Source organism: Arachis ipaensis, chromosome B2 (assembly GCF_059453495.1).
Source record: "Arachis ipaensis isolate K30076 ecotype BB chromosome B2, ASM5945349v1, whole genome shotgun sequence".
Classification (NCBI taxonomy): Eukaryota; Viridiplantae; Streptophyta; class Magnoliopsida; order Fabales; family Fabaceae; genus Arachis; species Arachis ipaensis.
Window position 1 is genome coordinate 79287880 of NC_142437.1, and position 72089 is coordinate 79359968.

The 72089-nt window shown below is 39.3% G+C and overlaps 3 non-coding genes across 3 annotated transcripts; 2 read left to right on the top strand and 1 right to left on the bottom strand.

The window, feature by feature from the left end:
• Positions 1-6679: 6679 nt before the first annotated feature.
• LOC148574535 (small nucleolar RNA R71) lies at positions 6680-6787 on the bottom strand. The gene has a single exon (XR_015905862.1). It is a non-coding gene; the product is annotated as a small nucleolar RNA R71 (small nucleolar RNA).
• A 31539-nt stretch (positions 6788-38326) lies between these two features.
• LOC148574536 (small nucleolar RNA R71) lies at positions 38327-38430 on the top strand. Its single transcript, XR_015906151.1, has one exon. It is a non-coding gene; the product is annotated as a small nucleolar RNA R71 (small nucleolar RNA).
• A 20050-nt stretch (positions 38431-58480) lies between these two features.
• Positions 58481-58588, top strand: LOC148574537 (small nucleolar RNA R71). The gene has a single exon (XR_015906249.1). It is a non-coding gene; the product is annotated as a small nucleolar RNA R71 (small nucleolar RNA).
• Positions 58589-72089: the final 13501 nt, after the last annotated feature.

Below are 72089 nucleotides of genomic sequence, written 5' to 3' on the forward strand. Positions count from 1 at the left end.
AGCAGCTCTATTGAGACAGCTTCTGCTTTCTACTCGCAGGAAATATACTCTTGGGAACGGAAAATTGCTGTAGGTATCCAAGTTTCCCTACAGAAACTCTTGGGTTGCTTAAAGCAACAGATAATAAATATTATCTCTTAGGTTGCATTCAGCAACAAATAAGCAAACAATATCTCTTGGGTTGCCTCAAGCAACAATTAACCTTTCAATAAGCCTTCTGCTCTTAGTCTCTTTACCCTGCTCTGATTTCTCTGTTTAATCTGTGTATTTAAAGCTTATGTAAATTTCGATATGAATAGTTAGCATGTCTCAAGTATAGGTTCATTAAGTCTATACTGAAACAATTTAACTTTTCATATAATACCTAACCCTAGTCGCAACTCAAAGACTAACTATGTTGCCCTAGTTTGTTTGCTAGTCTCTGTCTGTTTTTCTATCATTAAAATCTTACAGACTTTTTCTTCGATTTTTATCTTTTCTTAAACTTTTATCTTTTATTTATCTTTGCCTCACTAATATGTTCTTACCACTCCCTAAGTGTTTTATGAAGGTAATTATGAGATTCTGCACTTAAAGTTGTCTTTCTAAAGCTTTTACAGAAAACTGCCTTTTTCGCATTATTTTATTATTTTTATTAAAATATTATTTTTAATTAAATATTATTATTTATTATTTTATTAATATATTTTCGAGAATTAACTTTACTTTAACCTTTAACCTTTAAAATTCACTTTTTACCACCCGTAACTTTTAATATTTCTACTTTTACCACCCTAACTTTCAGAAATTACCAAATAACCCCTCAAACACCAAAATAATTACTTCCTTGCCCTTTTATGAATCAAAAAGGTGTTCTTCATTGTTCTTCACCACACTCAAAGTGTTCTTCATGTTCTTTATAAATTCTTCAGATTCTTTCTCTGTTTTTACCCGTTTTTCAGTCTTTTCAGCAACCGATTTTTACTATAATTCATAATAAATTAGCAGCCACTAAAACCCCATCTTTTCTACATGATTTCAACACAAATTGAACCTCAATTTAAGCTTAGGGTTTCGTTTTTCCAGCTGCCCAAGAACATGAACTTTAAAGCTTGAATTTCATCAAATTTCATCAAAATTTCACCAAATTTTCACCAAGAATCAATCATATATGCAACCAATTTTTAGCACAGCCAAATTATACAACGTTCACACATCTCAAACACAAATAATCAAGATTAATTTCGTGGCACCTTACCTGATTTTGCTGCCCCTAATTCAGTTAGATTTTCAGGTGGTCCTTAAGCACTTTTTCCTCCTAAATCACATCAAGAAAACACATATTTAAGCATGTTTCCTTGAAACTGAATCAAAAGAGAGATGGTGCAGCCAACTCACCTTGATCCCAGCCTTGATAAGTCATATAATCATGTAGAGAAAGAAGAGAGGATCATTTTGGTCGGATTGGAATTTTGATTTGAGTTTTAGTTCAGCAGAAATCAAGCTTTGAAGATTTGGAACTAAGAACTTTTCTCTCTTTTTCTCTCTACCTATTTTCGGCCACAAAGTGAAAATGAGCCAGCCTTGGGGGTTTTGGGGGTGTAGGGTGAGTTGTGATTGGTTGGCTTGGAGGTGGATTAAAATAATATTAAAATATCTCAGATGTATAACTACTAAAACTAGGTGTATCGGAACACTTGTGAAAACATCTCTAAAAATTATTTTCTGAGCTACTAGCATAAATGACACTAGTAACATATTTATTATGAGAATAAAACATGTATAATGAGGCCTTAGCATTGCTAAAGTCATCAGAGAGTGCTGGTGCTAAGCTGCACCAGTAAATTGTGAACACAGTTAAACCGGTTTTCTATTTTTAACTAAAACTGACCAGGTAACCTTATAATATTATTCAAGAAGCTTCTAATACTAATATAATGATAATATCATCCTATTATCTCTCTTCTCTCATAAATCGAGTCCGGTTTGTCAAACTGAGACTATTTACAAAAAACCGAATTAAAACTCCTAACCGATACGGTTCAAAAACTAGGTTCTTCGCGACTGCATCATCGAGCTTGCCTCGGGAAAGGTTCTAACTTAAAGATGACATAATGACAATGAGGATTGAGATTCTTGATGATATATCAAAGGTTTTCCCCTTACTGATCTTCCGGAGAAATTCGTACTTTCAAAAAAGATCTCGCGTACTCGAAAATCGGGGTTGTTACACGAACCGGTATAAATCCTTGAGCTATCAAATTTTTGGCGCCGTTGCCAGGGAATGGTTGCAAAATATGCCTTGATATTGGTTATGTAAATATATGAATATTGTAGATAGTTTACTTTCTTTCAATACTTAGCTATAGTTTGGATTTCTTTTGTATGTGTGCCATGACTCCCAAGTTTGATGACTCGGTCTCATCCGAATTCTAGCTTAGCCGAGTTTGACCCTAAGATTGAAAGAAACTTGTTACATACTCGGCAAGCTAGACGGCGGTTGGATTATACGGCTAGTACTTCGGCCTCTTTTGAGGAACATACCGAATCACTAAACGGTACCGAGAGTGACATGGAGTCCTGATGAGCGGATAATTTATACGCTTTTTGGCATTGCTTTTAGTATGTTTTTAGTAGAATCTAGCTACTTTTAGGGATGTTTTCATTAGTTTTTATGATAAATTCACATTTCTAGACTTTACTATGAGTTTGTGTGTTTTTCTGTGATTTCAGGTATTTTCTGGCTGAAATTGAGGGACTTGAGCAAAAATCAGATTCAGAGGTTGAAGAAGGACTGCTGATGCTGCTGGATTCTGACCTCCCTGCACTCAAAGTGGATTTTCTGGAGCTACAGAACTCGAAATGGCGCGCTTCCAATTGCGTTGGAAAGTAGACATCAAGGGCTTTCCAGAAATATATAATAGTCCATACTTTGGCCAAGAATGGACGACGTAAACTGGCGTTCAACGCCAGCCTTCTGCCCAAATCTGGCGTCCAGCGCCAGAAAAGGATCCAAAACCAGAGTTGAACGCCCAAACTGGCACAGAAACTGGCGTTCAACTCCACAAATGGCCTCTGCACGTGCTACACTTAAGCTCAGCCCAAACACACACCAAGTGGGCCCCGGAAGTGGATTTATGCATCAATTACTTACTCATGTAAACCCTAGTGACTAGTTTATTATAAATAGGACCTCTTACTATTGTATGAGGCATCTTTGGATTACCTTATGATCCTTTGATCACGTTTTAGGGGGCTGGCCATCTCGGCCATGCCTGGACCTTCACTTATGTATTTTTAACGGTAGAGTTTCTACACTCCATAGATTAAGGTGTGGAGCTCTGCTGTTCCTCAAAGATTAATGCAAAGTACTACTGTTTTCTATTCAATTCATCTTATTTCGCTTCTAAGATATCCATTCGCACCCAAGAACGTGATGAAGGTGATGATTATGTGTGACGCTCATCATCCTTCTCCCTTATGAACGCGTGCCTGACAAACACTTCTGTTCTACATGAAATAAGCTAGAATGAGTATCTCTTAGATCTCCTAACCAGAATCTTCGTGGCGTAAGCTAGAATGATGGCGGCATTCAAGAGAATCCGGAAGGTCTAAACCTTGTCTGTGGTATTCTGAGTAGGATTCAATGATTGAATGACTGTGACGAGCTTCAAACTCGCGAGTGCTGGGCGTTAGTGACAGGCGCAAAAGGAGGGTGAATCCTATTCCAGCATGATCGAGAACCGACAGATGAATAGCCGTGCCGTGACAGGGTGCGTGAGCATATTATTCACTGAGAGGAGGGGATGTAGCCACTGACAACGGTGATGCCCTTGCATACAGCCAGCCATGGAAAGGAGTAAGACTGATTGGATGAAGATAGCAGGAAAGCAGAGGTTCAGAGGAACGAAAAGCATCTCCATTCGCTTATCTGAAATTCCTACCAATGATTTACATAAGTACCTCTATCCCTATCTTATTATATAATATTCGAAAACACCATTATCACTTTATATCTGCCTGACTGAGATTTGCAAGGTGACCATAGCTTGCTTCATACCAACAATCTCCGTGGGATTCGACCCTTACTCACGTAAGGTATTACTTGGACGACCCAGTGCACTTGCTGGTTAGTTGTATCGAAGTTGTGACAATTATGAATTAAGATCAGAGCACCAAGCTTTGGAGCCATTACCAGGATTTGTTCGAGCCTGGAGATCACAATTTCGTGCACCAAGTTTTTGGCGCCGTTGCCGGGGATTGTTTGAGTTTGGACAAATGACGGCTCATCTTGTTGCTCAGATTAGGTAATTTTCTTTTTATTTTATTTTCAAAAATTTTTCAAAAATATTTTCAAAAATCTCTCATCTGTTTTCGAAAAAAAAAATGTTTTCAAAAATATATTTTTCTTCAGAATTTTTAAGAATGAATTCTAGTGTTTCATGATGATTTGTTGAATCCTGGCTGGCTGTAAGCCATGTCTAATTTTTGGACTGGGGTTTCAACTTACCATCACAAATGAAGAGATTCTCACACACTTAGTTATTCTATACATGAAAAGTATCCATATCTGCTGAAGCTTGGCTGGCCATTGGCCATGTCTAGTGTTTTGGACTGGAGCTTTCTTTGAAAGCTTGGCTGGCTAGTGAGCCATGTCTAATTCCTGGACTGAAGCTTTAGACTAACATGGCAAGATTCCTGGAATTCATATTAAAAATTTTGGAATCCTTATTTTTCTTTTTCATATAATTTTCGAAAAAATCCAAAAAAAAAAAAAATTTAGAAAATCATAAAAATCAAAAATATTTTCTGTTTCTTGTTTGAGTCTTGAGTCACATTATAAGTTTGGTGTCACTTGCATATGCATCTTGCATTTTTCGAAAATATCATGCATTCATAGTGTTCTTCATGATCTTCAAGTTGTTCTTGGTAAGTCTTCTTGTTTGATCTTGATGATTTTTTGTTTTTTGTCTTTTCATGTTTATCATATGCATTCTTGAATTCTTAGTGTCTAAGCATTAAAGAATTCTAAGTTTGGTGTCTTGCATGTTTTCTTTGCATTAAAAATTTTTCAAAAATATGTTCTTGATGTTCATCATGATCTTCATAGTGTTCTTGGTGTTCATCTTGACATTCATAGCATTCTTGCATGCATTCATTGTTTTGATCTAAAAATTTCATGCATTGCATAATTTTCATGTTTTTATAAAAAGTCAAAAATAAAAAAAAAATATCTTTCCCTTTTTCTCTCATCAAAATTCGAAAATTGAGTTGACTTTTTCAAAAATTTTTAAAAATCAAATTGTTTCTCATGAGTCAAATCAAATTTTCAATTTGAAAATCTTATCTTTTTCAAAATCTTTTTCAAAAATCAAATCTTTTTCAAAATTCTTAATTATTTTCGAAAATTTTAAAAATATTTTTCAAAAATCTTTTTCTTATTTTTTAATCAAATTTTCGAAAATAACATAAACAATTAATGTTTTGATTCAAAAATTTGAAGTTTGTTACTTGCTTGTTAAGAAAGATTCAAACTTTAAGTTCTAGAATCATATCTTGTGATTTCTTATGAATCAAGTCATTAATTGAGATTTTAAAAATCAAATCTTTTTCAAAACTAATTTCAATCATATCTTTTCAAAAATATCTTCTTATCTTATCTTTTTCAAAAATATCTTTTCAAAATATCTTTTCTAACTTCCTAACTTCTTATCTTTTCAAAATTTGTTTCAACCAACTAACTAACTTTTTGTTTGTTTCTTAACTTCTTCAAAACTACCTAACTAACTCTCTCTCTCTCATTTTCGAAAATATCTCTCCCCTTTTTCAAAATTTCTTTTTTTTTATTAATTATTTTAATTTTTAAAACTTAAATTTCGAAAAAAATACTAACCTTTTTCAAAAACTATTTTCAAAAATCACTAACTCTTTTTCAAAATAATTTTCGAAAATTATCCCTCCCCCATCTCATTCTATTTATTCATTCATATCCTAACATCTCATCTCACATCTCTTCCATTGGTACAGTTGTGTTTTTTTTTTTTTTCCTTTACATCACATCCTTTATCTCCCCCTCTTCTTCTACTTACAAAGGGATCCCTATACTGTAGTATAAAGGATTTCCATTATTATTATTATTATTTTTCTGTGCCTTCTTCTTTGTCATATGAGCAGGAGCAAGGATAAGAACATTCTTGTGGAAGCAGATCCAGAACCTGAAAGGACTCTGAAGAGAAAATTAAGAGAAGCTAAAATACAACAATCCAGAGAAAACCTTTCAGAAATTTTCGAACAGGAAGAGGAGATGGCAGCCAAAAATAATAATAATGAAAGGAGGATGCTTGGTGACTTCACTGCACCTAATTCCAATTTACATGGAAGAAGCATCTCCATTCCTGCCATTGGAGCAAACAATTTTGAGCTAAAACCTCAATTAGTTTCTCTGATGCAGCAGAACTGCAAGTTTCATGGACTTCCATCTGAAGATCCTTTTCAGTTCTTAACTGAATTCTTGCAGATATGTGATACTGTTAAGACTAATGGAGTAGATCCTGAAGTCTACAGGCTCATGCTTTTCCCTTTTGCTGTAAGAGACAGAGCTAGATTATGGTTGGATTCTCAACCTAAAGACAGCCTGAACTCTTGGGATAAGCTGGTCACGGCTTTCTTAGCCAAGTACTTTCCTCCTCAAAAGCTGAGCAAGCTTAGAGCTGATGTTCAAACCTTCAGACAGAAAGAAGGTGAATCCCTCTATGAAGCTTGGGAAAGATACAAACAGTTGACCAAAAAGTGTCCTTCCGACATGCTTTCAGAATGGACCATCCTGGATATATTCTATGATGGTTTATCTGAGCTATCAAAGATGTCACTGGACACTTCTGCAGGTGGATCCATTCACCTAAAGAAAACGCCTGCAGAAGCTCAAGAACTCATTGACATGGTTGCTAATAACCAGTTCATGTACACTTCTGAAAGGAATCCTGTGAGTAATGGGACGCCTATGAAGAAGGGAGTTCTTGAGGTTGATACTCTGAATGCCATATTGGCTCAGAATAAAATATTGACTCAGCAAGTCAATATGATTTCTCAGAGTCTGCATGGAATGCAAGCTGCATCCAACAGTACTCAAGAGGCATCTTCTGGAGAAGAAGCCTATGATCCTGAGAACCTTGCAATAGCAGAGGTAAATTACTTAGGTGAACCTTATGGAAACACCTATAACTCAACATGGAGAAATCATCCAAATTTCTCATGGAAGGATCAAAAGCCCCAACAAGGCTTTAATAATGGTGGAAGAAACAGGTTTAGCAATAGCAAGCCTTTTCCATCATCCACTCAGCAACAGACAGAGAACTCTGAACAAAATGCTTCTAATTTAGCAAATCTAGTCTCTGATCTATCTAAGGCCACTGTAAGTTTCATGAATGAAACAAGGTCTTCCATTAGAAATCTGGAAGCACAAGTGGGCCAGCTGAGTAAAAGGATCACTGAAATCCCTCCTAGTACTCTCCCAAGCAATACAGAAGAGAATCCAAAAGGAGAGTGCAAGGCCATTGACATAAGCGCCATGGCCGAACCTATGAGGAGAGGAGAGGACGTGAATCCCAAGGAGGAAGACCTCCTGGGACGTCCAGTGATCAATAAGGAGCTTCCCTCTGAGGAACCAAAGGACTCTGAGGCTCATCTAGAGACCATAGAGATTCCATTGAACCTCCTTATGCCCTTCATGAGCTCTGATGAGTATTCCTCTTCTGAAGAGAATGAGGATGTCACTGAAGAGCAAACTGCCAAGTTTCTTGGTGCAATCATGAAGCTGAATGCCAAGCTATTTGGCATTGATACTTGGGAAGTTGAACCTCCCTTGTTCATCAATGAACTAAGTGATCTGGATCAACTGACATTGCCTCAGAAGAGACAGGATCCTGGAAAGTTCATAATCCCTTGTACCACAGGCACCATGATCTTTAAGGCTCTGTGTGACCTTGGTTCAGGGATAAACCTCATGCCCCTCTCTGTAATAGAGAAACTGGGAATCTATGGGGTGCAAGCTGCTAAAATCTCATTAGAGATGGCAGACAACTCTAGAAAACAGGCTTATGGACAAGTAGAGGATGTATTAGTAAAGGTTGAGGGCCTTTACATACCTACTGATTTCATAGTCCTGGATACTGGAAAGGAAGAGGATGAATCCATCATCCTAGGAAGACCTTTCCTGGCCACAGCAAGAGCTGTGATTGATGTTGACAGAGGTGAAATAGTCCTTCAATGGAATGAGAACTCCCTTGTATTCAAAACTCAAGGATCTCCCTCTGCAACCATGGAGAGGAAGCATGAAAAGCTTCTCTCAAAGCAGAGTCAACCAGAGCCCCCACAGTCAAACTCTAAGTTTGGTGTTGGGAGGCCACAACCAAACTCTAAGTTTGGTGTTGAACTCCCATATCCAAACTCTAAGTTTGGTGTTGGAGAGTCTCAACAAAGCTCTGCACATCTGTGAGGCTCCATGAGAGCCCACTGTCAAGCTATTGACATTAAAGAAGCGCTTGTTGGGAGGCAACCCAATGTTTATCTAATTCTTATTTTTATTGTTTTTCATGTTTTCTTAGGTTCATGATCATGTGGAGTCACAAAATAAACAAAAAATTCAAAAAACAGAATCAAAAACAGCAGAAGAAAAATCACACCCTGGAGGAGCATCTGTCTGGCGTTCAAACGCCAGAACAGAGCATAGTTCTGGCGCTGAATGCCCAGAATGGGAGCATCCTGGCGCTGAACGCCCAGAACAAGCATGGTTCTGGCGTTCAACGCCAGAAATAGCAGCAAAGGGGCGTTGAACGCCCAAAATGGGCACCAACCTGGCGCTAAACGCCCAGAGTTGTGTGCAAGGGCATTTTGCATGCCTAAATTGGTGCAGGGATGTAAATGCCTTGACACCTCAAGATCTGTGGACCTCACAAGATCACCTCAGGATCTGTGGACCCCACAGGATCCCCACCTACCTCCACTCACTCTCTTCTCTCTTCTCAATCATCCTCTCTGCCCAATAAACACTCTTCCCTATTAACTCTTTACCACTCACATCCAAACACCCACTTTCCTTCAAAATTCAACATCTCTTTCCCACCCAATCCCACCCATATGGCCGAATACACATCTCCCTCCATCTCCTCCATATCTTCTTCTTATTCTTCTATTCTTTCTTCTTTTGCTCGAGGGCGAGCAACATTCTAAGTTTGGTGTGGTAAAAAGCATAGCTTTTTTGTTTTTTCCATAACCATTGATGGCACCTAAGGCCAGAGAGGCCTCTAGAAAGAGGAAAGGAAAGACAAAAGCATCCATCAAGGGTCTATAGCTCAGTGGTAGAACATTTGACTGCAAATCAAGAGATCCCTGAGATACCTCAGGGGATACATTTCCTTCCACACAATTATTGGAAGCAACTAAGGGTGGAACATCAAGAGCACTCCATCATCCTTCATGAAATCAGAGAAGATCTAAAAGCAATGAAGGAGGAGCAACAAAGACAAGGAAGAGACATAGAAGAGCTCAAGGACATCATTGGTTCCTCAAGAAGGAAACGCCACCATCACTAAGGTGGATTCATTCCTTGTTCTTATTTCTTCTGTTATGTGCTTATCTGTGTTTGTGTCTTCATTACATGATCATTAGTAGTTAGTAACTTTGTCTTAAAGATATGAATGTCCTATGAATCCATCACCTCTCTTAAATGAAAAATGTTTTAATTCAAAAGAACAAGAAGTACATGAGTTTCGAATTTATCCTTGAACTTAGCCTAATTATATTGATGTGGTGACAATGCTTCTTGTTTTCTGAATGTATGCTTGAACAGTGCATATGTCTTTTGAAGTTGTTGTTTAAGAATGTTAAATATGTTGGCTCTTGAAAGAATGATGACTAGAAGACATGTTATTTGATAATCTGAAAAATCATAAAAATGATTCTTGAAGCAAGAAAAAGCAGCAAAGAACAAAGCTTGCAGAAAAAAAAAAAAAAAGAAGGGCGAAAAAAAAAATAGAAAAAAAATAGAAAGAAAAAGAAAAAGCAAGCAGAAAAAGCCAATAACCCTTAAAACCAAAAGGCAAGGGCAAATAAAAAGGATCCCAAGGCTTTGAGCATCAGTGGATAAGAGGGCCTAAAGGAATAAAATCCTGGTCTAAGCGGCTAAACCAAGCTGTCCCTAACCATGTGCTTGTGGCGTGTAGGTGTCAAGTGAAAACTTGAGACTGAGCGGTTAAAGTCAAGGTCCAAAGCAAAAAAAAAAAGAGTGTGCTTAAGAACCCTGGACACCTCTAGTTGGGGACTTTAGCAAAGCTGAGTCACAATCTGAAAAGGTTCACCCAATTATGTGTCTGTGGCATTTATGTATCCGGTGGTAATACTGGAAAACAAAGTGCTTAGGGCCACGGCCAAGACTCATAAAGAAGCTGTGTTCAAGAATCATCATACTGAACTAGGAGAGTCAATAACACTATTCGAAATCTGAAGTTCCTATAGATGCCAATCATTCTAAACTTCAATGGATAAAGTGAGATGCCAAAACTATTCAAGAGGCAAAAAGCTATAAGTCCCGCCCATATGATTGAAACTATGTTTCATTGATAGTTTGGAATTTATAGTATATTCTCTTCTTTTTATCCTATTTTATTTTGAGTTGCTTGGGGACAAGCAACAATTTAAGTTTGGTGTTGTGATGAGCGGATAATTTATACGCTTTTTGGCATTGCTTTTAGTATGTTTTTAGTAGAATCTAGCTACTTTTAGGGATGTTTTCATTAGTTTTTATGATAAATTCACATTTCTGGACTTTACTATGAGTTTGTGTGTTTTTCTGTGATTTCAGGTATTTTCTGGCTGAAATTGAGGGACTTGAGCAAAAATCAGATTCAGAGGTTGAAAAAGGACTGCTGATGCTGCTGGATTCTGACCTCCCTGCACTCAAAGTGGATTTTCTGGAGCTACAGAACTCGAAATGGCGCGCTTCTAATTGCGTTGGAAAGTAGACATCCAGGGCTTTCCAGCAATATATAATAGTCCATACTTTGGCCAAGAATTGACGACGTAAACTGGCGTTCAACGCCAGCCTTCTGCCCAAATCTGGCGTCCAGCGCCAGAAAAGGATCCAAAACCAGAGTTGAACGCCCAAACTGGCACAGAAACTGGCGTTCAACTCCACAAATGGCCTCTGCACGTGCTACACTTAAGCTCAGCCCAAACACACACCAAGTGGGCCCCGGAAGTGGATTTATGCATCAATTACTTACTCATGTAAACCCTAGTGACTAGTTTATTATAAATAGGACCTCTTACTATTGTATGAGGCATCTTTGGATTACCTTATGATCCTTTGATCACGTTTTAGGGGGCTGGCCATCTCGGCCATGCCTGGACCTTCACTTATGTATTTTTAACGGTAGAGTTTCTACACTCCATAGATTAAGGTGTGGAGCTCTACTGTTCCTCAAAGATTAATGGAAAGTACTACTGTTTTCTATTCAATTCTTCTTATTTCGCTTTTAAGATATCCATTCGCACCCAAGAACGTGATGAAGGTGATGATTATGTGTGACGCTCATCATCCTTCTCCCTTATGAACGCGTGCCTGACAAACACTTCTGTTCTACATGAAATAAGCTAGAATGAGTATCTCTTAGATCTCCTAACCAGAATCTTCGTGGCGTAAGCTAGAATGATGGCGGCATTCAAGAGAATCCGGAAGGTCTAAACCTTGTCTGTGGTATTCTGAGTAGGATTCAATGATTGAATGACTGTGACGAGCTTCAAACTCGCGAGTGCTGGGCGTTAGTGACAGACGCAAAAGGAGGGTGAATCCTATTCCAGCATGATCGAGAACCGACAGATGAATAGCCGTGCCGTGACAGGGTGCGTGAGCATATTATTCACTGAGAGGAGGGGATGTAGCCACTGACAACGGTGATGCCCTTGCATACAGCCAGCCATGGAAAGGAGTAAGACTGATTGGATGAAGATAGCAGGAAAGCAGAGGTTCAGAGGAACGAAAAGCATCTCCATTCGCTTATCTGAAATTTCTACCAATGATTTACATAAGTACCTCTATCCCTATCTTATTATATAATATTCGAAAACACCATTATCACTTTATATCTGCCTGACTGAGATTTGCAAGGTGACCATAGCTTGCTTCATACCAACAATCTCCGTGGGATTCGACCCTTACTCACGTAAGGTATTACTTGGACGACCCAGTGCACTTGCTGGTTAGTTGTATCGAAGTTGTGACAATTATGAATTAAGATCAGAGCACCAAGCTTTGGAGCCATTACCAGGATTTGTTCGAGCCTGGAGATCACAATTTCGTGCATTACTAGTTGAGTATAAAAACTACTTTTAGAGATTCATTTTACACATCATGACATTTTTACATCTGAATTTTGTATCTTCTACGGCATGAGTCTCTAAACTCCATGGTTGGAGGTGAGGAGCTCTGCTGTGTTTTGATGGATTAATGCAATTACTACTGTTTTCCATTCAATCACGCTTTTTTCTATTCTAAGATATTCACTCGCACTTCAACATGATGAATGTGATGATCCGTGACACTCATCACCATTCTCAACCTATGAACGCGTGCCTGACAACCACTTCCGTTCTACCTTAGATTGAGTGTGTATCTCTTTGGTTCCTGGTTAACGAGTTTGATTGCCTCTCTTGACAACAGAGCATTCAAATCTGTGAGATCAGAGTCTTCATGGTATAAGCTAGAATCAATTGGCAGCATCCTTGAGATCCGAAAATTCTAAACCGTGTCTGTGGTATTCCGATTTGGATCCGGGAAAGGATGACTGTGACGAGCTTCAAACTCACAAATGTTGGGCACAGTGACAGTGTGCAAAAGGATCAATGGATCTTATTCCAACACTAGTGAGAACCGACATATGATTAGCCCTACGAAACCCGTAGCTCGACCATTTTCACTGAGAGGACGGATGGTAGCCATTGACAATGATGATCCACCAACATACAGCTTGCCATGGAAGGAGCCTTGCGTGCGTGAAGAAGAAGACAGTAGGAAAGCAGAGATTCAGAAGACAGAGCATCTCCAAAACCTCAAGCTGTTTTCCATTACCGCCTAACAAGTATCATTTAATCCATGTTCTTTTACTTATTCCAATTAAAATTGAGAATTATTATTGATATCCTGACTAAGAGTTACAAGATAACCATAGCTTGCTTCAAGCCGACAATCTCCGTAGGATTGACCCTTACTCACGTAAGGTATTACTTGGACGACCTAGTGCACTTGCTGGTTAGTTGTGCGGAATTGCAAAAGTGTGATTGTGATTTCGTGCACCAAGTTTTTAGCGCCGTTGCCGGGGATTGTTCGAGTTTGGACAACTGACGGTTTATTTTGTTGCTTAGATTAGGAAAAAATTTTTTTTTTGGTTTCGAGTTTTCTATTATTGTTTTTGGTTAAAAATTTAAAATCCTTATTGTATTTTTCTAAATTATTGTCGAAAATTTTCAAAACCAATTACTTCATAATTTAGTCTTCTGTTTGAGTTTAGTTTTATATTTTAAGTTTGGTGTCAATTGCATAATTTATTTTTCTTCCATTTTTTTTCGAATTATTAGTGCTCAGAGTATAAAAATTTTTAAGTTTGGTGTCCTTTGTGTTTCTGTTTTCTTAAAAATTTTTCAAAAGCTGCTCTCAGTGTTCATCTTGATATTCAAAGTTTTCCTGTTTGTTTTCTTTGTTTTTATCTAAAAATTCTAAGTTTGGTGTCATATTATTGTTTTTCCCTTTCCTCATTAAATTCAAAAATATCTTTCATATTTATTTAATTAAATTTTCGAAAATTTCATTTAAAAATTCAGATTTTTATTTTAGAAAATTCTTATTCTATCTTATCTTAGTTTTGAAATTTCAAAATTCAAAATCCCTTTCAAAAATTATATCCAAAGTTTTTTCAATTCGTCTTAATTAAGTAATTATTTTAGTTTTCAAATTTATTTTTCCTTTTTCTTTTAGTTTTCAAAATTTATACTTTAATTTCTAATTATTTTATTTTATCTTATTTCTTTTTTTTGTTTATTCGGTTTGTTTTTACATAAATAAAATAAAAATAAAAATATATTTTATTTTCAATTCACATAAATTCTCTTTTCTCCATCATGGACCTAAGTGGAAATGAACAGTCCAGAAGGACTCTGGGTCATATGCTAACCCTATTACGGCTGAATATGGGAGTAGCATCTGTATACCTCCCATCAAAGCAAGCAGTTTTGAGCTAAATCCTCAGCTCATTATCATGGTGCAGTAAAATTGCCAGTATTCCGATCTTCCACAGGAAGAACCTACTGAGTTTCTGGCACAGTTCTTACAAATTGATGACACAGTACGTGATAAAGAAGTGGATCAGGATGTCTACAGATTATTACTGTTTCCATTTGCTGTAAAAGATCAAGCTAAGAGGTGGTTAAATAACCAACCCACAGCAAGTATAAGAACTTGGAAACAGTTATCAGACAAATTCTTGAATAAGTATTTCCCTCCAAAAAGCATGACACAGCTAAGGCTGGACATCCAAGACTTTAAACAAGAGGATAATGAATCTCTCTACAATGCCTGGGAGAGGTACAGGGGGATGCTAAGGAAATGCCCCTCTGAAATATTTTCAGAGTGGGTGCAGTTAGACATCTTTTACTATGGGCTTATAGAAAAAGCTCAAATATCTCTAGATCACTCAGCTGGTGGATCTATACACATGAGAAAGACAATTGAAGAGGCTCAAGAGCTCATTGATACAGTTGCTAGAAATCAGCATCTGTACTTAAGCAGTGAGTCCTCCATGAAAGAAGAGGCTAAAGCAGTATCCACTGAACTTAGTCCTTAAGAACAACTTGCTGAACTCAATCAGCAATTGCTTATTATAACAAAATAGTTTGCAGAATTCAAGGAGTTGCTCCAAGACACTAAAATTGCTAATCAAAATATGGAAGCACAATTAGATCAGACAAGACAGCAGCTATCTAAACAGATAACAGAAGAATGCCAAGCTGTTCAATTAAGGAGCGGAAAGACATTGAATGTCTCAACTCAAAGCAGCAGAAAGCTAAGAAAGGAACAACTGACAGAGGATGAGCAGACCACTGCCCAAAATTCCTTTGAGGACAGTAAGAGGCCAGAGAGGAATAATTCTGGCGTTCAAACACCAGAAAAGGGTAGGAATCTGGCGTTAAACGCCCAATCCATGTCCAGTTCTGGCATTCAAACGCCAGAAAAAAGTGGGAATCTGGCGTTAAACGCCCAACCTATGTCCAGTTCTGATGTTCAAATGCCAGAAAAGGGTAGAAATCTGGCATTAAATGCCCATCCATCCCCCTATCCTGGCGTTCAAAGGCCAATAAGGGATCAGACACCTGCAAGTGCTAATAATAACTCCCTCAAGAAGGCTTCTCAACCTGCCTCTGTAGGAAATAAACCTGCAGCAACTAAGGTTAAAGAATATAAAGCCAAGATGCCTTATCCTCAGAAACTCTGCCAAGCGGAATAGGATAAACAATTTGCCCACTTTGCAGACTATCTCAGGACTCTTCAAATAAAGATTTTGTTTGCAGAGGCACTTGAGCAAATACCCTCTTATGCTAAGTTCATGAAAGATAACTTAAGTCATAAGAAGGATTGGAGAGAAAATAAAAAAGTTTTTCTCACTGAAGAATGCAGTGCAGCCATTCTAACAATTTTACCAGAGAAGCTTAAGGATCCCGGAAGCTTTATGATACCATGCACATTAGAGGGTACTTGTACCAAGACAGCTCTATGTGACCTTGGGACAAGTATCAACCTAATCCCTACATCCACTATCAGAAAGCTTGGCTTGACTAAAGAGGTCAAACCAACCCGGATATGTCTTCAACTTGCTTATGGCTTCATTAAATATCCATCAGGCATAATTGAGGACATGATTGTCAAGGTTGGGCCATTTGCCTTTTCCACTGACTTTGTAGTGCTGGAAATAGAGGAGCACAAGAGTGCAACTCTCATTCTAGGAAGACCCTTCCTAGCAACTAGACGAACTCTTATTGATGTCCAAAAAGGGGAAGTGACCCTGAGAGTCAATGAGGATGAGTTCAAGTTAAATGCTGTCAAAGCTATGTAGCATCTAGACACATCAAATGACTGCATGAGCGTTGATATTATTGACTCCGTGGTGGAAGAGATCAATATGACTGAGAGTCTCGAATCAGAGCTAGAGGACATCTTTAAAGATGTTCAGCCTGATCTGGAGGAATCAGAGGAAACAGAAAAGCCTCTGAAAACTCTTTAGGAAGAGGATAAGCCTCCTAAACCCGAGCTCAAATCACTTCCACCATCCCTAAAATATGCATTTCTGGGAGAGGATGGCACTTTTCCTGTGATCATAAGCTCTGCCTTAGAGCCACAGGAAGAGAAAGCACTACTTCAGGTGCTAAGGACACACAACAGAGCTCTTGGGTGGTCCATAAGTGACTTTAAGGGAATTAGCCCAGCCAGATGCATGCACAAGATCCTATTAGAGGATGATGCTAAGCCAGTGGTCCAACCACAAAGGCGGCTGAATCCAGCCATGAAGGAGGTGGTACAGAAAGAGGTCACTAAATTACTAGAGGCTGGGATTATTTATCCTATTTCTGATAGCCCCTGGGTAAGCCATGTCCAAGTTATACCCAAAAAGGGAGGCATGACAGTGGTTCACAATGAAAAGAATGAACTGGTTCCTACAAGAACAGTTACAGGGTGGCGTATGTGTATTGACTACAGAAGGCTCAATATAGCCACCAGAAAAGATCATTTTCCTTTACCATTCATAGACTAGATGCTAGAAAGACTGGCAGGTCATGACTATTACTGCTTTTTGGATGGCTATTCAGGTTATAACCAAATTGCAGTAGATCCTCAGGATCAAGAGAAAACAACATTCACATGTCCATCTGGAGTATTTGCCTACAGAAGGATGCCTTTTGGTCTGTGCAAGGCACCTGCAACCTTTTAGAGATGCATGCTCTCTATTTTCTCTAATATGGTGGAAAAATTTCTGGAAGTCTTCATGGATGACTTCTCAATATTTGGAGACTCATTCAGCTCCTGTCTTGATCATCTAACACTTGTTCTGAAAAGGTGCCAAGAGACTAACTTGGTTTTAAACTGGGAAAAATGTCACTTTATGGTGACTGAAGGAATTTTCCTTGGGCATAAAATTTCGAACAAAGGAATAGAGGTGGATCAAGCTAAGGTAGAGGTAATTGAAAAATTACCACCACCCACTAATGTTAAAGCAATCATAAGCTTTTTGGGACATGCAGGATTCTACAGGAGGTTTATAAAGGATTTTTCAAGAATCGCAAAACCTCTGAGTAATCTGCTAGCTACTGATACACCATTTGTCTTTAATACAGAGTGTTTGCAGGCCTTTGAGACTCTGAAGGCTAAGTTGGTCACAGCACCTGTCATTTCTGCACCAGACTGGACATTACCATTCGAATTAATGTGTGATGCCAGTGACCATGCTATTGGTGCAGTATTGGACAAAGGCATAACAAGCTTCTGCACATCATTTACTATGCCAGCCGCGTTCTAAATGACGCACAGAAGAATTACACAACCACAGAAAAAGAGCTGCGTACAGTGGTTTATGCCATTGACAAGTTTAGATCATATTTAGTAGGATCAAAAGTGATTGTGTACACCGACCATGCTGCTCTCAAATATCTACTCACGAAGCAGGATTCAAAACCTAGGCTCATAAGATGGTGTTGCTTCTGCAAGAGTTTCATATAAAAATAAGAGACAGAAAGGGACAGAAAACCAGGTAGCTGATCACCTGTCCCGGATAGAACCAGTAGCAGTGGTGTCCCTCCTTCCTACTGAGATATCTGAGACCTTTGCAAATGAACAACTCTTTGCCATTCAGGAAATACCATAGTTTGCAGACATTGCAAACTATAAAGCTGTGAGATTCATACCCAAAGAGTACAGTAGACAGCAAATGAAAAAATTATTTCTGATGCAAAGTACTACTTGTGGGATGAACCATATCTCTTTAAGAGATGTGCATACGGAATGATCCGCAGATGCGTGCCTAGAGAAAAGGCATAGAAGATCCTATGGCATTGCCATGGATCACAATATGGAGGACATTTCGGAGGTGAACGAACAGCCACAAAAAGTTCTCCAATGTGGCTTCTACTGGCCTACCCTCTATAGAGACTCCTGAGAGTTTGTACGTAACTATGACAGTTGCCAGAGAGCTGGTAATCCGCCTCATGGTTACGCCATGCCTTAGCAAGGGATCTTAGAGATTGAGTTGTTTGATGTATGGGGTATTGACTTCATGGGGGTTTTCCCACTATTATACTCAAACACTTACATTCTGGTGGTAGTAGACTATGTATCTAAATGGGTAGAGGCAATTGCCACACCTACTAATGATACTAAGACAGTGCTGAAGTTCCTCTAGAAGCATATCTTCAGCAGATTTGGTGTCCCTAGAATACTAATCAGTGATGGAGGGACTCATTTCTGTAATAAATAGCTTGACTCTGCTTTGATCCGATATGGAATTAACCATAAAGTGGCAACTCCATATCATCCATAGACAAATAGGCAGGCTGAAGTCTCAAATAGAGAACTAAAATGAATCCTGGAATGGACTGCAAGTACCCGTAGAAAGAATTGGGCAAGGAGTCTGGATGATGCTCTATGGGCATACAGAACTGCATTCAAAACTCCTATAGGGACCTCTCCATACCAGCTTGTGTATGGAAAAGCCTGTCACTTGCTAGTGGAACTGGAACACAAGGCCTACTGGGCAACCAGATTCCTAAACCTTGATGCCAAGTTAGCTGGAGAGAAAAGATTGCTCCAGTTGAATGAGCTAGAGGAATTCAGACTTAATGCTTTCAAAAATGCAAAAATTTACAAGGAGAAAGCAAAAAGGTGGCATGACAAGAAATTGTCATCCAGAGTCTTTGAGCCAGGACAGAAGGTTTTGCTGTTTAACTCTAGGCTTAGATTATTCCCTGGGAAATTAAAATCCCGGTGGAGGGGGACGATATGTGATTACAAGTGTGTCACCATATGGATATGTAGAGCTTCAGGATGCTGACTCTGACAAAAAGTTCATTGTTAATGGACAGAAAGTAAAGCATTATCTTGAAAGCCATGTTGAGCAAGAATGCTCAAAACTGAGACTAGACTAAAGCTCAGTAAAAGTCTAGCTAAAGACAATAAAGAAGCGTTTGCTGGGAGGCAACCCAGTCATTAGCAAAGGTTCTTATTATTTAAATAATAATTATAGGAGTTTGATATAAATTATCTTCAAGGTTAATTATCAATTGCAGGAGTTTACAGAGTTACAGAAGGATTCAGAGCATAAAGCAGAGAAAAGGAGCTCACTGGCACCAAAACGCCAGTAAGGGATATTTTGAGCGTTAAACGCCAGAATGGGCACCATTCTGGGCGTTTAACGCCAGAGTTGCAGCATCCTGGGCATTTAGAAAAACACCCAGTGATAAAAGATTTCTGGCGTTTAACGCCAGCTAGGGTACCTGGCTGGGCGTTAAACGCCCACAATGGCCAACACATGGGCGTTAAACTCTAGAATGGATACCATTCTGGGCGTTTAACGCCAGAAAAGGCAGGGGGAAGAGATTTTGTTTCCACTTCAATTTTTTTTCAAACTTTCATGTTTTAATTCATAATTTTCTACATAAACATGTTACAAATTTTCATCACTCACATTCAATTTTCAAAAATTTAATAATCCTCTATATCCCTTTTCAATTTTCTTTTAAATCCTTTCCAAATCTTTTTCAAAAACTTATTTATCTTTTCAATTCCTTTCCAAATCTTTTCCAACTCATCATATCTTTTTTAATTCCTAGATGCTTCAACAAATTTTCAGATTTAAATTCTTTATATCTTTTTTATATCTTTTAAATTTCAAAATCTCATCTTTTTCTTATCATGATTCATTTTTTTACCAATCATATCTTTCTATCATATCTTTTTCAAAATTTTCGAAAACCCACCCCTCCACTTTTAAATACACGTTCGGCCACCCCCCTCTCCTCCACAACTCGAATTTAACTCTCCTCATATTCCTCTCCTTTCCTTTTTTTTTCTTGAGGACAAGCAAACCTCTAAGTTTGGTATATTTTTTCGTGATCACCAAGCTAAGACTCACTATGATCATGGCTTCTAAGGGAAAACAAACCACTTCAAGAGGCAAGAAAGAGAATACTCCAAAGCCACTTTGGAATCAAGAGAGGTTCTTAACCAAAGAACATGCAGACCATTACCACAAAATAATGGGTCTAAGGTCAGTAATCCCGGAAGTTAAATTCGATTGAAAGAAGACGAATATCCAGAGATCCAAGAGCAGATTCGAAACAGAGGTTGGGAAATTCTAGCTAATCCTGAGACAAAGGTGAGAAGAAACATGGTTCAAGAATTTTACTCAAATCTGTGGCTGACAGATATGCAGATAATGACTGGAACTACCTTCCATACCTTTCGAACTATGGTCAGAGGAAGGATTATTTACTTCCACCTTGACAAAATAAGAGAGGTCTTCAAGCTGCCTCAACTGCAAGATGATTCAGAATCCTTTAATAGGAGAATGGTGAGAATAGATAAACAGTTGGACCAAGTTCTAGAGGACATATGCCTCCCTGGAGCCAAGTGGATAACCAACTCAAAAGGTGTCCCAAACCAACTCAAGAGAGGAGATCTCAAACCAGTCGCTAGGGGCTGGCTGGACTTCATTGGGCATTCTATACTACCCACTAGCAACCGCTCTGAGGTCACTGTCAAAAGAGCAGTGATGATCCATTGTAGTATGCTGGGAAACGAAGTGGAGATTCATCATTTGGTTTCTTGTGAGATTTACACAATTGCGAATAAGAACTCCACTGAAGCCAAATTGGCTTACCCAAGCTTAATCTCTCAGCTATGTAAAGATGCTGGGGTGAAAATGGGAGTAGACCAATCGAGCACCCAATCACCAAGAGGTCAATGGAAGGACAACAAGTGCAAGATAACTCCATCAAAAGGAGGGCGCAGGAGTTCCTCCCAGAAATCCCTCAGATTGACTATTGGACCTGCCTAGAAGCATCTGTCACCAAGCTACAAGAAGCTATGGATCAACTTAAGGAAGAATAGCAAAATCAAAATAGCATGCTCTACAAACTGCTTAAGGAGCAAGAAAAGCAAGGGCGTGAGCTATAGGAGCTGAAGTGCTAGAGGCTCTCCCTTAAGGGACCAGACACCCCACAGATTGAAGGAGCATCCATCTCCCAGAATAAAGGTTGTTGAGTCCTAATCTTAACTCTGTGATAACTTTTATTATTAGAAACCTATCTTAAGAATTATATGAATATTAGTAATTAGGGTCTTTAATTTTAATTTTATTTTTATCTCCAAGTAAGCTATAATCTATTTTTCTCTTCATCATTAAACATGAATAAAATAGTAGATTCTTTGAGTAAAGCTGCAATTATTTCGAGTTTTTAAGAGAAGAATTCAAATTTATTTATTTGTGGTGGCAATACATTTTGTTTTCTGAATGAATGCTTGAATAGTGGATATTTTTTATAGTGAAATTTATGGATGTTAAAATTGTTGGCTCTTGAAAGAATGATGAAAAAAAGAGAAATGTTATTGATAATCTGAAAAATCATTAAATTGATTCTTGAAGCAAGAAAAAGCAGTGAAGAACAAAGCTTGCGAAAAAAAATTATATATAAAAAAAAGAAAAAGAAAAAGCCAGCAGAAAAAGCCAATAGCCCTTTAAACCAAAAGGCAAGGGTAAAAAGGATCCAAGGCTTTGAGCATTAATGGATAGGAGGGCCTAAAGGCATAAAATCCTGGCCTAAGCGGCTGAATCAAGCTGTCCCTAACCATGTGCTTGTGGCATGCAGGTCCAAGTGAAAAGCTTGAGACTGAGTGGTTAAAGTCGTAATCCAAAGCAAATGAGTGTGCTTAAGAACTCTGGACACCTCTAACTGGGGACTTTAGCAAAGCTGAGTCACAATCTGAAAAGGTTCACCCAGTTATGTGTCTATGGCATTTATGTATCCTGTAGTATTACTGGAAAACAAGATGCTTAGGGTCACAGCCAAGACTCATAAAGTAGCTGTGTTCAAGAATCAACACACTAAACTAGGAGAATCAATAACACTATCTAAATTTTGAGTTCCTATAGATGACAATCATTCTGAACTTCAAAAGATAAAGTGAGATGCCAAAACTGTTCAGAAGCAAAAAGCTACTAGCCCCACTCATCTGATTAGAATTTGAGCTTCACTTAAAACACTGGGATTCTATTGCAACTTGATCCTCTTCTTATCCTATTTTATTTGTCTAGTTTTTTGAGGACAAGCAACAGTTTAAGTTTGGTGTTGTGATGAGCGGATATTTTATACATTTTTTGGTGATATTTTCATGTAGTTTTTAGTATATTTTAGTTACTTTTTATTATATTTTTATTAGTTTTTATGCAAAAATCACATTTCTGGACTTTACTATGAGTTTGTGTGTTTTTCTATAATTTCAGGTATTTTATGGCTAAAATTGAGGGACCTGAGCAAAAATCTGATTCAGAGGCTGAGAAAGGATTGCAGATGTTGTTGGATGTTGACCTCCCTGCACTCAAAATAGATTTTTTGAAGCTACAAAAGTCCAATTGAGGCGCTCTCAATTGCGTTGGAAAGTAGACATATTGAGCTTTCCAGCAATATATAATAGTTCATACTTGGCTTGAGATTTGGTAGCGTAAACTGGCATTTAAACGCCAGCTGCTTACCCTTTTCTGGCGTTAAACTCCATAACTGGCATAAAAGTTGGAGTTAAACGCCCAAACTGGCACAAAAGCTGGAGTTCAACGCCAGGAATAGCCTATGCATGTGAAAGCTTCAGTGCTCAGCTCAAACACACACTAAGTGGGCTCTGGAAGTAGATTTCTGCACTATCTATCTTAGCTTACTCATTGTCTGTAAACCTAGGTTACTAGTTGAGTATAAAAACTACTTTTAGAGATTCATTTTACACATCATGACATTTTTACATCTGAATTTTGTATCTTCTACGGCATGAGTCTCTAAACTCCATGGTTGGGGGTGAGGAGCTCTACTGTGTTTCGATGGATTAATGCAATTACTACTGTTTTCCATTCAATCACGCTTGTTTCTATTCTAAGATATTCACTCGCACTTCAACATGATGAATGTGATGATCCGTGACACTCATCACCATTCTCAACCTATGAACGCGTGCCTGACAACCACTTCTGTTCTACCTTAGATTGAGTGTGTATCTCTTTGGTTCCTAGTTTACGAGTTTGATTGCCTCTCCTGACAACAGAGCATTCAAATCCGTGAGATCAGAGTCTTCATGGTATAAGTTAGAATCAATTGGCAGCATCCTTGAGATCCGGAAAGTCTAAACCTTGTCTGTGGTATTTTGAGTAGGATCCGTAAGGGATGACTGTGACGAGCTTCAAACTCACAAATGTTGGGCGCAGTGACAGTGTGCAAAAAGATCAATGGATCTTATTCCAACACTAGTGAGAACCGACAGATGATTAGCCCTACGAAACCCATAGCTGGACCATTTTCACTGAGAGGACGGATGGTAGCCATTGACAACGGTGATCCACCAACATACAGCTTGACATGGAAGGAGCCTTGCATGTGTGAAGAAGAAGACAGTAGGAAAGCAGAGATTCAGAAGATAAAGCATCTCCAAAACCTCAACCTGTTCTCTATTACTTCATAACAAGTATCATTTAATCCATGTTCTTTTACTCATTCCAATTAAAACTGAGAATTATTATTGATATCCTGACTAAGAGTTACAAGATAACTATAGCTTGCTTCAAGCCGACAATCTCCGTGGGATCGACCCTTACTCACGTAAGGTATTACTTGGACGACCCAGTGCACTTGCTGGTTGGTGCACGAAATTGTGATCTCTGGTAATGGCTCCAAAAACTTGGTGCTCTAATCTCAATTCATAATTTGTCACAACTTCGATACAACTAACCAGCAAGTGCACTAGATCGTCCAAGTAATAAACCTTACGTGAGTAAGGGTCGATCCCACGGAGATTGTCGGCTTGAAGCAAGCTATGGTCACCTTGTAAATCTCAGTCAGGCGGATATAAAATAAGTTATGGAGTTTTCATAAATAATACTAATTAAACAGAAAATAGGGATAGAAACACTTATGTAAGTCATTGGTGAGAATTTCAGATAAGCGTATAGAGATGCTTTCGTTCCTCTGAACCTCTGCTTTCCTGCTGTCTTCATCCAATCAGTCCTACTCCTTTCCATGGCTGGCTTTATGCAAGGGCATCACCGTTGTCAATGGTTACTTCCCCTCCTCTTGTGAAAATGGTCCAAATGCTCTGTCACAGCACGACTAATCATCTGAGGTTCCCGATCATGTTGGAATAGGATTCACCCTCCTTTTGCGTCTGTCACTACGCCCAGCAATCGCGAGTTTGAAGCTCGTCACAGTTATTCAATCCCAGAATCCTACTCGGAATACCACAGACAAGGTTTAGACTTTCCGGATTCTCATGAATGCCGCCATCAATCTAGCTTACACCACGAAGATTCTGATTAAGAGATCCAAGAGATAATCATTCGATCAAAGGTAGAACAGAAGCGGTTGTCATGCACGCGTTCATGGGGAATGATGATGATTCTCACGTTCATCACATTCAGGTTGAAGTGCGAATGAATATCTTAGAAGCGGAATAAGTTGAATTGAATAGAAAAACAGTAGTACTTTGCATTAATCTTTGAGGAACAGTAGAGCTCCACACCTTAATCTATGGAGTGTAGAAACTGTACCATTAAAAATACATAAGTGAAAGGTCCAGGCATGGCCGAATGGCCAGTGATGAGCGGATATTTTATACGCTTTTTGGGGTTAATTTCATATAGTTTTTAGTGTGTTTTAGTTAAATTTTACTTTATTTTTAATGGTTTCTAGACAAAATTCATATTTCTGGACTTTACTATGAGTTTGTATGTTTTTCTGTGATTTCAGGTATTTTCTGGCTGAAATTGAGGGAGCTGAGCAAAAATCTGATTCAGGCTGAAAAAGGACTGCTGATGCTGTTGGATTCTGACCTCCCTTCACTCAAAATGGATTTTCTGGAGCTACAGAACTCCAAATGGCGCGCTTCCAATTGCGTTGGAAAGTAGACATCCAGAGCTTTCCAGAAATATATAATAGTTTATACTTTGCTCAAGAATAGAAGACGTAAACTGGCATTCAACGCCAGTTCCATGCTGCTGTCTGGCGTCCAGCGCCAGAAACAAGTTAGGAGTTGGAGTTCAATGCCAGAATTGGATCCAGAGCTGGCGTTGAACGCCCAAAACAGCCTTATGCACGTGAGAAGCTTTAGTCTCAGCCCCAGAACACACCAAGTGGGCCCCAGAAGTGGATTTCTGCACCATCTATCATAGTTTACTCATTTTCTGTAAACCTAGGTTACTAGTTTAGTATTTAAACAACTTTTAGAGATTTATTTTGTATCTCATGACATTTTAGATCTAAATTTTGTACCTTTTGACGGCATGAGTCTCTAAACTCCATTGTTGGGGGTGAGGAGCTCTGCTGTGCCTTGATGTGTATTTTCGGAAAACGAATTCCAAACACACAAAACTAACCGGCAAGTGCACCGGGTCGCATCAAGTAATAAAACTCACGGGAGTGAGGTCGATCCCACAGGGATTGAAGGATTGAGCAATTTTAGTTTAGTGGTTGATTTATTCAAGCGAATCAAGAGTTGATTTGAGTGGTTTGTATTCGACAAAAGCTAAATTGCATGAAATTTAAAAGAAAGAGGGACAATTGCAGTAAATTAAAGAGCAGAGAAGGTAAATGTGCTGAATCTTAAAGAGCAAGAAATTAAATGGCAGAAACTTAGAACGCAAGAAATGTAAATTGCAGAATCTTAAAGTGCAAGAAATGTAAATGGCTTGAATTGTAAAGGGAATTGGGAAGTGGATTTGCAGAAATTAAACAAGGAAAAGTAAATTGCATTAATCAGACAAGTAGAAAGTGACTTGAATTGAACCGGATCTCAAATGGAAATGTAAATGAACTTGAAAAGCTTTAAACAGAGAATTTAAAATGCAAACTCCAGATCTCAGGACCCAAGAGACTAGATAACCGAGTCTAGATCTTAATGCCTTCCTAGATCCAAATGTAGAATTCAATTGCAAGAAATTAAAGATCAAAATAGAAGAAAGCTTGAATGTAAATCTCAATTCTCCAATGGTGCAGTAAAAGAAACAAAAAGAGATCTCAAGGTGAGATTGAGACAGAATTTCCCCAATTCTCAACACCCAAGACTCAAGACAAGTGTAATTGAAATTGAAAACAATAAAACTAAGAGGAAGAGAATTCAATTCTCCTTCCCCAAACTTAGAAACTCAGAACAGCTCAAAATCCCAAAAGCTCTCCAAAAACTACTCAGCAAAACTAAAAGGAAAGCTCTAAAAGGAAAAAAACTCTCCCTGAAAACTTAAATCCTAAGCTATTTATACACTTTCTTCAAATGGTCTTCAAGCCTTGAATTGGGCCTTTGTTCTTGATGGAATTGGGTTGATAAAGGCCTTGGTTGATTGCTCTTGGAGTTGGAAAAAGATCCATTGTGAACCGGGTTGAAATCATAAAAGTTTGAGTAAAAGTTTGAGTAAAAGTTTGAGGCAAACTTTTACTCAAACTTTTTATACCAGATGGCTTAAGCTTGCTGCTACCAACGTTTGAGCCAAAGTTTGAGGTCAAACTTTTGCTCAAACGTTGGCCCCCTTGTAAATGTGTGTGGCGCCAACGTTTGCCAAAAAGCTTGAGGCAAACGTTGGCGCAAACTTTTCTCCTCCAGAGTGTGCAAGTGTGGCGCCAACGTTTGCCAAAAAGTTTGAGGCAAACGTTGGCGCAAGCTTTTCTCCTCTAGGGTGTTGGTTTTGTGATGCCAACGTTTGCCAAAAAGTTTGAGGCAAACGTTGGCTCAAGCTTTTCTCCCAAAAGTTTGAGCTAAAGTTTGAGGCAAACTTTGGCTCAAACTTTTTGTTCTCTCTTGCTCCTAGCCATTCCTTCTTTCTTCAACCTTCTTCAAAACTCTTTTCACCTATCATCAATCAACCAAACACATCAAAGCTTTGCTCAAAATCATGAGTTTGTTATTCTTTCATAATATATGACAATTATAGCATAAAATCTCATGAAATTGCATTAATTCATCCATGGTTGATTAAATCAAAGGAAACATGGAAATCTACCCAATTGGCTTGCTTATGGCTCAAGAAAGTGCATAAATCAATTGAAAACAAGTAAAAACGACTAGTGAAACTAGGCTAAGATGACTTGTCATCATGCCTCAATGAGTTAATGCCAGTATTTCTGTTTTCTATTCAATCATGTTTGTTCCTATCTAAGATATTCATTTGCGCCTTATTATGATGAATGTGATGATCCGTGACACTCATCACCATTCTCAACCTATGAACGTGTGCCTGACAACCACTGATGCCAAGGCATCTTAGGCTAGTTTCACTAGCCTTTTTCTTTTATTTTTAGTTGTTTTATGCATTTTCTTGAGCCTTAAGTAATCATTTGGGCCAAATAGTCATGCTTGTCTTAAATCATTCAACATGAAGATTTTGATGCAAATTCCATGAGTTTTTAGTTATATTACTTGAATGCTATGAATGAAAGATTTCTCATGAAATTTTGCAAGACTTTGATGCAATTGTTTGGATGATTTCAGGGAAGAAGAGGCTAGGCAAGGAAGCAACAAAATCAATAAAGGAAGCTTGAATATCACATGTGGAGTTTAAGTTCCAGTTTAAGCTTAAACTGGAACTTAAACTACCAAGCCATATAATGCTGGAATTGAAGTTTAACCTCCAGTTTAACCTTAAACTGGAGGTTAAACGCCAGAATGAGAATTCCAATCAGGAAGCATTTCCACGTTTAACCTCCAGTTTAACCTTAAACTGGAGGTTAAACGCCAGAAGTGAGAAAGGCACCAAGGGGCATTTCCACGTTTAACCTCCAGTTTAACCTTAAACTGGAGGTTAAACGCCAGAAATGGAAAATGCACCAGGGAGCCATTTCCACGTTTAAGCTCCAGTTTAACCTTAAACTGAAGCTTAAACGTGTTCGACAATTCCACACTCCAGGGTTGCCTTCTTCCATTTCCACGTTTAAGCTTCAGTTTAACCTTAAACTGAAGCTTAAACGTGCTCGAGCTTGTGCCTCCAGGGAGTGCCAGCGTTTAAGCTCCAGTTTAAGCTTAAACTGGAGCTTAAACGTGTTATATGGAACAGCTTGACCATGCCTTCTTCAAACATAAATAACTTGAGCTACAAAACTCCAAATGAGGTGATTCAAAATGCATTGGAAAGAAGACATCTAGAGCTTTCCAAGCATATATGGCATGCATGGTGGATACTAAAAATTGAGGGAGAAAACAGCCCCGTAATGTGCATAGAAGAGCATAGTACCAACATGCAATCAGGCCAGCTGACCTCTTCACCTTCCATGGAGTATAACTTGAGTTGTAGAAATCCAATTGAGGTGCTTCCAGTTGCGTTAGAAAGCTGACATCCATAGCTTTCCAACGAGGTATAATAGTCTATATTTGGCATCAAATTGGCAAGGTTGACAAGAGAACAAAGTGACGACTCAAGAAAGGGGGGTGCAACGTTTGAGTGTAGTTTAATGGATCATTATCCTTTTTGGATCAATTATGTCACTCTACCCTTCAAGCAAGCAAGGCCCATCAACAACACCAAATCAAGGCCACAAGAATCATCTAGAATAGTTTATTTTCATTTGATTGTAATTTGCTTTGAATTTCATTTTCATTTTGTAATTTAGGGAGCCTATTTAAAGGCCTTAGTTCCTGCATTTGAAGGACACGGGGGGATTGAAGGGGAATCCAGCCCCTGAGGGGGAGAGAACTGGAAATCATTTTCTTTTAGTTTTGTAATTGAATTCAGAGCTATGACTCACTAAACCCCTTTCATTGGGTTAGGGAGCTCTATTGTAATTCAATGAATCAATAATAGTTTATCTTCTTCTTCAATCTTTTCTCTTGAATTTTGTTAGAAAGCTTCTCGATCTAATTCCATTGGGTAGTTGTCTTGGGAAAGAAACTACCCATAATTGGAATCCTTCGGAACCTTGGGAAAGGAATGGAGGATTCATGCTAGAGAAGCTTTCTCACAGTGAATTGGATTGGGGTTTGGATGGACATTGTGACATGTAATCCTACCAAATTGTGGTTCATGAAACTGTGTGGTATAATCAGTGATCGAGCATCATCTCTTCTTATGAACATTTAAACCAAGGGATTGGGAATTTGTTTGTTTTTAGAGAGAATTGGTGAGCCAAGGGATTGGGATCCAATCATATAAGATTGCCAAGCAAAATTCAATGAACGCATTGGTTGAGGAAGAGATAAACATGTTTTGATTCGGAGATCTCAATATCTCCTATAACCCAATGAATTCCCCATTTCTGATTTCCACTTTCTCTTTACATTCTGCAATTTAATTCATGCAATCACCCCCATCCCTTTTAATTTCAGCAATTTAGTTTCTCGCTCTTTAATTCATGCAATTTTACATTCCGCAATTCTCATCTAAATCTTGATTCCGCTCAACTAGAACATACTTCTAATCCGAATTGCTCACTCAACCAATCCTTGTGGGATTCGACCTCACTCTATTGTGAGTTTTTACTTGACGATAACCGGTGCACTTGCCGGAAGGAATTTTGCCGATCGTGCAATTTCCTAAATCGTAGCATAACTAGTTTATGCGCATCAAGTTTATGGGTATCTCTTAGATTGAATGAGTATCTCTTAGATTCCTTAATCGGAATCTCCGTGGTATAAGCTAGAATCCATTGGTAGCATCCTTGAGAATCCGGAAAGTCTAAACCTTGTCTGCGGTATTCCTAGTAGGATTCTGGGATTGGATGACTGTGACGAGCTTCAAACTCGTGAGTGCTGGGCGTAGTGACAGACGCAAAAGGATAGCGAATCCTATTCCGGTATGATCGAGAACCTACAGATGATTAGTGATGCGCATAAACTTGTTATGCTACGATTTAGGAAATTGCACGATCGGCAAAATTCCTTCCGGCAAGTGCACCGGTTATCGTCAAGTAAAAACTCACAATAGAGTGAGGTCGAATCCCACAAGGATTGGTTGAGTGAGCAATTCGGATTGAAAGTGTGTTCTAGTTGAGCGGAATCAAGATTTAGATGAGAATTGCGGAATGTAAAATTGGCGGGAAACGTAAATGACAAGAAATTGAAATGACAAGGAATTTAAATGGCGGAATCTTAAATTGCATGAATTAAAGAGCAGAAGCTAAATTGCTGAAAATTAAAAGGGAGTGGGGGTGATTGCATGAATTGAGTTGCAGAATGTAAAAGAAAGTGGAAATCAGAAATGGGGAATTCATTGGGTGTTAGGAGATATTGAGATCTCCGAATCAAAACATGTATATCTCTTCCTCAACCAATGCGTTCATTAAATTTTGCTTGGCAATCTTATATGATTGGATCCCAATCCCTTGGCTCACCAATTCTCTCTAAAAACAAACAAATTCCCAATCCCTTGGTTTAAATGTTCATAAGAAGAGATGATGCTTGGTCACTGATTATACCACACAGTTTCATGAACCACAATTTGGTAGGATTACATGTCACAATATCCATCCAAACCCCAATCCAATTCACTGTGAGAAAGCTTCTCTAGCATGAATCCTCCATTCCTTTCCCAAGGTTCCGAAGGATTCCAATTATGGGTAGTTTCTTTCCCAAGACAACTACCCAATGGAATTAGAACGAGAAGCTTTCTAACAAAATTCAAGAGAAAAGATTGAAGAAGAAGATAAACTATTATTGATTCATTGAATTACAATAGAGCTCCCTAACCCAATGAAAGGGGTTTAGTGAGTCATAGCTCTTAATTCAACTACAAAAATATGAAAACTAGCTAAAAAATGAAAAGTTCCCTGCTTCTTCTAACTTAAATTCTATCCTATTTATACACTTTCTATATTGAGCTTCTGTTGTGCTTCTTGGGCTTTGAGGCCTCTCCCTGCTTTCCTTTTGCCTTGGGTTTATGATCCATAATCTTGATGAGGTTGCTGATCCAAATTCTGTAACATTCATTGAGCCAACTTAGTGATAATCAAATAATGACACATGACTCAATAAATTGAAATTTCAAACTCATCAATCCTTCAGGCCCAATCCCATAAACCATGATATTCAATTGGGTTTCACACCAGAGTAAGTTTAAGTTAATGTTTGTGCTCAAAGACTAACTTAAACCGAAATATTTTTGGCCCAGAAACCTTTTTCAAGAGTGGCGTTTAAGCTGCAGTTTAAGCTTAAACTGCAGCTTAAACGCCAGACACTTCCAGTGAGGCCTTTTGTAGAAGCACGTTTAAGCTTCAGTTTAAGGTTAAACTGAAGCTTAAACGTGGAAATGGAAGAAGGTAGCCCTGGAGAGTTATGTAGTCGAACACATTTAAGCTTCAGTTTAAGGTTAAACTGAAGCTTAAACGTGGATATAGGAAGGGCAGCCCTGGAGGTCGAACACGTTTAACCTCCAGTTTAAGGTTAAACTGGAGGTTAAACGTGGAAATGGAAGGAGGCATCCTGGAGGTCGAACACGTTTAACCTCCAGTTTAAGGTTAAACTGGAGGTTAAACGTGGAAGCTTAGAATGGTAGCCCTGGAGGTGTCGAACACGTTTAAGCTCCAGTTTGAGGTCAAACTGGAGCTTAAACGTGGAAATGGAGAAAGCAACCCTGGAGGAAAGTTCTTGGTCGAACACGTTTAAGCTCCAGTTTGAGGTCAAACTGGAGCTTAAACGTGGAAATGGCTCCCTGGTGCACTTCCCATTTCTGGCGTTTAACCTCCAGTTTAAGGTTAAACTGGAGGTTAAACGTGGAACTCCTTCCTGAGTGGCATTATCATTCTGGCGTTTAACCTCCAGTTTGAGGTCAAACTGGAGGTTAAACGTGGAATACTTCTTTGGTGAGACTTTTCATTCTGGCGTTTAACCTCCAGTTTAAGGTTAAACTGGAGGTTAAACTTCAATTCCAGCATTTCTTAGCCTTCATGATTCTGGCGTTTAAGCTCCAGTTTAGGCTTAAACTGGAACTTAAACTCCACATGTGATATTCAAGCTTCCTTTATTGATTTTGTTGCTTCCTTGCTTAGCCTCTTCTTCCCTGAAATCATCCAAACAATTGCATCAAAGTCTTGCAAAATTTCATGAGAAATCTTCCATTCATAGCATTCAAATAATATAACTAAAAACTCATGGAATTTGCATCAAAATCTTCATGTTGAATGATTCATTGCTTTGTTCTTCATTTAACCATTTTTGGTTACTTTAAGCTCAAGAAAATGCATAAAACAACTAAAACTAACAGAAAAATGCTAGTGAAACTAGCCTAAGATGCCTTGGCATCACAACACCAAACTTAATACTTGCTTGTCCCTAAGCAAGTCCTGAGTTATTTGAGAAGAAAGTATGAACAGAAAGCAATTACATTGGCTATATTAGCAAGCATTTGAAGTTCATCAGAAGGGTTTTATGCAGAAAGTTGCAGCATCACTTTTTCATACTTATCAGGTAAGATTATCACTTTTTCATTGCATCCATCAAACACTGCTATGGCCTCTTGTTATTCTTATGTCTTTGGCACTTTTCTCTTCTTTGTTTTTCTTTTCTTTTTCTTAGAGCTCCTTTGCTCCTTGTTTGCTTAGTGTCATGTGTTGCACAAGCCTTTGGCATTTTCTTTTTCTTATCAGTGCACTACACATATCCACTTTAGGCATTTTAGTTCACATTTCTTCTTGAGACATTGGTGCCCAGCACCTCTTTGTGTGACTAAATGTTTTGTATTTAGGTTGCTCTTGATAATGGACTTTTGGTTGATAATCCCGGGTTAGTTAACCCAAGTTACCGAGTGTTGAAACACTCCTCAGAACCTATTCATCCAAGCATATCCTTAATACATAAACACCACAGGCATTTGTCTCAGAAGTTCAAACCATTGGTGCCTAGCTTATTTTCTCAATTTTTTTGCTTTTTGGTTGCCTTTTTCAGTGGCTTTTTCTTCTTCTTTTTCTTTCTTTTTCATGGCCAAGGACATTTATTCATCAAGATCCATAGACAGTTTTCAATTTCTACATAAAAAATGATAATTCTACACTCTATTTCCAGTGATCTGACTTAAACAATCAAGCATGCATACCACCACTTAATTCTACTTGATTTGTCACTAATTGAGCCAAGTCACTTTTGTTCAAACTTTTCTTTTATTTTTGGAAACAGAACAAGCATGGCAAGCATTTGTTTAAGACGGTGAAGTTATATCCAAACATCTAGGCATTCATTTTATTCAAAGCAATAAACAGACACACATACTAGAGACTTCACATTAAAACTTAAATGACTCATAATGAAAGAAAACTCATAAAGACAATTCACCAATTATCATTTGATTATTAAGGAGCGAGACCACCTCTTATTTATTGCTTGGTTCTTCTTAATTCTTAGGATCCTGCTTCTTCTTGCTTCCTGCCTCTTTTTGACCACTTGTGCTTCCTTTGTCTTTTCTCATGAGCTTTTTCCAGAATCCAGCCTTTTTCATCATTTCTTCCACTCCTTTTTCAAGGATCATTGCCTTGTTTATTTCTCCTTCTTTCCTCCCTTTGAAATACTCATCAAAAGCTGGGAATGCTGGGTCCATCTTGTGTAGATGTTCCCCTATGTAGTTAAGCTTGATTTGCGAACTGATGTTGTAATAAGCTTGGACTGAGTATCTTGCATTCTGTAAAGTGGTGGCTTCCTTGACTGCCAAGACATTGGCGTCTTGGTGTTGGCATATGTGGCTGAAGGATTCCTGTAAGTGTAAATTCTGTTCCCTTTGCAGATCGAAGAATCTTGATTCAAAGTTCCTTTGCATATCCATCATTTTTAGGTGAAAGTCCTCTTGTCTCTCCTGAGACCTCATGTATTGTTGAGACATTCCTTCCATGATTTCTTGCATTCTGCTCATATCCATGGGGTCTCTGGGAATTCGTTGTCTTCTCTCTGGAATTGCTTGCTCTTCTTGCTCTTCTTCTCTGTCTTCTCCTTCCTGTCTTTCTTGTTCTGCTTCTTGCTCGGCTTCCACTTGTTGCCCTTCTTCATTTCTTCTTCTTGTATGTCTTGGAGGAGTTGGGCCAAGAGTCATTCTGTACGCAGTTATGGCCAATCCAGGATATAGCCAATTAGGTCTTTCATCTTCAAGTGGTACTTGGGCATCGATGCATAGTCTAATGATGGTGCTAGGGAAGTGGAGCCAGGATTCAGGGTCACTTTTCTCACTAAACTCTTGTATCTGTTCAGCAATGAGTTTATGAACTTTGATCTCCCCTCCCACCATAATGCAATGAAGCAAGATGGCTCTTTTAGGGACTATTTCTGAAGAGTTTGCAGTGGGTAGGATGGATCTCCTAACTATTGCATACCACCCTTTAGCTTCCGGTGTTAGGTCTCCCCTTCTCAAGACTCTTGGAGCCCCTCTTGTTTTTCTCACCCATTCAGCTCTGATGGCACAAAGGTCTTCAGCAATAGTTGTATAGTCAGGTTCTCCTATCATCCTTTCTTCATAACTTGCTTGGCTGAAATGTATGTTTTTCAGGCCAAGAGTTTTCATGATTGCTTTAGGACTGAAGTCAACTTCCACCCCTCTCACATAGCTTTTGTATGTGGGTTTCTTGGTTGGATCCTCCCTTACTGCATTTGCATAAAACTCTTTCACCAGGTTGATGTTGATTTTAGTGATTGGCTTAGTCAGGAGCTCCCACTTCCTCTTTTTGATCTTTTCCCAAACACCCGGGAACTCATCCTTTTCAAGGTCAAAGGGAACCTCAGCTAGTACCGTTTTAGGTCTCATCCATTCGGCTTGAATCTCATGGAAAACTGATCTGTATCTCCATGCATCGAATTCCCTGTTTTCCTCCATTGGCTGCTTGTCTTTTCTTCTTTTGTGGCTAGATGAAGCTGCCATTGGTTCTTTAGTTTTGGTAAGTGACAAGCTAAAGTTGACAAGGTGAAGCAAGAAGTGTTGTTGGAAGTGTGGTGAGGTTGTTTTCGGCAAGAGATAGTTATGCTATGATGAAGGAAAATGTGTATGAAGGAGAATTGGTGGTGTGGGACTCGTTCCCCAAGTGGTTCTTTATAGTGCCCATAAGTGAAAAATGGACGGCTAGGGTGGTTTGTGAAGGGTGGCTTGATGGTAAATATATGAATTAGGGAAAAGGACGAATTGCTTTTCATTTTCTTGGAAGTATTCTGGGTGCATTAGGTTGTACATGTAGCAATCTTTTCTTGCAGAACTTCCTTTTCCCATGTGTTAGCTTCAAAGACTTGTGAACTTTCTTTTTGACCAAGCACCGTACCTCCCTTTGTCTTTTTCCTCCATTTTTGTCTTTTCTTTTGTACCTGCACAAACAAACAAGTTTGCTATCATTTTTCGGTCCATGTGAATTATGAATAGTACTTGCACATGTAAATCAATGATTGTCTTTATGAGCTTATAGCCGTGACTTCTACATGTATGCACACTTATTATTTGGACACCAAACTTAGTGTTTGGTCAAGTCTCCTGATGACATGAAATCCATATTGGTTGTCCTTAATGAATGTGCTTAATTCTAATAAATCATAGTCACCTTGGCTCTTTGATTCTAAACAAATTTACTACCCTAAGTAATTGAAACCAAAGCATTAAAACATGTGAATGGTATACTTGTCATGAATTTTGAAATCCAGAGGAACTTCTTGCTTTTCAAGAACCGTGTTCAAAGAGGAACACCAAACTTAATCTTTGGTTGTGCATTTTGAATGAAAATTTGAATGCATTTTGAATAAAATTTGGGGTGCCTTCAGGCACACCACACTTAGAGACAAATTGCATTTTTAGTGCACTCTTTCAGCAGTTGTCCTGAGGATTCAAGTTCATGCTTAAGAAACCATGCTTTATTAGATGTAAAGCAAAACACTAAAGATTAAGGATACTAAAAACATGGGTTGCCTCCCATGAAGCGCTTCTTTAACGTCACTAGCTTGACGGTTGTCCCTTGTTAGGGTGGATTGTAGTGCTTGACGTCTTCTCCTCTCACTATGCAAACGTCCCCACTTGATTCCTTCATGACCTCTAAATGTTCCATAGAAAGAACTTTCCTGATTGTGAACACTTGAGGGTGCTGGGAAGGAATTGTTTTGAGGCCAGGTGGGATTGGCAGATAATGACTTGATATCACTTTATCTCCCGGAGAGAAACCTTCAGTGGGAATTTTCTTGTTTCTCCACCCTCTTGGCAATTTCTTTACAATTCTTCCCTTTCTCTTGAAGCTTTCTTCATTGACCCTTATGCCGGAAGGATCCTTCTGATCTGTTTCTATTGATTCTTGTGGCTTTAACTCTTGCAATTCTTGTTTGCTTTCCAAGGACTGTTTCAGAGTTTCAGCTGCCGGATTGCTTTCCTCCAAACACAGATGGCTACTCTCATCCTTAGGCTTTTCATGTTCTGGTTCAGGCTCAGATGCAGGTTTGAAAACATTGAAAATGAGCTGTTCATCATGTATTCTCAAAATTAGCTCTCCTTGTTCTACATCTATGAGTGCTCTAGCAGTGGCTAGAAATGGCCTCCCCAGAATGATGGGGTGTAGGTAGCTTTCTTCCATGTCCAAAATGACAAAGTCTGTGGGGAAAAAATAATTTCCCACTTTCACCAGCACATTCTCAACTACCCCTTCAGCTTGCTTCTGAGTTTTGTCAGCCAGTTGTATGATTACATCAGTGGATCTCACCTCATTCAGTTGTAGCCTCTTCATAAGAGTCAGAGGCATCACATTTATGCTAGCTCCTAGATCACAGAGTCCTTTGTCAATTTTTGTTTCCCCTATGATGCAGGGGATATGAAAACTTCCTGGGTCTGTTTTCTTAGAGATTATATCCTTCTTGATGAGGGCACTACATTCTTTGTTCATTATTACAGTTTGTCCTCCCTTTAAAACTCTTTTCTTGCTCAGCAATTCCTTTAAATACTTGATATGTGTTGGCATCTGCTGGAGAGTCTCAAGAAAGGGAATATTGATATGGAGAGACTTAAATGTCTCTAAAAACCTTGAATAGGTTTTCCCTTTTTCACCTCCTCCTAACCTCTGAGGAAATGGTGCTTTTGGTTTATATGCTTCCATCATGCCTTTTTGCAGTTCTTTGGCTTGCTCAGTTTCACTTTCTTGCTGAGCTTCTTCCACACCTTCCTTCAAGCTTTCTGGCTCCTGTTTTGAGGGTCTGATTCCTTCTTCTTCTGAGACTTCCCTCAATATGGTGATGGCCTTGCATTCTTCCCATCTCACTCTCTTTTGTTCCCCTTTAGGATTCTTTTCTGTGTCACTAGGGAACACTGCAGTTGATTTGGGGGCCTGTTGAGATAGCTCTCCTACTTGAGACTCCATCCTCTTGAGTTTTTCACCATGGTTCCTTAAGGTAGCTCTCACATCATCCCTGAAGCCTTTCAATTCGGTTATGTCTTGACTCATGGTTGCCATCATTCCTTCTATCCGGTTTAGTTGATCTTGAAATTGTTGGTTCGGATTAGGTTGGGTAGGTTGATTATTTTGGCCATGATATGGTGGTTGGGAGTAAGTGTTTTGTGTGGTTTGGTATGATCTTTGGTTGGAATTTTGGTATGTGGAATTGTTATGTTGGTTGTGGTTGTAAGGTTTGTGGTTTTGTGGTTGGGTTTGTTGGTTCCCCCACCCAAAGTTTGGGTGATTTTTCCATCCTGGGTTGTAAGTGTTGGAATGTGGATCATATGATTGCCTTTGTTGGTTTCCCACATAGTTGGCCTCTTCCCAATCACCTCCTTCAATGCTTACTTCCTCTTGATCTTGTGTGTGTATTGCAGCCACTTGCTTTGTTTCTAATTGCCTGGTAAGTTCTGCTAGTTGCTTGGCAAACACCGTGTTTTGGGCTAGAATTGTATCAACATGGTTCAGCTCCATGACTCCCTTGGTGTTGTGCCTCTCTGATGCATAGTAGTACTCATTCTCAGCCACTGTCTCAATCACTTCAATGGCTTCTTCCACAGTCTTTTTCCTGTTCAATGAACCTCCTGATGAATGGTCTACAGCCTTCCTTGATTCATAAGAGAGTCCATCATAGAAAATATGCAATTGCACCCAGTCATGGAACATGTCTGGTGGGCATTTCCTTGTCAAATCCTTGAATCTCTCCCATGCCTCGTAGAGAGTTTCACCATCTTGTTGTCTAAAAGTCTGAACCTCAGATCGAAGCCTATTGACCTTTTGTGGGGGGTAGAAACGTGCCAGAAACTTGCTTTCCACCTCATCCCATGTTGTTAGACTCCCCCTTGGGAATGATTCCAGCCACTTAGCTGCTTTGTCCCTAAGTGAAAATGGGAACAAAAGCAGTTTATAGGCATCTTCCTGGACTCCATTGGACTTCACAGTGTCACAAATTCTCAGGAATTTTGTGAGATGTTGGTTGGGATCTTCATTAGCACTCCCACCAAATGAGCAATGATTCTCCACAAGTGATATTAGCTGTGGTTTGAGCTCAAAATTGTTGGCCTGAATGGGTGGTTTCTGAATGCTGCTACCACAATTCCCAGAGGTTGGGTTTATGTATGAACTAAGAACCCTCCTCTCAGGAATGGCATTGTTTCCATCAGCTCTCTCATGGTTGTGAACTTCTCTATCCATGTTGAGATCTAGAGCTTCCTCAAAATTGTCCTCAGATTCTCCTTCAGATTCTTCTTCTCCCAGTACTCTCTTCCCTCTTGCTTCCCTTCTCAGTCTATGAAGGGTCCTCTCTGGTTCGGTATATGGAGGAGTTGATGTCTCTCCTCTCCTACCTGTCATACAAGAACACAGCACAGGCAACAAACAAGTGAAATACTCTTGGTTAATGGAAGAGTATGGTTAGAGCAATTGAGGAATTAATTCAAACAGTTAGTGAGTCAGTGAGTTAGTTGCTTGAATTTAAAGGCATAAAGAAAGAAAGCATGTAACAGAGTGCAGGAATTAGAATTCAACAAGTAACTTATACTGAATTAATCAAAACAAAAAAAAATGCTCAATCTAGTTAACTTCCAATTGGAGAATTGTCAATCGAAAACCAATCCCCGGCAACGGCGCCATAAACTTGATGCGCATAAACTTGTTATGCTACGATTTAGGAAATTGCACGATCGACAAAATTCCTTCCGGCAAGTGCACCGGTTATCGTCAAGTAAAAACTCACAATAGAGTGAGGTCGAATCCCACAAGGATTGGTTGAGTGAGCAATTCGGATTGAAAGTGTGTTCTAGTTGAGCGGAATCAAGATTTAGATGAGAATTGCGGAATGTAAAATTGGCGGGAAACGTAAATGACAAGAAATTGAAATGACAAGGAATTTAAATGGCGAAATCTTAAATTGCATGAATTAAAGAGCAGAAGCTAAATTGCTGAAAATTAAAAGGGAGTGGGGGTGATTGCATGAATTGAGTTGCAGAATGTAAAAGAAAGTGGAAATCAGAAATGGGGAATTCATTGGGTGTTAGGAGATATTGAGATCTCCGAATCAAAACATGTATATCTCTTCCTCAACCAATGCGTTCATTAAATTTTGCTTGGCAATCTTATATGATTGGATCCCAATCCCTTGGCTCACCAATTCTCTCTAAAAACAAACAAATTCCCAATCCCTTGGTTTAAATGTTCATAAGAAGAGATGATGCTTGGTCACTGATTATACCACACAGTTTCATGAACCACAATTTGGTAGGATTACATGTCACAATATCCATCCAAACCCCAATCCAATTCACTGTGAGAAAGCTTCTCTAGCATGAATCCTCCATTCCTTTCCCAAGGTTCCGAAGGATTCCAATTATGGGTAGTTTCTTTCCCAAGACAACTACCCAATGGAATTAGAACAAGAAGCTTTCTAACAAAATTCAAGAGAAAAGATTGAAGAAGAAGATAAACTATTATTGATTCATTGAATTACAATAGAGCTCCCTAACCCAATGAAAGGGGTTTAGTGAGTCATAGCTCTTAATTCAACTACAAAAATATGAAAACTAGCTAAAAAATGAAAAGTTCCCTGCTACTTCTAACTTAAATTCTATCCTATTTATACACTTTCTATATTGAGCTTCTGTTGTGCTTCTTGGGCTTTGAGGCCTCTCCCTGCTTTCCTTTTGCCTTGGGTTTATGATCCATAATCTTGATGAGGTTGCTGATCCAAATTCTGTAACATTCATTGAGCCAACTTAGTGATAATCAAATAATGACACATGACTCAATAAATTGAAATTTCAAACTCATCAATCCTTCAGGCCCAATCCCATAAACCATGATATTCAATTGGGTTTCACACCAGAGTAAGTTTAAGTTAATGTTTGTGCTCAAAGACTAACTTAAACCGAAATATTTTTGGCCCAGAAACCTTTTTCAAGAGTGGCGTTTAAGTTGCAGTTTAAGCTTAAACTGCAGCTTAAACGCCAGACACTTCCAGTGAGGCCTTTTGTAGAAGCACGTTTAAGCTTCAGTTTAAGGTTAAACTGAAGCTTAAACGTGGAAATGGAAGAAGGTAGCCCTGGAGAGTTATGTAGTCGAACACATTTAAGCTTCAGTTTAAGGTTAAACTGAAGCTTAAACGTGGATATAGGAAGGGCAGCCCTGGAGGTCGAACACGTTTAACCTCCAGTTTAAGGTTAAACTGGAGGTTAAACGTGGAAATGGAAGGAGGCATCCTGGAGGTCGAACACGTTTAACCTCCAGTTTAAGGTTAAACTGGAGGTTAAACGTGGAAGCTTAGAATGGTAGCCCTGGAGGTGTCGAACACGTTTAAGCTCCAGTTTGAGGTCAAACTGGAGCTTAAACGTGGAAATGGAGAAAGCAACCCTGGAGGAAAGTTCTTGGTCGAACACGTTTAAGCTCCAGTTTGAGGTCAAACTGGAGCTTAAACGTGGAAATGGCTCCCTGGTACACTTCCCATTTCTGGCGTTTAACCTCCAGTTTAAGGTTAAACTGGAGGTTAAACGTGGAACTCCTTCCTGAGTGGCATTATCATTCTGGCGTTTAACCTCCAGTTTGAGGTCAAACTGGAGGTTAAACGTGGAATGCTTCTTTGGTGAGACTTTTCATTCTGGCGTTTAACCTCCAGTTTAAGGTTAAACTGGAGGTTAAACTTCAATTCCAGCATTTCTTAGCCTTCATGATTCTGGCGTTTAAGCTCCAGTTTAGGCTTAAACTGGAACTTAAACTCCACATGTGATATTCAAGCTTCCTTTATTGATTTTGTTGCTTCCTTGCTTAGCCTCTTCTTCCCTGAAATCATCCAAACAATTGCATCAAAGTCTTGCAAAATTTCATGAGAAATCTTCCATTCATAGCATTCAAATAATATAACTAAAAACTCATGGAATTTGCATCAAAATCTTCATGTTGAATGATTCATTGCTTTGTTCTTCATTTAACCATTTTTGGTTACTTTGAGCTCAAGAAAATGCATAAAACAACTAAAACTAACAGAAAAATGCTAGTGAAACTAGCCTAAGATGCCTTGGCATCAATTAGCCATGCGGTGACAGCGCACCTGGACCATTTTCACTGAAAGGAAGGATGGTAGCCATTGACAACGGTGATCCTCCAACACACAGCTTGCCATAGGAGGGACGTGCGTGCGTGAAGAAGAAGATAGAGAGAAAGCAGAGATTAAAAAGGCAAAGCATCTCCAAAACTCCAACATATTCTCATTTACTGCATAACAAGTAACCTTTAATTCATGCTCTCTTGTTCATTTGCAAGTCAATTGATAACCACTAATTAATATCCTGACTAAGAGTTGCAAGATAACCATAGCTTGCTTCAAGCCAACAATCTCCGTGGGATCGACCCTTACTCACGTAAGGTATTACTTGGACGACCCAGTGCACTTGCTGGTTAGTTGTGCGGAATTACATAGTGTGAAGTAATTTTTGTGCACCAAGTTTTTGGCGCCGTTGCCGGGGATTGTTTGAGTTTGGACAACTGACGGTTTATTTTGTTACTTAGATTAGAAAAAAAATTGTCTTTTTGGTTTAGAGTCTTTTATTATTTATACATTGTTAAAACACTTTAAGTTTATAGCTCAATTAGTTAGAGCGTGGTGCTTATGTTCTTGGTAATTGGCTATCCTATTTTTTAAAAATCTTTTTCAAAAATAATTTTTCTTTGAATAAATCTTGTGCCAAACTCTAAGTTTGGTGTTTTCTTGTTGATTTTTCTTTGTTTTTCGAAAATTTTAGTTTGGTTTTCTGAAAATTTTAAGTTTGGTATTCTTTCTTCATGTTCTTGTGTTCTTGTGAGTCTTCAAAGTGTTCTTGATTTTTCCTTGTGTCTTGATCGTAAAATTTTTAAGTTTGGTGTTCCTTGGTGTTTTCCCTCCAAAATTTTCGAAAACAAGGAGCATTAGATCTAAAAAAATTTTAAATCTTGTGCTATTTTATTGTTTTTCTCTTTCCTCACTAAATTCAAAAATATCTTTTCTCTCTATTTTTAAAACAAATTTTCGAAAATTATTTAAAAAAAAAATTTTAGATTTTTTTCAAAATTTAAAATCTTTTCCAAATCATATCTTTTTCAAAACTTCCTAACCACTTTCTCTCTCCTCATTTTTTCAAAAATCTTCAACTATTTCTATTTATTTTATTTTAATTTATTGTATTCTTGAAATAATTAAAATAAATAAATAAATAAAAATAAATATTTTCTCTACATCATCTCCCTTTCTCCATCATGGATCTAAGTGGAAATGAACAGTCCAGGAGGACTCTGGGGTCATATGCTAACCCCTCTACTGCTTCATACGGGAGTAGCATCTGCATACCTTCCATTGGAGTCAGTAGCTTTGAGTTGAATCCTCAGCTCATTATCATGGTTCAGCAAAGCTGCCAGTATTCCGGTTTTCCACAGGAAGAACCTACAGAGTTTCTGGCACAGTTTTTACAAATTGCTGACACAGTACATGATAAGGAAGTAGATCAGGATGTCTACAGATTATTACTGTTTCCATTTGCTGTAAAAGACCAAGCCAAGAGGTGGTTAAATAACTAACCTAAGGCTAGCATAAGGACATGGAAACAGCTAACAGAAAAATTCCTGAATCAATACTTTTCTCCAAAACGGATGACACAGCTAAGGCTGGACATCCAAGGCTTTAAACAAGGAGATAATGAATCTCTTTATGACGCTTGGGAGAGATACAGAGAGATGCTACGAAAATGCCCCTCTGAAATGTTTTCAGAGTGGGTTCAGTTAGACATCTTCTATTTTGGGCTTACAGAAAGAGCTCAGATCTCTTTAGATTGCTCAGCTGGTGGGTCTATCCACATGAGAAAGACAATTGAAGAAGCTCAAGAGCTCATTGATACAGTTGCCAGAAATCAGCATCTGTACCTAAGCAGTGACTCTTCCATGAAAGAAGAGGCTAAAACAGTAACTGCTGAACTCAATCCTGCAGAGCAAGCTGCTGAATTCAATCAACAATTGGATTTTCTAACAAAGCAGTTAGCTAAATTCAAGGATAAACTACAAGAGACAAGGATGGCTAATATAAACATGGAAGAACAATTGAAGCAAACAAAGTAGCAGCTGTCAAGACAAATAACAGAAGAATGCCAAGCAGTCCAATTAAGAAGTGGGAAAACATTAAATACCCCACCTCAAGGCAGCAAGAAGCCAAGAAATGAGCAAACCATCCAAAATCCACCAGAGGACAGTAAGAGCCCAAAGAAAAATAATTCTGGCGCTAAAACGCCAGAAATTTGGTGGAAGGCTGGCCCTGAGCGCCCAGACCATGCTCAGGACTGGCGTTCAACGCCAGAAACAAGCAAGGATCTGGCGTTGAACGCCCAAAAAGAGCATAGTTCTGGCATTCAGATGCCAGGAAGAACTAGGAAGCTGGCATCTAACGCCACTCCAGCTCCTAACTCTGGCATATCAATTGCCAGTGAGGGATCAGACACACACAAGTGCTGATGACAACCCATCAAAAAAGGCTTCCTCAACCACTTCTGTAGGAAATAAACATACAGCAACTAAGGTTGAGGAATATAAAGCCAAGATACCTTATCCTCAAAAACTCCGCCAAGAGGAGCAGGATAAGCAATTTGCTCGCTTTGCAGATTATCTCAGGACTCTTGAAATAAAGATTCCATTTGCAGAGGCACTTGAGCAAATACCTTCTTATGCCAAGTTCATGAAAGAGATCTTAAGTCATAAGAAGGATTGAAGAGAAACTGAAAAGTTCTCCTCACTGAAGAATGCAGTGCAGTCATTCTGAAAAGCTTTCCTGAAAAGCTTAAAGACCCTGGGAGTTTTCTGATACCATACACATTAGAAGGTAATTGCACCAAGATAGCTTTATGTGATCTTGGGGCAAGCATCAACCTAATACCTGCATCCACTATTAGAAAGCTTGGTTTAACTGAAGAAGTTAAACCAACCCGGGTATGTCTCCAACTTGCTGATGGCTCCATTAAATACCCATCAGGCGTGATTGAAGACATGATTGTCAGAGTTGGGCCATTCGCCTTTCCCACTGACTTTGTGGTACTGGAAATGGAGGAGCACAAGAGTGCCACTCTCATTTTAGGAAGTCCATTCCTAGCAATTGGACGAACTCTCATTGATGTCCAACAGGGGGAAATAACCCTGAGAGTCAATGATGATGAGTTTAAGTTGAATGCTGTCAAAGCCATGCAGCATCCAGACACATCAAAAGACTGCATGAAAGTTGATCTTATTGACTCTTTGGTAGAAGAGATCAACATGGCTGTAAGTCTCGAATCAGAGTTGGAAGACATCTTTAAAGATGCTCAGCCTGATTTGGAGGATTCAGAGGAAATGAAAGAGCCTCTGAAATTTCCTCTGGAAGAGGAAAAACCTCCTAAACCCGAGCTCAAACCATTACCACCATCCCTGAAATATGCATTTCTGGGAGAAGGTGACACTTTTCCAGTGATCATAAGCTCTGCTTTAAATCCACAGGAAGAGGAAGCACTTATTCAAGTGCTAAGGACACACAAGACAGCTCTTGGGTGGTCCATAGGTGACCTTAAGGGTATAAGCCCAGCTAGATGCATGCACAAAATCTTATTGGAGGATAATGCTAAACCAGTGGTTCAACCACAGAGGCGGCTAAATCCAGCCATGAAGGAAGTGGTGCAGAGAGAGGTCACCAAATTACTGGAGGATGGGATTATTTATCCTATTTCTGATAGCCCCTGGGTGAGCCCTGTTCAAGTTGTCCCCAAAAAGGGAGGAATGACAGTGGTTCATAATGAAAAGAATGAACTGGTCCCTACAAGAACAGTTACAGGGTGGCGCATGTGTATTGACTACAGAAGGCTCAATACAGCCACCAGAAAGGATCATTTCCCTTTACCATTCATAGACCAGATGCTAGAAAGATTGGCAGGTCATGATTATTACTACTTTTTGGATGGCTACTCAGGCTATAACCAGATTGCAGTAGATCCCCAGGATCAAGAGAAAACAGCATTCACATGTCCATCTGGAGTGTTTGCTTATAGAAGGATGCCATTTAGGCTGTATAATGCGCCTGCAACCTTCCAGAGATGCATGCTCTCTATTTTCTCTGATATGGTGGAAAAATTTCTGGAAGTCTTCATGGATGACTTCTCAGTATATGGAGACTCATTCAGCTCCTGTCTTGATCACCTGAAACTAGTTCTGAAAAGATACCAAGAGACCAACCTGGTTTTAAACTGGGAAAAATGTCACTTTATGGTGACAGAAGGGATTGTCCTTGGGCATAAAATTTCAAACAAGGGAATAGAGGTGGATCAAGCAAAAATAGAGGTAATTGAAAAATTACCACCACCTGCCAATGTTAAGGCAATCAGAAGCTTTCTGGGGCATGCAGGATTCTATAGGAGGTTTATAAAGGATTTTTCAAAAATCGCTAAACCTCTGAGCAATCTGCTAGCTGCTGACACACCATTTATGTTTGACACAGAGTGTCTGCAGGCGTTTGAAATACTGAAAGCCAAGCTGGTCACAGCACCAGTTATTTCTGCACCAGACTGGACATTACCATTTGAGCTAATGTGTGATGCCAGTGATCACGCCATTGGTGCAGTGCTGGGGCAGAGGCATGACAAGCTTCTGCACGTCATTTATTATGCTAGCCACATTTTAAATGATGCTCAGAAAAATTACACAACCACAGAAAAAGAATTGCTTGCAGTGGTTTATGCCATTGACAAGTTTAGATCATACTTGGTAGGATCAAAGGTGATTGTGTATACTGACCATGCTGCTCTCAAATATCTACTCACAAAGCAGGATTCAAAACACAGGCTCATAAGATGGGTGTTGCTTCTGCAAGAGTTTGATATAGAAATAAGAGACAGAAAAGGGACAGAGAACCAAGTGGCTGATCATCTGTCCCGGATAGAGCCAGTAGAAGGGACGTCCCTCCCTTCTCCTGAGATCTCTGAGACTTTTCCGGATGAGCATTTATTTTCCATTCAGGAAACACCATGGTTTGCAGACATTGCAAACTATAAAGCTGCAAGGTTCATACCCAAAGAATACAGCAGGCAACAAAAGAAAAAATTAATTACTGATGCAAAGTACTACTTGTGGGATGAACCATATCTCTTTAAGAGATGTGCAGACGGAATAATCCGTAGGTGTGTGCCCAGAGAGGAAGCACAAAGGATCCTATGGCATTGCCATGGATCACAATACGGAGGCCATTTCGGAGGTGAGCGAACAGCCACCAAGGTCCTCCAATGTGGCTTCTATTGGCCCACACTCTATAAAGATTCCCGAGAGTTTGTACAAAACTGTGACAGTTGCCAAAGAGCTGGTAATCTGCCTCATGGTTACGCCATGCCTCAACAAGGAATCTTGGAGATTGAGTTGTTTGACGTATGGGGAATTGACTTCATGGGGCCTTTCCCACCATCATACTCAAACACTTATATTCTGGTGGCAGTTGACTACGTATCAAAATGGGTAGAGGCCGTTGCCACACCCACCAATGATACTAAAATAGTGCTGAAGTTCCTCCAGAAACATATCTTTAGCAGGTTTGGGGTCCCTAGAGTACTAATCAGTGATGGGGGCACTCACTTCTACAATAAACATCTCTACTCTGCCATGGTCCGGTATGGGATTCGCCACAAGGTGGCAACTCCATATCATCCACAAACTAATGGGCAAGCTGAAGTCTCTAACAGAGAGCTAAAAAAATCCTGGAACGGACTGTAAGTACCCGTAGAAAGGATTGGGCACGAAGCTTGGATGATGCTTTGTGGGCTTACAGAACAACATTCAAGACTCCTATAAGGACCTCTCCATACCAACTTGTGTATGGTAAGGCATGTCACCTGCCCGTGGAACTGGAACATAAAGCCTAATGGGCAACCAGATTCCTAAACTTTGATGCCAAATTAGCTGGGGAAAAAAGATTGCTCCAGCTAAATGAACTAGAGGAATTCAGATTCACTGCTTTCGAAAATGCCAAGCTTTATAAAGAAAAATAAAAAAATGGCATGACCGGAAGCTGTCATTTAGAATCTTTGAACCAGGACAAAAGGTTCTATTGTTTAACTCTAGGCTCAGGCTATTCCCCGGGAAACTGAAGTCCCGGTGGAGGGGACCATATGTGATTACAAGTGTATCACCATATGGTTATGTGGAGCTTCAAGATAGTGATTCTGATAAGACATTCATTGTTAATGGACAGAGAATCAAACACTATCTTGAAGGCAATGTTGAGCAAGAGTGCTCAAGGATGAAGCTAGATTAAAAGCTCAGCAAGGTCCAGCTAAAGACAATAAAGAAGCGCTTGCTGGGAGGCAACCCAGCCATGGGGCATCACTTCCTCTAAGCATTTTGCCCTATTCTTAATTTTATTTGTTTATATAAAGTTCATTGATCCTAAGGTAAAGAGTCAATTGTATAAGTTCACAGGGTTACAGAAGGATTCTGCACGCAAAATAGAGAAACAGAGCTCACTGGCAAGAAAACGCTAGTAAAAGTCTGTTTTGGGCGTTAAACGCCCAACAGAAGCACCCAATGGGCGTTGAACGCCAGTGAGGATAGCCATCTGGGCGTTGAACGCCAGAAAGAAGCTCTTTTTGGGCGTTTAACACCAAATTTACAGCGTTCTGGGCGTTCAGAAAAACGCCCAGTAACAAAGGACTTCCTGGCGTTCAACGCCAGAAATAAGCAGCAGCTGGGCGTTGAACGCCCAGGAGAAGCAGCATTTGGGCGTTGAACGCCCAAAACATGCAGCGTTTGGGCATTCAAACGCCAGGATGGTGGGGAGGAGGTAAATTCGTTTTTTTCTTCATATTTTTCATTTTAATCCTAATTTTCATGTTTCAATTCATGATTTCTTGCATAAACATGTTAAGAACCCTGATTTCTAAAATCCCTAATTTCTAAAAACCCTTCTTTAAAAATATTAAATGTATCTTAATCCATAAGCACAAATCCTTTTTTTCAATCCAACTCAACTCGTTTTCAAAATTTTCAAAACAAATCTCTCTCTTTTCATTCAAAAATCTTTTCAACTAAGCAATATCTTTTTCAAATCCCCATACTATCTTTTTCAAAATTCCAAATCTATCTTTTTCAAATATCTTTCATATCTTTTCAATTTTAAACCATATCTTTTCTTATCATATTTTTTTCTAAACATCATATCTTCTATCTTATCTTTCTCCCTATTTTTTTCGAAAACCCACCCCCTCCCTTTAAATTTGGGTTTGGCCTCCCTCCCCTCCCATCCACCATTGCACCTAGCTCTCCTTCTCTCCCTCTCCTTTCTTTTCTTTTTGCTTGAGGACAAGCAAACCTCTAAGTTTGGTGTGCTCATCCGTGATCACTAAGATCATGGCTCCTAAAGGAAAACAACCCACTTCAAGAGGCAAGAAAGAGAGTGTTCCAAAACCACTTTGGAATCAAGGGAAGTTCTTAACTAAAGAACATTCAGACCATTATTACAAAATAATGGGTCTAAGATCAGTGATCCCGGAAGTCAGATTCGATCTGAAAGAAGACGAATATCTGGAGATCCAAGAGCGAATTCGTATCAGGAACTGGGAGATCCTAGCTAATCCTGAAACGAAAGTGGGAAGGAATATGGTCCAGGAGTTCTATGCTAATATGTGGCATACAGACAGGCAAAGACTATATGGATCTGATATCTATGACTATCAGACCATGGTCAGAGGAAAGATTGTTCATACCCACCCTGACAAGATCAGGGAGATCTTAAAGCTACCTCAGCTGAAAGATGATCCAGACTCCTTCAATAGGAGAATGATGAGAACAGACAAGGGCCTGGATAAGATTCTAGAGGACATATGCATCCCGGGAGCCAGGTGGACCACCAGCACGAAGGGTGTTCCTAATCAACTCAAAAGAGAAGATCTCAAACCAGTCGCCAGAGGATGGCTGGATTTCATTGGGCATTCTCTGCTGCCCACTAGCAACCATTCTGAAGTCACTATTAGAAGAGCAGTGATGATCCATTGCATCATGATGGGAAAAGTAGTGGAAGTTCATCAACTGATTTCAACTGAATTTTACAAAATTGCAAATAAAAATTCCAAAGATGCCAGGCTGGCTTATCCAAGCTTGATTTCTATGCTCTGCAAGGACGCTGGAGTAAGGATGGGAATAACTGAGTATATCTCAATTGAGCGACCAATTACCAAAGCATCAATGGAAAAACAACAAGCACAGGATGACCCCATCAAGAAGAAAACACAGGAATTTCTCCCAGAAATCCCTCAATCTGAATACTGGGAGTATCTTGAAACATCAGTTACCAAGATGCAAGAAGCTATGGAACAAATAATAAAAGAACAGAAGGAACAAAGTAGCATTCTTTGCTATTTGATTAAAAAACAGGAGGAGCAAGGGCGCGACTTAAGGGAATTGAAGCGCCAGAAATTATCTCTTGAAGGACCAAGCACCCCACAGATTAGAGGAACATCCACTCCCCAGAACAAAGGTTGTTAAATTCCAATCTTAGCCTTAACTCTGTGATAACTGTTCTTATTCTAGTTTTACCTTAGGAGTCATATAGTAGTAATTAGTATCTATATTTTTGATTTTATCTCCAATTAAGCTATAATTTAATTTTCTCATCATCATCAAACATGAATAAAATAGAAGAATTTCTTTAGAATAAGAGGCAATAATTTTCGAGTTTTTAATAAGAACATTCTAATTATTTACATGTGGTGGCAATGCTTTCTGTCTTCTGAATGAATGCTTGAACAGTGCATAGGTCTTTTGAATTTGATGTTTAAGACTGTTAAATATGTTGGCTCTTGAAAGAATGATGAACATGAGACATGTTATTGATAATCTGAAAAATCATAAGAATGATTCTTGAAGCAAGAAAAAGCAGCAAAGAACAAAGCTTGCAGAAAAAAAAAACAAAATATAGAAAGAAAAAAAGAAAAAGCAATCAGAAAAAGCCAATAACCCTTAAAACCAAAAGGCAAGGGTAAATAAAAAGGATCCCAAGGCTTTGAGCATCAGTGGATAGGAGGGCCTAAAGGAATAAAATCCCGGCCTAAGCGGCTAAACCAAGCTGTCCCTAACCATGTGCTTGTGGCGTGAAGGTGTCAAGTGAAAACTTGAGACTGAGCGGTTAAAGTCAAGGTCCAAAGCAAAAAGAAGAGTGTGCTTAAGAACCCTGGACACCTCTAATTGGGGACTTTAGCAAAGCTGAGTCACAATCTGAAAAGGTTCACCCAATTATGTGTCTGTGGCATTTATGTATCCGGTGGTAATACTGGAAAACAAAGTGCTTAGGGCCACGGCCAAGACTCATAAAGTAGCTGTGTTCAAGAATCAACATACTGAACTAGGAGAATCAATATCACTATCTGAATTCTGAGTTCCTATAGATGCCAATCACTCTGAGCTTCAATGGATAAAGTGAGATGCCAAAACTGTTCAGAAGCAAAAAGCTACTAGTCCCGCTCATCTAATTAGAATCTGAGCTTCACTCAAAAACTCTGAGATATTATTGCTTCTTCATTTATCTGTATTCTATTTTATTTATCTAGTTGCTTGAGGACAAGCAACAGTTTAAGTTTGGTGTTGTGATGAGCGGATATTTTATACGCTTTTTGGGGTTAATTTCATATAGTTTTTAGTGTATTTTAGTTAGTTTTTAGTTTATTTTTAGTAGTTTCTAGGCAAAATTCATATTTCTAGACTTTACTATGAGTTTTTGTGTTTTTCTGTGATTTCAGGTATTTTCTGGCTGAAATTGAGGGAGCTGAGCAAAAATCTGATTCAGGCTGAAAAAGGACTGCTAATGCTGTTGGATTCTGACCTCCCTACACTCAAAATGGATTTTCTGGAGCTACAAGAGTCCAAATGGCGCGCTTCCAATTGCGTTGGAAAGTAGACATCCAGAGCTTTCCAGAAATATATAATAGTCCATACTTTGCTCAAGCATAGACGATGTAAACTGGCGTTCAACGCCAGTTCCATGCTGCTGTCTGGCGTCCAGCACCAGAAACAAGTTAGGAGTTGGAGTTCGACGCAAGAATTGGATCCAGATCTAGCGTTGAACGCCCAAAACAGCCTTATGCACGTGAGAAGCTTTAGTCTCAGCCCCAGCACACACCAAGTGGGCTCCATAAGTGGATTTCTGCACCATCTATCATAGTTTACTCATTTTCTGTAAACCTAGGTTACTAGTTTAGTATTTAAACAACTTTTAGAGATTTATTTTGTATCTCATGACATTTTAGATCTAAACTTTGTACCTTTTGACGGCATGAGTCTCTAAACTCCATTGTTGGAGGTGAGGAGCTCTGCTGTGCCTCAATGAATTAATGCCAGTATTTCTGTTTTCTATTCAATCATGTTTGTTCCTATCTAAGATATTCATTTGCGCCTTATTATGATGAATATGATGATCCGTGACACTCATCACCATTCTCAACCTATGAACGTGTGCTTGAAAACCACCTCCGTTCTACATTAGATTGAATGAGTATCTCTTAGATTCCTTAATCGGAATCTCCGTGGTATAAGCTAGAATCCATTGGCAGCATCCTTGAGAATCCGGAAAGTCTAAACCTTGTCTGTGGTATTCCTAGTAGGATTCTGGGATTGGATGACTGTGACGAGCTTCAAACTCGTGAGTGCTGGGCGTAGTGACAGACGCAAAAGGATAGCGAATCCTATTCCGGTATGATCGAGAACCTACAGATGATTAGCCGTGCGGTGACAGCGCACCTGAACCATTTTCACTGAAAGAAAGGATGGTAGCCATTGACAACGGTGATCCTCCAACACACAGCTTGCCATAGGAGGGACGTGCGTGCGTGAAGAAGAAGATAGAGAGAAAGCAGAGATTAAAAAGGCAAAGCATCTCCAAAACTCCAACATATTCTCATTTACTGCATAACAAGTAACCTTTAATTCAGGCTCTCTTGTTCATTTGCAAGTCAATTGATAACCACTAATTAATATCCTGACTAAGAGTTGCAAGATAACTATAGCTTGCTTCAAGCCAATAATCTCCGTGGGATCGACCCTTACTCACGTAAGGTATTACCTGGACGACCCAGTGCACTTGCTGGTTAGTTGTGCAGAATTACATAGTGTGAAGTAATTTTCGTGCACCAGCCAGCCCCCATGATCTAAGAACAAAACGTCCCAAGATGATCCAAAGATCAAAAGATAATCCAAAGATGTCTAATACAATAGTAAAAAGTCCTATTTATAATAAACTAGCTACTAGGGTTTACAGAAGTAAGTAATTGATGCATAAATCCACTTCCGGGGCCCACTTGGTGTGTGCTTGGGCTGAGCTTGAATGTTCCACGTGCAGAGGCTCTTTCTGGAGTTGAACGCCAGGTTGTAACGTATTTCTGGCGTTCAACTCTGGTTTGTGACTTGTTTCTGGCGTTTAACTCCAGACAGCAGCGTAGAACTGGCGTTCAACGCCCTTTTACGTCGTCTAAACTCGTTCAAAGTATGGACTATTATATATTTCTGGAAAGCCCTAGATGTCTACTTTCCAACGCAATTGGTAGCGTGCCATGTTGAGTTCTGTAGCTCCAGAAAATCCACTTTGAGTGCAGGGAGGTCAGAATCCAACAGCATCAGCAGTCCTTCTTCAACCTCTGAATCTAATTTTTGCTCAAGTCCCTCAATTTCAGCCAGAAAATATCTGAAATCACAGAAAAACACACAAACTCATAGTAAAGTCCAGAAATGTGAATTTAACATAAAAACTAATGAAAACATCCCTAAAAGTAACCAGATTCTACTAAAAACATACTAAAAACAATGCCAAAAAGCGTATAAATTATCCGCTCATCACAACACTAAACTTAAATTGTTGCTTGTCCCCAAGCAACTGAAAATTAAATAGGATAAAAAGATGAGAATATACTATAAATTCCAAACTATCAATGAAACATAGCTCCAATTAAATGGGCGGGACTTGTAGCTTTTTGCCTCTTGAATAGTTTTGGCATCTCACTTTATCCATTGAAGTTCAGAATGATTGGCTTCTATAGGAACTCAGAGTTCATATAGTGCTATTGATTCTCCTAGTTCAGTATGATGATTCTTGAACACAGCTACTTTATGAGTCTTGGCCGTGGCCCTAAGCACTTTGTTTTCCAGTATTACCACCAGATACATAAATGCCACAGACACATAATTGGGTGAACCTTTTCAGATTGTGACTCAGCTTTGCTAAAGTTCCCAATTAGAGGTGTCCAGGGTTCTTAAGCACACTCTTTTTTTTTTTTGCTTTGGACCTTGACTTTAACCACTCAGTCTCAAGTTTTCACTTGACACCTACACGCCACAAGCACATGGTTAGGGACAGCTTGGTTTAGCCGCTTAGACCAGGATTTTATTCCTTTAGGCCCTCCTATCCACTGATGCTCAAAGCCTTGGGATCTTTTTTATTTGCCCTTGCCTTTTGGTTTTAAGGGTTATTGGCTTTTTGCTCTTGCCTCTTGGTTTTAAGAGCTTTTGGCTTTTTCTGCTTGCTTTTTCTTTTTCTTTCTATTTTTTTCGCCTATTTTTTTTTTCTGCAAGCTTTGCTCTTTGCTGCTTTTTCTTGCTTCAAGAATCATTTTTATGATTTTTTAGATTATCAAATAACATGTCTCCTTGTCATCATTCTTTGAAGAGCCAACATATTTAACATTCATAAACAACAACTTCAAAAGACATATGCACTGTTCAAGCATTCATTCAGAAAACAAGAAGCATTGTCACCACATCAATATAATTAAACTAAGTTCAAGGATAAATTCGAAACTCATGTACTTCTTGTTCTTTTGAATTAAAACAATTTTCAATTTAAGAGAGGTGATGGATTCATAGGACATTCATAACTTTAAGACAAAGTTACTAACTACTAATGATCATGTAATGAAGACACAAACATAGATAAGAACTTAACATAGAGAAAACGAGAAACAGAAAGTGAGAACAAGGAATGAGTCCACCTTAGTGATGATGGCGTTTTCTTCTTGAGGAACCAATGATGTCCTTGAGCTCTTCTATGTCTCTTCCTTGTCTTTGTTGCTCCTCCCTCATTGCTTTTTGATCTTCTCTGATTTCATGAAGGATGATGGAGTGCTCTTGATGTTCCACCCTTAGTTTTCCCATGTTGGAACTTAATTCTCCTAGGGAGGTGTTGATTTGCTCCCAATAGTTTTGTGGAGGAAAATGCATTTGAGGCATCTCCGGGATCTCATGGTGATGAGCTTCCTGCGCCTCTTGAGCTCCATGAATGGGCTCTCTTGCTTGCTCCATCTTTTTCTTAGTGATGGGCTTCTCTTCCTCAATGTGAATGTCTCCTTCTATGAAAGCTCCAGTTGAGTAACATAGATGGCAAATAAGATGGGGAAAAGCTAGCCTTGCCCCAGGGGAGGGCTTTTCGGCTATTTTGTAGAGTTCAAGGGAGATGACTTCATGAACTTCTACTTCCTCTCCAATCATGATGCTATGGATCATGATAGCCCGATCCACAGTAACTTCAGATCGGTTGCTAGTGGGGATGATGGAGGGATGGATGAACTCCAACCATCCTCTAGCCACAGGCTTGAGGTCCAGTCTTCTTAGTTGAACCGGCTTGCCTTTGGAGTCAATCTTCCATTGAGCTCCTTCCACACATATGTCCATGAGGACTTGGTCTAACCTTTTATTAAAGTTGACCCTTCTAGTGTAGGGGCGTTCATCTCCTTACATCATAGGCAAGTTAAACGCCAACCTCACATTCTCCGGGCTAAAATCTAAGTATTTCCCCCAAACCATTGTAACATAATTCTTTGGATTCGGGTTCTTACTTTGATCATGGTTCCTAGTGATCCATGCATTGGCATAGAACTCTTGAACCATTAGGATGCCGACTTGTTGAATTGGGTTTGTTAGAACTTCCCAACCTCTTCTTTGGATTTCATGTCGGATCTCCGGATACTCATTTTTCTTAAGTTTGAAAGGGACCTCGGGGATCACCTTCTTCTTGGCCACAACATCATAGAAGTGGTCTTGATGAGCTTTGGAGATGAACCTTTTCATCTCCCATGACTCGGAGGTGGAAGCTTTTGTCTTCCTTTTCCCTTTTTTAGAGGATTCTCCGGTCTTAGGTGCCATCAATGGTAATGGAAAAACAAAAAGCTTATGCTTTTACCACACCAAACTTAGAATTTTGCTCACCCTCGAGCAAGAGAGGAAAGAATAGATGAAGAAGAAGAAGAAAATATGGAGAGGAGGGGGGAGGTGTGTTTCGGCCAAGAAGAGAAAGGAGCGTTGTGTTGTGAGAAAATAAGGAAGAATGGAGGGGTATATATAGGGAAGGGAGGGGGGTAAGTTCGGCCATTTAGGGTGGGTTTGGGTGGGAAATTGATTTTGAATTTGAAGTTAGGTGGAGTTTATGAGGTAGGTTTATGGGGAAGAGTGGATGGATGTGAGTGGTGAAGAGGTGATGGGGAAGAGAGATTGAGGTGATTGGTGAAGGGTTTTGTGGAAGAGTATTTATGGGATTGTGTGAAAGAGGGGTGAGAAGAAGTAAGTGGAGGTAGGTGGGGATCCTGTGGGGTCCACAGATCCTGAGGTGATCCTGTGGGGTCCACAGATCTTGAGGTATTCAAGGATTTACATCCTTGCACCCAATTAGGCATGCAAAATGCCCTTGCACACAACTCTGGGTGTTCAGCGCTAGATTGGTGCTTGTTCTGGGCGTTGAACGCCCATTTGTTGCCCATTTCTGGCGTTGAACGCCAGAACCATGCTTGTTCTGGGCGTTCAGCGCCAGCTCTTCTCCAGGGTGCATTTATGGCGTTCAAACGCCCAGATGTTGCCCATTTCTGGCGTTCAGCGCCAGAACCATGCTCTGTTCTGGCGTTGAACGCCAAAAACATGCTTCCTACTGGCGTTTAAACGCCAGTAAGGTCTTCCTCCAGGGTGTGATTTTTCTTCTGCTGTTTTAGATTCCGTTTTCAATTTTTATATTTATTTTGTGACTCCACATGATCATGTACCTAATAAAACATGAAAAACAGTGAAAATTAGATAAATAAACATTGGGTTGCCTCCCAACAAGCGCTTCTTTAATGTCAATAGCTTGACAGTGGGCTCTCATGGAGCCTCACAGATGTGCAGAGCTTTGTTGAGACCTCCCAACACCAAACTTAGAGTTTGGATATGGGGGTTTGACACCAAACTTAGAGTTTGACTGTGGGGGCTTTGTTTGACTCTGCTTTGAGAGAAGCTCTTTATGCTTCCTCTCCATGGATGCAGAGAGAGATCCTTGAGTTGTAAACACAAGGTTGTCCTCATTTATTTGAAGGATCAATTCTCCTCTGTCCACATCAATTATAGCTCTTGCTGTGGCTAGGAAGGGTCTTCCAAGGATGATGAATTCATCCTCATCCTTCCCATTATCTAGGACTATGAAATCAACAGGGATGTAAAGGCCTTCAACCTTTTCTAACACGTCCTCTACTTGTCCATAAGCCTGTTTTCTTGAATTATCTGTCATCTCTAATGAGATTTTAGTGGCTTGCACCCCAAAGATTCCCAGTTTCTCTATTACAGAGAGGGGCTTGAGGTTTATTCCTGAACCAAGGTCACACAGAGCCTTAAAGATCATGGTGCCTATGGTACAAGGTATTAATAACTTTCCAGGATCCTGTTTCTTCTGAGGCAATGTCAGTTGATCCAGATCACTTAGTTCATTGGTGAACAAGGGAGGTTCATCTTCCCAAGTTTCAATGCCAAATAATTTGGCATTCAGCTTCATGATTGCACCAAGAAACTTGGCAGTTTGCTCTTCAGTAACATCCTCATTCTCTTCAGAATAAGAATACTCATCAGAGCTCATGAATGGCATAAGGAGGTTCAATGGAATCTCTATGGTCTCTAGATGAGTCTCAGATTCCTTTGGTTCCTCAGAGGGAAACTCCTTATTGATCACTGGACGTCCCAGGAGGTCTTCCTCACTGGGATTCACGTCCTCTCCTTCCTTTACAGGTTCGGCCATGGTGATCAATTCAATGGCCTTGCACACTCCTTTTGGATTCTCTTCTGTATTGCTTGGGAGAGTACTAGGAGGAATTTCAGTGATCCTTTTACTCAGCTGGCCCACTTGTGCTTCCAAATTTCTAATGGAAGACCTTGTTTCATTCATGAAACTTACAGTGGCCTTGGACAGATCAGAGACTAAGTTTGCTAAATTAGAGGTATTTTGTCCAGAGTTCTCTGTCTGTTGCTGAGTGGATGATGGAAAAGGTTTACTACTGTTAAACCTGTATCTTCCACCATTATTAAAGCCTTGTTGAGGCTTTTGTTGATCCTTCCATGAGAGATTTGGATGATTTCTCCATGATGGATTATAGGTGTTTCCATAAGGTTCACCTAAGTAATTCACCTCTGCTATTGCAGGGTTCTCAGGATCATAAGCTTCTTCTTCAAAAGATGCCTCTTGAGTACTGTTGGATGCAGCTTGCATTCCGTTCAGACTTTGAGAAATCATATTGACTTGCTGAGTCAATATTTTGTTCTGAGCCAATATGGAATTCAGAGTATCAATTTCAAGAACTCCCTTCTTCATAGGCGTCCCATTATTCACAGGATTCCTCTCAGAAGTGTACGTGAACTGGTTATTAGCAACCATGTCAATGAGTTCTTGAGCTTCTGCAGGCGTTTTCTTTAGGTGAATGGATCCACCTGCAGAAGTATCCAATGACATCTTTGATAGCTCAGATAAACCATCATAGAATATATCCAGGATGGTCCATTCTGAAAGCATGTCAGAAGGACACTTTTTGGTCAGCTGCTTGTATCTTTCCCAAGCTTCATAGAGGGATTCACCTTCTTTCTGTCTGAAGGTTTGAACATCCACTCTAAGCTTGCTCAGCTTTTGAGGAGGAAAGAACTTGGCTAAGAAAGCCGTGACCAGGTTGTCCCAAGAGTTCAGGCTGTCTCTGGGTTGAGAATCCAACCACACTCTAGCTCTGTCTCTTACAGCAAAAGGGAAAAGCATGAGCCTGTAGACTTCAGGATCTACTCCATTAGTCTTAACAGTATCACATATCTGCAAGAATTCAGTTAAGAACTGAAAAGGATCTTCAGATGGAAGTCCATGAAACTTGCAGTTCTGCTGCATCAGAGAAACTAACTGAGGTTTCAGCTCAAAGTTGTTTGCTCCAATGGCAGGAATGGAGATGCTTCTTCCATGTAAATTGGAATTAGGTGCAGTAAAGTCACCAAGCATTCTCCTTGCATTATTATTATTTTCGGCTGCCATCTCCTCTTCTTGTTCGAAAATTTCTGAAAGGTTATCTCTAGATTGTTGTAATTTATCTTCTCTCAGTTTTCTCTTCAGAGTCCTTTCAGGTTCTGGATCTGCTTCAACAAGAATATTCTTGTCCTTGCTCCTGCTCATATGACAAAGAAGAGGGCACAGAAAAAATAATAATAATAATAGGGATCCTTTATACCACAGTATAGAAGTCCCTGTGTGAGTAGAAGAAAGGAAGGGGACAAAGAATGTAATGTAAAGAAAGAAACACAAGGGTGAGGAGAGCAGAGATGTGAGGTGAGGAGATGTTAATAGATGAATAAATAAATAGAATAAGATGAGAGGGGGAGAATTTCGAAAATATTTTTTGAAAAAGAGTTAGTGATTTTCGAAAATAGTTTTTGAAAAAGGTTAGTAATTTTCGAAAATAAAAAATCAAAAATTAAAATAATTAGTTAATTAAAAAGAATTTTTGAAAAAGAGGGAAGATATTTTCGAAAATTAGAGAGAGAGAGTTAGTTAGGTAGTTTTGAAAAAGATAAGAAACAAACAAAAAGTTAGTTAGTTAGTTGAAACAAATTTTGAAAAGATAAGAAGTTAGGAAGTTAGAAAAGATATTTTGAAATCAAATTTTTGAAAAAGATAAGATAAGAAGGTATTTTTGAAAAGATATGATTTAAATTAGTTTTTGAAAAGATTTGATTTTTAAAATCACAATTAATGACTTGATTCACAAGAAATCACAAGATATGATTCTAGAATTTAAAGTTTGAGTCTTTCTTAACAAGTAAGTAACAAACTTGAAATTTTTTTGAATCAAAACATTAATTGATGATGTTATTTTCGAAAATTATGATATAAAATTAAGAAAAAGATTTTTGGAAAAGATTTTTATAATTTTCGAAAATAACTAAGAAAAATGAAAAAGATTTGATTTTTGAAAAAGATTTTGAAAAAGATAAGATTTTTAAATGGAAAATTTGATTTGACTCATAAAAACAACTAGATTTTAAAATTTTTTTGAAAAAGTCAAATCTAATTTTCGAAATTTTTAAGAGAGAAAAAGGGAAAGATACTTTTTTTTTGAATTTTTATGATGAGAGAGAAAAACATGAAAAAGACTCAATGCATGAAAATTTTGGATCAAAGTATGTGATGAATGCAAGAACACTATGAATGTCAAGATGAACACCAAGAACACTTTGAATGTCAAGATGAACATCAAGAACATATTTTTGAAAAATTTTTAATGCAAAGAAAACATGCAAGACACCAAACTTAGAAATCTTTCATGTTTAGACTCTATGGATGCAAAAATAAACATGTAAAACAAGAAAAGATGCAAAACAAGAAAACATCAAGATCAAACAAGAAGACTTACCAAGAACAACTTGAAGATCATGAAGAACAACATGAATGCATGAATTTTTCGAAAAATGCAAGATGAACATGCAATTGACACCAAACTTTCAACTTGACTCAAGACTCAAACAAGAAACACAAAATATATTTTTTTTATTTTTATGATTTTATGATTTTTTTTTTGTATTTTCTTTTAATTTTTTCGAAAATCATTTTGAAAAAGAAAAATAAGGATTCCAAAATTTTTAATATGAATTCCAGGAATCTTATGCTCTTTAGTCTAAAGCTCCAATCAAAGGGTCAGGCATGGCTTAATAGCCAGCCAAGCTTTAGTAAAAATATGAGTGTAATTCATTCAATTTTAAGCCAAAACCTCTGTCCAAAAGAATTTAGACATGGTTTTGTAGCCAGCATGCTTCAACATGCTTCATGAAACTCTAGAATTCATTCTTAAAAATTCTGAAGAAAAATATATTTTTGAAAATATTTTTATTTTAAAATTTTTTTGAAAACAAAGGAGAAATTTTTGAAAGATTTTTGAAAAATTTTTGAGAAGAAAACAAAAAGAAAATTACCTAATCTGAGCAACAGGATGAACCGTCAGTTGTCCAAACTCGAACAATCCCCGGCAACGGCGCCAAAAACTTGGTGCACGAAATTGTGATCTCTGGTAATGGCTCCAAAAACTTGGTGCTCTAATCTCAATTCATAATTTGTCACAACTTCGATACAACTAACCAGCAAGTGCACTGGGTTGTCCAAGTAATAAACCTTACGTGAGTAAGGGTCGATCCCACGAAGATTGTCGGCTTGAAGCAAACTATGGTCACCTTGTAAATCTCAGTCAGGCGGATATAAAATAAGTTATGGAGTTTTCGAAAATAATACTAATTAAACAGAAAATAGGGATAGAAACACTTATGTAAGTCATTGGTGAGAATTTCAGATAAGCGTATAGAGATGCTTTCGTTCCTCTGAACCTCTGCTTTCCTGCTGTCTTCATCCAATCAGTCCTACTCTTTTCCATGGCTGGCTTTATGCAAGGGCATCACCGTTGTCAATGGTTACTTCCCCTCCTCTTGTGAAAATGGTCCAAATGCTCTGTCACAGCACGGCTAATCATCTGAGGTTCCTGATCATGCTGGAATAGGATTCACCCTCCTTTTGCGTCTGTCACTACGCCCAGCAATCGCGAGTTTGAAGCTCGTCACAGTTATTCAATCCCAGAATCCTACTCGGAATACCACAGACAAGGTTTAGACTTTCCGGATTCTCATGAATCCTGCCATCAATCTAGCTTACACCACGAAGATTCTGATTAAGAGATCCAAGAGATAATCATTCAATCAAAGGTAGAACGAAAGTGGTTGTCAGGCACGCGTTCATGGGGAATGATGATGATTGTCATGTTCATCACATTCAGGTTGAAGTGCGAATGAATATCTTAGAAGCGGAATAAGTTGAATCGAATAGAAAAACAGTAGTACTTTGCATTAATCTTTGAGAAACAGCAGAGCTCCACACCTTAATCTATGGAGTGTAGAAACTCTACCGTTAAAAATACATAAGTGAAAGGTCCAGGCATGGCCGAATGGCCAGCCCCCGTGATCTAAGAACAAAACGTCCCAAGATGATCCAAAGATCAAAAGATAATCCAAAGATGTCTAATACAATAGTAAAAAGTCATATTTATAATAAACTAGCTACTAGGGTTTACAGAAGTAAGTAATTGATGCATAAATCCACTTCTGGGGCCCACTTGGTGTGTGCTTGGGCTGAGCTTGAATGTTCCACGTGCAGAGCCTCTTTCTAGAGTTGAACGCTAGGTTGTAACGTATTTCTGGCGTTCAACTCTGGTTTGTGACTTGTTTCTGGCGTTTAACTCCAGACAGCAGCGTAGAACTGGCGTTCAACGCCCTTTTACGTCGTATAAACTCGTTCAAAGTATGGATTATTATACATTTCTGGAAAGTCCTGGATGTCTACTTTCCAACGCAATTGGAAGCGCGCCATTTTGAGTTCTATAGCTCCTGAAAATCCACTTTGAGTGCAGGGAGGTCAGAATCCAACAGCATCAGCAGTCCTTCTTCAACCTCTGAATCTGATTTTTGCTCAAGTCCCTCAATTTCAGCCAGAAAATACCTGAAATCACAGAAAAACACACAAACTCATAGTAAAGTCCAGAAATGTTAATTTAACATAAAAACTAATGAAAACATCCCTAAAAGTAACCAGATTCTACTAAAAGCATACTAAAAATAATGCCAAAAAGCGTATAAATTATCCGCTCATCACTGGTTAGTTATGCAGAATTGCAAAAGTGTGATTTTGATTTCATGTACCAGATATCATATTTCAACCTTTGCAAGCAAGGTATCCCAACCTTGATCCAAACTTTGAGTTGAAGAGTAGCTTGACAAATCTACTTCCTAAGTATCATGGGTTGCCGGGTCAAGACCCCATCCGACATCTAAGAGATTTTCAAGTTGCTTGTTCAACAGCTCGAAGGCATGGAGCCAATGAGTTGGATATTATGGTTTTTGCCTTCCCTTTCTCTCTTGAAGGGCAAGCAAAGATGTGGTTTTATTCACAACCGGATGAGATTGTGACCAACTGGGATTTCTTGAGAAGAGAGTTTCTAGATAAATTCTTCCCACCGGAGAAGACCGACTACATCTGGAAAGAGATTTCGGGTATAATGCAAAAGGACCAAGAGAGTTTGTATGAGTATTGGACTCAGTTCAAGAGGTTATTGGAATCTTGTCCACACCATGGATTGAACACTCACTTGCTCATTAGTTACTTCACCGAAGGTCTTTGTGCGGAAGATAGAAGATTGCTCACCGCTTCTAGTGGCGGTTCCCTTTCAAAGAACAAGACGGAGGGAGAAGCTTGGAAATTGATAAATGATGTTGCCAAGGCTACACAACATGTAAGGCTGAGAAGTAATCCTCTCAAGGGTTTGGTAGAACCATCCCCTTCCGAAGCGAGCTTAACCAAGGCGCTTGGGGACATGACCACTATCCTCACGCAAATACAAAAAGATCAAAAGGAATACTACTCCATCCAAGCCATCCAAGCCCCACCTCAAGTTGCTCAACTTGAAGGCCCTCCTAGAATTTGTGGTTTGTTCTCTAGCACCACACATTACACCGATCAATGCCATCAAATTCAAGAGGAGCATGCCCTTGTAATGGCCAATGTGACTTATAACAACCGTCTGCCCTATCCCTCTCAAGGCCAAAACAACTACTCTCATGGTAGTAATCAAAATCAAGGGTGGAGGGATAATGCACAAGGGAGCAATCAAAACCAAAGATGGAATAACTCTTCTTCTCATTACAACAACAACCAATCTTCATCTCAATACCACCACAACAACAACAACCAAGCCAACCAAAATCACCACAACCAAAACCAAAACAACTACACCAAGTACCAAGCACCACAGCATAGACAACAATCCAACCAATCCTTTTCATCTTCCACCAATCAAGTTGATGAGTTTAGAGCCACTATGGATAAACGGGACGAGAGCTATAAGGCTCAATTCGAGGCCATGAGTGCTCAATTGGCCAATATCACCGATATAATTTCGAAGATGTCCATGTCCTCCTCCAACAACACCAACCAACCCTCAAGCTCTTCTAGCCTTCCTTCCCAACCCCAACCAAACCCCAAGGGCGGTCTCAATGCCATCACTCTACGGTCGGGGACTACATTGGAGTAGATACCTCCTAAGGTCATGGAAGACATTCATGAGGAAGAAGTGGTTATTGAAACTCCACATGAAGAAGAGGAGGTAGACAAAAGGCATGAGGAAGAAGGAGTAAGCCTTAAGGAACCCAAGAGGAAAGCTATAGTGGATGAGTCTATTCCTATCCCATTCCCTTCATTGGTGAAGAAAGTAAAGAAGACGCCAGAATTCGATTTAAACATGCTTCAAGTGTTCAAGAAAGTTGAGGTAACCATACCACTTCTTGATGCTATCCAACAAATTCCAATGTATGCAAAATTTTTGAAAGACTTGTGTACACACAAGGATAGGATAGGAGAGCTGGAAACATTATCCTTGGGTAGTTCAATCTCTTCCTAGATGAAACCTATTCCAAAGAAATGTGGTGACCTTGGACCTTGTTTGGTGTCTTGTTGTATTGGTGGGTGCACTTTTCATGACTGTATGTGTGATCTAGGAGCTTGCGTAAGCATCATGCCACTTTCTATCTTTGTGTGGTTGAATTTAGCTCCATTAAAGAAGTCGGCGGCGAAGTTTGCCTTAGCCGATAAGAGTGTGATCACTGTGATGGGAATAGCAGAAGATGTACTTGTGGCAATCAAGGACTTGGTCTTTCCAGTTGACTTTTACATCCTTGAGATGCCTCCAACGGAAAATAGAAGCTCATCATCTATTCTACTTGGTAGACCCTTCCTCAAGACCTCTAAATTCAAGTTAGATGCCTTCACCAGCACATATTCCTTTGAGGTTGGAGACAAGACTATCAAGTTCAATTTGGAAGAAGCCATGAAGCATCCTCCTAAAGAACATTCCATTCTCTGATGTGATGTAATTGATGAAGTGGTAACAGAAGTGCGAGAAGAAGACCATAACAAGTTGTGCTACCATATTGTTGAAGAGACGGATGACCAAGAGGGTGAACATAAGGAAGTTGTTGAGAATGAACTCCGTGAGCTTGATGAAAAAGAACCTCAGCTTGAGGCAAAGAGTGAATTGAAGTCTCTTCCATCTCATTTGAAGTATGCTTTCTTAGAGGACAACCAAAATTTTTCGGTCATTATTGCTAGTGAGCTTTCTAGTAAAGAAGAAGAAAAGCTCCTAGTTGTTCTAAGAAAGTACAAGAAGGCAATTGGTTGGAGCCTAGCTGATATTGTGGGGATTGACCCCCGCAAGTGCATGCATCGTATATTTCTCCAAGAGGGAGCTAGGCCAGTTAGGAAACCGCAATGGAGGCTCAACCTGACCATCATTGATGTGGTAAAGAAGGAGGTCACTAAGTTACTTGATGCGGGTATCATATCACCAATTTCTGATAGTGAATGGGTGAGCCTAGTCCAGGTTGTTCCCAAGAAATCGGGCATCACTGTGGTTAAAAAGGATGACAGTGAAGTGGTCACCAAGAGAGTACAAAATGCATGGCGAATGTGCATCGATTATAGAAGATTGAACTCTGCCATAAGAAAGGACCACTACCCTTTGCCCTTTATCGATCAGATGTTGGACCGTTTGGTGGGTAAATCCCATTATTGCTTTCTTGATGGATTCACTGGTTACTTCCAGATTCATATTTCTCTTGAATATCAGGAAAAGACAATATTTACTTGCCCTTTTGGCACCTTTGCCTATAAAAGGATACCATTTGGACTATGTAATGCACCTGCTACTTTTCAGCAGTGCATGACCAGTGTCTTTTCCGATCTAATGGAGAACTGTCTGGAAGTCTTTATGGATTTTTTCAGTGTTTATGGAACTTTATTTGATTGTTGCTTAGAGAACTTGGCCATGGTCTTAGCTAGATGTGTTGACACTAACCTTGTCTTGAATTTTGAAAAATGTCACTTTATGGTAAGACAAGGCATAGTGTTAGGACATGTGGTATCTAGTGAAGGCATTTCTGTAGACTCGACCAAGGTCGATGTTATCACCATTTTACCTCACCCTTCATCTGTGAGGGAGGTCCGCTCATTTTTGGGACATGCAGGATTCTAAAGGCGCTTTATAAAGATTTCAGCAAAATTGCTTTGCCATTGTCACATCTACTCCAAAAAGATGTGGACTTTGAGTTTGACAATGCATGTGTGAAAGCGTTTGAAGAGTTAAGGAGAGTTCTTACCACAGCACCGATTGTGTGAGGCCCCAACTGGACATTGCCATTCGAGATAATGTGCGATGCGTCAAACCATGCTGTAGGTGCCGCACTTGCACAGCGCGATGGTAAACTCCCTTATGTCATTGCTTACTCTTCTAAAACACTAGATGCAGCACAATCCAACTATACCACTACGGAAAAGGAACTCCTAGCTATTGTTCATGCTTTAGATAAATTCAGATCTTATTTGCTAGGGTCCAAGATAGTGGTATACACGGATCATGCAACTTTAAAGTACTTATTGATAAAGAATGAGTCAAAGCCTAGACTCATACGTTGGATCTTGCTTTTGCAAGAATTTGACATCGAGATTAAGGACTGGAGTGGATCTCAAAACTTAGTTGCGGATCATTTAAGCCACCTTGAGAATTTGAAATTTGACCCATTTCCGATCAATGACTCATTCCCATTGGATAGTTTGCATGCTGTGTCGGATAGCTTTCCTTGGTTTGCCCCAATGGCGAACTACTTGGTTGCAAAAATCTTCCCTCCCAACTTTTTTAAAAACCAAAGGGACAAGTTGAGGAGTGACTCCAAATACTACATTTGGGATGACCCTCACTTGTGGAAGAGGGGAGTGGACCAAGTAATTCGAAGATGTGTGCCGGAATCTGAAATTCAACCTATTCTTGAAGCTTGCCATTCGTCCGAATGTGGTGGCCACTTTGGCCCATAAAGGACAGCTAAAAAAGTGTTGGATTGTGGATTCTGGTGGCCAACCTTATTCAAGGATGCTAACCGGTTCTGTGTGTCCTGCCATCAGTGTCAGAAGTCGGGAAACACGTCCCAAAGGGATGAGATGCCTCAGTAACCTATGTTGTTTTGTGAGATATTTGATGTGTGGGGCATTGACTTTATGGGACTGTTTTTCAACTCAAGTGGGTATCTATACATTCTATTAGCGGTTGACTATGTTTCAAGGTGGGTAGAAGCAATACCTACCCGCCTTGACGACGTCAATACCGTCATTTCTTTTATTAGAAATCACATTGTATGCCGTTATGGGTCGCCACGAGCAAGCGTAAGCGACCAAGGATCCCCCTTTTGTAACAGGAAAGTAGAAGCATTGCTCAAGCACTATGGGGTATTTGGTGCACGAAATGTGAATCACACTTTTCACAACTCGTACCACTAACCAGCAAGTGCACTAGGTCGTCCAAGTAATACCTTACGTGAGTAAGGGTCGAATCCCACGGAGATTGTTAGCTTGAAGCAATCTATGGTTATCTTGTAATTCTTAGTCAGGATATCAATTATAATTATCAGTTTGGATTGCGAAAAATAAAAGAGCATGAATTAAATACTTGTTATGCAGTAATGGAGAATAGGTTGGAGTTTTGGAGATGCTTTGTCTTCTGAATCTCTGCTTTCCTCCTGTCTTCTTCTTCACGCACGGAAGGTTCCTCCTATGGAAAGCTGTGTATTAGTGGATCACCGTTGTCAATGGCTACCATCCATCCTCTCAGTGAAAATGGTCCAGGTGCGCTGTCACCGCACGGCTAATCATCTGTCGGTTCTCACTCATGCTGGAATAGGATCCATTGATCCTTTTGCATCTGTCACTACGCCCAACCCTTGTGAGTTTGAAGCTCGTCATAGTCATTCAATCCCTGAATCCTACTCGGAATACCACAGACAAGGTTTAGACTTTCCGGATTCTCAAGAATGCTGCCAATGGATTCTAGCTTATACCACAAAGATTCTAATTAAGGAATCCAAGAGATACTCATTCAATCGAAGGTAGAACGGAGGTGGTTGTCAGTCACTCGTTCATAGGTTGAGAATGGTGATGAGTGTCACGGATCATCACATCCATCATATTGAAGTGCGAATGAACATCTTAGATAGAAACAAGCGTGTTTGAATAGAAAACAGAAATACTTACATTAATTCATCGAGACACAGCAGAGCTCCTCACCCCCAACAATGGAGTTTAGAGACTCATGCCGTCAAAGAGTACAAAGTTCAGATCTAAAAATGTCATGAGATGCAAAATAAATCTCTAAAAGTTGTTGAAATACTAAACTAGTAACCTAGGTTTACAGAAAATGAGTAAACTAAGATAGATAGTGCAGAGATCCACTTTTGGGGCCCACTTGATGTGTGCTGGGGCTGAGACTTGAGCTTTACACGTGTCTAGGCTATTTCTAGAGTTAAACACCAGGTTGTAACCTGTTTCTGGCGTTTAACTCCAACTTGTAACCTGTTTCTGGCGTTTAACGCCAGAATGCAACATGGAACTGGCGTTGAACGCCAGTTTACGTCATCTATCCTTGAGCAAAGTATGGACTATTATATATTGCTGGAAAGACTTGGATGTCTGCTTTCCAAAGCAATTGAGAGCATGCCAATTGGAATCCTGTAGCTCCAAAAAATCCATTCCGAGTGCAGGGAGGTCAGAATCCAACAGCATCAGCAGTCCTTTTTCAGCCTGAATCAGATTTTTGCTCAGCTCCCTCAATTTCAGCCAGAAAATACCTGAAATTACAGAAAAGCATACAAACTCATAGTAAAGTCCAGAAATGTGATTTTTATTTAAAAACTAATAAAAATATAATAAAAAGTGACTAAAATATACTAAAAACTACTAAAACAATGCCAAAAAGCGTATAAATTATCCGCTCATCACAACCCCAAACTTAAATTGTTGCTTGTCCCCAAGCAAATAAAAACAAAGTAGGATAAAAAGAAGAGAATATACAATAAATTCCAAAAACATCTATGAAGATCAGTCTTAATTAGATGAGCGGGTCTATTAGCTTTTTGCTTCTGAACAGTTTTGGCATCTCACTTTATCCTTTGAAGTTCAGAATGATTGGCATCTATAGGAACTCAGAATTCAGATAGTGTTATTGATTCTCCTAGTTCAGTTTGGTGATTCTTAAACACAGCTACTTTATGAGTCTTGGCCGTGGCCCTAAGCAATCTGTTTTCCAGTATTACCACCGGATACATACATGCCACAGACACATAACTGGGTGAACCTTTTCAGATTGTGACTCAGCTTTGCTAAAGTCCCCAATTAGAGGTGTCCAGGGTTCTTAAGCACACTCTGTTTTTGCTTTGGACCTCGACTTTAACCGCTCAGTCTCAAGCTTTCACTTGACACCTTCACGCCACAAGCACATGGTTAGGGACAGCTTGGTTTAGCCGCTTAGGCCAGGATTTTATTCCTTTAGGCCCTCCTATCCACTGATACTCAAAGCCTTGGATCCTTTTTATTACCCTTGCCTTTTGGTTTTAAGGGCTATTGGCTTTTTGCTCTTGCCTTTTGGTTTAAAGAGCTTTTGGCTTTTTCTGCTTGCTTTTTCTTTTTCTTGCTCTCTTTTTTTTTTGCAAGCTTTGTTCTTCACTGCTTTTTCTTGCTTCAAGAATCATTTTGATGATTTTTCAGATTATCAAATAACATTTCTCCTTTTTCATCATTCTTTTAAGAGCCAACAATTTTACCATTCATAAATAACAAATTCAAAAGACATATGCATTGTTGAAGCATTCATTCAGAAAACAAAAATTATTGCCACCACATCAGAATAATTAAACTATTTTAAAATTCGAAATTCATGTACTTCTTTTTCTTTTTCAGAAAATATTTTTCATTTAAGAAAGGTGATGGATTCATAGGACATTCATATCTTTAATACATAGACACTTAGATACTAGTGATCATGTAATAAGACCCAAACATAAATAAACATAAAGCATAGTAAACGAAAAACAGAGAAATAAGAACAAGGAGATTAAGGAATGAGTCCACCTTAGTGAGGGTGGCGTCTTCCTCTTCTTGAAGAACCAATGGTGCTCTTGAGCTCCTCTATGTCTCTTCCTTGTCTTTGTTGCTCCTTCCTCATAGCTCTTTGATCTGCAGTCAAATGCTCTACCACTGAACTATGGACCCTTGAGATGAACCTCTCCATCTCTCATGACTCGGGGGTGGAAGCAACTGCCTTCTTTTTCCTCTTTCTAGAGGTTTCTCCGGCCTTAGGTGGCATAAATGGTTATGAAAAAAACAAAAAGCAACGCTTTTTCCACACCAAACTTAAAAGTTTTGCTCGTCCTCGAGCAAAAGAAGATAGAAGGGACTAGAAGGAGAAGTGGAGGAGAAGGAGGTGTGTGAATGGGTGGGTATGGGAGGGGAATGGTTTGAATTGGAATGGTGAGGTAGGTGGGGATCCTGTGGGGTCCACAGATCCTGAGGGGTCAAGGACTTAGCATCCCTGCTCCATTGAGGCATGCAAAACGCCCTTAGTGTGCAATCCTGGCATTTAACGCCAGACTGCTGCTTGTTTCTGGCGTTAAACGCCAGCTTTTCCCCTTTCTTGGCGTTGAACGCCAACTTGGTGCTTGTTTCTGGCGTTTAACGCCATCTTGATGCTTCTTTCTGGCGTTAAACGCCAGTCTGGTGCTTCTTACTGGCGTTTAAATGCCAGTAAGCTCTTCCTCCAGGGTGAGCTGTTTATAATGCTGTTTTCATTCTGTTTTTGATTTTTCAGTAGTTTTTGTGGCTTCACATGATCATCAACCTACAGAAAACATAAAATAGCAATGCAAACTAAATAGATATAGTTAAATAACATTGGGTTGCCTCCTAATAAGCGCTTCTTTATTGTCAATAGCTTGACAGTGAGCTCTCATGGAGCCTCACAGATAATCAGAGCAGGGTTGGGGCCTCTCAACACCAAACTTAGAGTTTGGTTGTGGCCTCCCAACACCAAACTTAGAGTTTGAATGTGGGGGTTTTGTTTGACTCTGTATTGAGAGAAATTTTTCATGCTTCCTCTCCATGGTTACAGAAGGAGAACCTTGTGTCTTATAGTTTGCAATGTCTGCAAACTACAGAGCTTCCTGAATAGCAAACAATTGCTCATTCGGAAAGGTTTCAGAGATCTCAGTAGGAGGGAGGGATGCTCCTGCTACTGGTTCTATCCGGGACATGTGATCAGCTACTTGATTCTTTGTCCCTTTTCTGTCTCTTAATTCTATATCAAACTCTTGTAGAAGCAACACCCATCTTATGAGCCTGGGTTTTGAATCCTGCTTTGTGAGTAGATATTTAAGAGCAGCATGGTCAGTATACACAATCACTTTTGATCCTACTAAGTATGATCTAAACTTGTCAATGGGATAAACCACTGCAAGCAATTCTTTTTCTGTGGTTGTGTAATTTTTCTGGGCATCATTTAAAATGCGGCTAGCATAATAAATGACATGTAGAAGCTTGTTATGCCTCTGTCCCAGTACTATACCAATGGCATGGTCACTGGCATCACACATTAGTTCAAATGGTAATGTCCAGTCTGGTGCAGAAATAACTGGTGCTGTGACCAGCTTAGCTTTTATAGTTTCAAACACCTGCAGACACTCTGTGTCAAACACAAATGGCGTGTCAGCAGCTAGCAGATTGCTCAGAGGTTTTGCAATTCTTGAAAAATCCTTTATAAACCTCCTATAGAATCCTGCATGTCCCAGAAAGCTTCTGATTGCCTTAACATTGGCAGGTGTTGGTAATTTTTCAATTACCTCTACCTTAGCTTGATCCACCTCTATTCCCTTGTTCGAAATCTTGTGCCCAAGGACAATCCCTTCAGTCACCATAAAGTGACATTTTTCCCAGTTTAAAACCAGGTTAGTCTCTTGGCATCTTTTCAGAACCAGTGTCAGGTGATCAAGACAGGAGCTGAATGAGTCTCCATATACTGAGAAGTCATCCATGAAGACTTCCAAAAATTTTTCCACCATATCAGAGAAAATAGAGAGCATGCATCTCTGAAAGGTTGTAGGTGCATTACACAGCCCAAATGGCATCCTTCTGTAAGCAAATACTCCAGATGGACATGTGAATGCTGTTTTCTCTTGATCCTGGG